The sequence below is a fragment of the Mesoplodon mirus genome, assembly GCF_964341445.2.
Source record: "Mesoplodon mirus genome assembly, chromosome: 14".
Classification (NCBI taxonomy): Eukaryota; Metazoa; Chordata; class Mammalia; order Artiodactyla; family Ziphiidae; genus Mesoplodon; species Mesoplodon mirus.
The window spans coordinates 4,042,397-4,114,485 of NC_138990.1; positions in this window are offsets into that span (position 1 = coordinate 4,042,397).

Sequence of the window (72,089 nt, forward strand, 5' to 3'; positions counted from 1 at the left end):
TTGGATAACTGACCAGTTTGCCATTATGTAATGCCTGTTTTTAATTCCTGATAATTTTCTTTGCTTTGAAGTCAGCTGTGTCTGAAATTAATAATTTATTAATTTCAGAAAATTAATTTTCTCTCTTTTCCTAGCATATAAATTGTATTCTTATTTTTAAAGTGGTTACCCAGGATTTTGCAACATACATTTACAACTAATCAAAATTTCCTTTCAAAGTACCATGTAGCACTTTCAGGGTGCTGCAGGTACATTAAAACAGAGTATTCCAAGTTCCTCCTCCCCTCCTTTATTACATTACTGTCATTCCTTTAATTTATCCATATACTAAAATCATTCAATACCATTGTTCTTTGAACAAATAGTTATCTGTTAGATAAGTTGACAATAAGAAAAATAATATATTCTGTTTTACCTTAAAGTTTTGTTTTACCTTGTTTTCCTTCTTGTATGCATTCCTTCTTTCCTTTCTTTAGATCCTATATCTGACATGTATCATCTTCCTTTTTTCTAAAGAACATCTCTTAACATTGCAGAAAAAGTCTACTGGCAATGAATTTCCTCAGTTTTCAGTGTGTGAGGAAGTCTTCATATATCTTTTACTTTTAAAGTACAATACAATTTCTCTGGATATGGAACTCTAACTTGGTCTTCTCTGAGTTTCCTGGATCTCAGGTTTGGTATCTGTAATTAATTTTGGGAAAAAAAATCTGCCAATATCACTTCAAATATTTCCTTTCCTCTGTTCTCTCTTTCTTCTTCTCTGGAATTGCTGTTAAGAGTACATTACATCTTTTCAAATTACACCACATTTCTTGGATATTCCATCCTTTTTTTGTTTGTTTGTTTGTTTGTTTGTTTTTTGCAGTATGCGGGCCTCTCACTGTTGTGGCCTCTCCCATTGTAGAGCACAGGCTCCAGATGCACAGTCTCAGCAGCCAGGGCTCACGGGCCTAGCCTCTCCATTGCATGTGGGATCTTCCCAGACCAGGACACGAATCTGTGTCCCCTGCATTGGCAGGCGAACTCTCAACCACTGTGCCACCAGGGAAGCCCTCTATCCTTATTTTTAAATTAACTTTTCTCTTTACATTTTAGTTCATGATGTTTGTATTTACATATCTTCAAGCTTACTTACTGATTCTTTCCTCAGCTGTATACAGTCTATTTATGAGCGCATCAAAGGTATTCATTATTTTTGTTACAATGATACTGATTGCTAGCATTCTTTTAGTTTGTCTAAGTTCTCTCTCCGGTAATCACAAAAGTTGTGTCATATCACTGTCTGGTTTTAATGCTTTGCCTCCAAAACTGAGTATATGCCATTAGCATGCCATGTAATTTTTGTTGAAAGTCAGGCCTTATGTATACAGTAATAGGAAATGATATAAATAAAATATAAATAAATAAACTCTTATTGTGCAGTTTTAGTTTAATCTGACTAGGAATTGGGCTGTATTTAGAGTTTACTATAGCTGTAGTTCCCAGGTCCTTCAAATTCCTTTAGTGTTCTTGTTTCTGTCTCTTGTATTGTCTTTGAGTTCTGCTAAGAATCTTTCTTCAATAGAGTCTGAACCTTGTTCTTTCAGCTTTAATCCACTGTTATACTTGAGTCCTATTGCTGTGATGTAAGGTGTGGGAGACTGGAATCATAATCTTATAATTTAATCATAGACTTTTAGTGGGCCTGTGTCTATGGGCTGTGCTCTTCATAAGCATTAGCTTCTTCTCATCCTTATGTAAAATAGGGAGGCTAAGGCAGACTACAGTTGGGCAATTGCTCTTCTCCAGGAAGGATAAGGCTCTGGTAAAGTCTCTTCCCCAGAAAAATAGTCTTTTGGTAAGGAAAATGCTCTTGGAGTATTTCAAATTGGTTACTTTTTCTATCCTCCTGCCAGAAACAGAAGGAGACTTTTTCTTGACTTTTCATGGTAAAGACCCTTTAGTTAGAATCTGAACCTTACTGTTCTTTTAGCTATAATCCACTATTGTTTTACTGTAGCTCTTCTGGTCTGGTGGTAAATTGTGGGAGAGGAGAAGTGTTCCTGTGATCAAATCTCCATCTATTAATAGGTCTGTGCCCATGTGCTGTGACCTTCAGAACTGTGTCTTAGCTCCCCCTTCCACCCCCTTACACTGTCTGCTCTTAAATGAGACAAGAAAGATAGAAGACATTGGAATCAAGTGAACAATCTTTCTCCAAATGGGGTAAAGCTCTGGTAAAATCTCTTCTCCTGTAGAGTAGTCCTTTGTTATGGCAAATACTCTGTGCAAGCTTCAAAATGCTTACTTTTCCCTTCTTCCTGTCGGAAACAAAAAGGGATTTTTCTTCGTTCTTAATGTGAAAACCTAGTGGCATTCATTGAAGTAAAACCCATGTAGGTATGGTGCCTCTCTAAGACTGCAGCCCCGAGGAATTTCTCACTTCATAGTCCATAGTCAGCTTTCAGTGATTCATCAATATTACCACTTATGTATTCCTACCAGCTTATGGCTTCTCTGACTTCTGCTTCAGGTAAATTGAACACAGTTGTGGTTCTCTGAATCTGTCTGTCCAGATTTCTAGGTAGTGTGTTTCTGTGAGAATTAAATCACCTGATGAGTACATAAAAGGTCATTGGTTCAGATTTTCAAGCATTTTTTTGTTGTTGTCAGGGTAGGAGTGAGACTTCCAAGCTGTATCTAAGTTCGAACTGAAAACAGAAGTCAATCTAATTTAATTTTAATCTACAGGTACCTCTTGAAACCTTTTCTCTTTCTTACAAATAACTATTAAAGAACTCAGGCTCCTTGAGCTGTGAGTTTCCCACAATTGGGGTGTGGGATGATTAAATATTCATGGCTCAGTTCAACAAGTTCTTGATCCTCTCTATTTACTGCAAATTACCTGTTGGACCAAGGAGTTCCAGTTCAGGTTAATTCTCTTTTTTGATGTATTATAATGTATGGTGTATTCTTGCATTAGGAGATTCATAGTAGCTTGTCTCTTTGTGGTTTTAGCAGCCCTTGAGATGCAGTGTACAGATCTTTGAATCCTTGGATATTTAAAAATGCCAATAGCCTAACTCTGTCATATTATTTTATTTATTAGCTTCAATACTTTTATAAGTAGACGCTTGCCATCAGATTTTATTTGGATAAGCAGTAATACAGTTTATTTAGGAAAGCTGCATAAGTGGTGGCAAAGTTTTAAAAATATTATTATTAACTTATGGATTTTATTGTCTTGGTGGGCTTTATTTCATTGCAATTATTATCTTCATTGAATCTTAAATTATCCCTTATTGGCCAGTGTGGGTTTCTGTAAATTGTCTCCTGGGATGTTGTGACAGAACCATAGTAGTCTTCCTGGTTTCCATATTATTTGCTACATCAAGGCTGGTACAGACTTATCTTGTAAGTTTCTTAGTCAAGACCTAGAATCAACCATTTATCCAAAAATACCTCGTTCTTTTTTGGGAGGAATGATAATTCAATCTCACAATCTGGGTGCTGGGGAGGCTAATTGCTGCAAGGCTGGTCATTTTTTAGGCCTTTTTAGTGAACAGAATTAGGATGTTTAAAGGTAAAGTAACCCTAATGAATTCAAACTGAACTTCCAACTCAAAGTTAGGACTAAGAGTTCTTGCTCTACCCCTTCTTTATTACATACCTTTCTCTGTATTCCACACTGTGGATCATGACTTTCAAAGACATAGGAGGTGACAGAATTCGAATATCCCGTAATTACCAATTTGCTTGATCCTATATAAAGCATTGCACAGCTTCAGAATAATGATACTATCACCACCAGTAAGGTTATTGAAAACAGTGAAAACATTTCTGCATGCATTTTTCTTATTCTTCCACTTTTAAAATAGTTGTACTGTATCTACACTGCCAGCACATTAAGCATACACCTATTGTGTTCTATATTTTCTCCCTTTAAATCTCATTTAGTTTTCATTTTTATAAATAACTACACATTTAATGCTCGTCTCCAGTTTTGATTATCTAGAACATGTCCGTAAAAACATTCCCAAAGAGGGATTCATGAAAACAACCTTTCCAGAATTCTTGCACAGTGATAAGGTTTGTACCATTTATATGTGAAAGTCAGTTTTGCTGGATTGTGAAATCATTGTCTCACATTTTCTTTGAGTATTTTAGTTTTGTGCCTCTATTTACTTCTAGCCAAAGCATTGCTGTTGAAAGATAATCTTATTTTCTTCCTCCTTATATAAGTTACAGGCTCCTTCTTCAAAGATGCCCCCAAATATTTTCTGAAGTCCAGCAGTTTTACTAGATTATGTTTTGTTGTTAGTCATTCTGGATATGATTTTTGCTTTTTCAATACATAGTTCATGTATTTTCCTTTTTTGAATTTCAGATAAGTTTTTTTTTTCTTCTTTTTTAGCTGCACAGCATGTGGGATCCTAGTTCCCTGACCAGGGATCAAACATGCACCCCCTACATTGGAAGCACAGAGTCATAACCACTGGACCGTCAGGGAAGCCCCAGAAAAGTATTTTTGAAATAAAAGTTTTAACAAATATTTTGTTTGTCTGGTTTGGTCTTTTTCTTTAGTAACTATTCTTATCTATGTGATGGATCTTCTTTGTCTATATAGTCTTTCAAACTTCTCAGAGCCATCTCATCTGTTGTTTTTATACACCTGTTTCAAACACACATGAGTCCATATGGTTCAAGCCTCTTAGAACTTACTGCTGGCCCCTTGCATTAAATCATGATTTGATTGAGCAAAACTCCTAATAATTCCAACTGCCATTCTTAAATTACTGCTCTGTGCATTCTGTGCTGTACATTTTGAATACTGGAATGGGGGACATTTAGGGCTTCTCTTGTTTTCAGGTTTTGCTTCCTTCTGTTATGTCCCTCTTTCTCTTGTGCAGATGCTGATGGTGTACCCACTCACTTACACCTAGGGATTCAGGAGGATATCTTTTTATCTAATTTGAAGTAAATGGTATTTTTGGGTTTTGATGTTGTTATCTACTTGCTTTATGTGAATTTATATTGGAATTCCAGAAAATTCAAATACCAAGCATGTACCAAAACATGTCGATGCTGCCGTAGGGTTGTCAAATTTTCTGGATCAATTTAAGTATGTATTTACTGTTTTAGAAAATAGAAGAAGAGAATTAGCTATATTTCTCCTTTATGATGACACTGAAACTTTGGTAAAAATCTTCTTTAGTCTAGAAGAGTACAAGAAAAAGAAAATTATATCCCAATATCCACATAAAAAATGTATATAAATTACTAGTAGATATAAATTAGCGTTCAATATCAGAAAAAATAAAATTATAAGATTCACAGACAATACAATAATTATATACCACAATGTATGAAGGAAAAGCACTGGAAAATATCCAAAATTATTTATTTAATTTAAAGAGAAAATTCAGCAAAGTAATTTTAGAAGGGAACTTCTTTAACTTTAGCTTCTTTAACTTCTTTAACTACTGTGTTTTTCTGCAGGTTCTCCATGATCTACAGAGAATGGTCAAGCTAAAACAGAGAAATATAATAAAGAAGTAACAGAAGAGAAAATCCAAAAGACCAATTAGGTGAAAATGTTCAATTTTACTAATTGTTTAAGAACAATAAATTATTGTTATAACAGGCATCACTTACATCCATTGAATTGTCAAAAATTGAAAAGTCTGACAATATAATTTTCAGAAAAGATGTGGCAAACAATGAACACTCATGCATTTTTGAGTGATATTTGACAGTATGCAATACAATGTAAGATTATCAAACCCTGTTATTCAGGAATTACCTTTATTACTTCTTACAAAATCACACATGTGTGCACAGATACAGTTACAGATATATTAATTTCCATATTTCACAATGGGAAAATAGTTGAAAACAACATGTGTCAATCATCAGAACAGATAAAGATATTTTGATATTTTCATATACTGTGTAAAACATTGTATAGAAAATAAAGAGTAAGTTGTATACATGTCAAAAATAAATAACAGAAAATTGCAAGTTGCAGGATTATGCATGTATACAGATATATGCATTAGATTCCAGATATATAAATAATAGCCTATATGCAAAATGATAATAGACTGTTTATGATTAAGTAAGTATTTAACAAAATATACACCAAAATCATAAACTTTGAATTCATGGTAAAAGTTACCACTCAGGTGAAAAAAAGGAAGTGAGATTAGGTAGAAGAACATATGGACCTTATTTCTCACTGTCACATTTTAATTCGTGGAAGATGTGAAATAAATATGGCATAATAACTAGTGCTGGTAGAACCAAGAGTGTAGAGGAGTATTTGTTATGTTATTCTTTAATCTTTTCTACGTCATTTGAAGTATTTCACAATAAAGAATTTTTGTTTCAATAAAAATGTTTACTTGTATAAATGTTTTGTTATACATATGGGTGGGGGAGAATAAGATGTCTTCCAGAAAATGGCACTTGTGAACATTTGCACTGACAGATTGCTATTTTGGAGAAATCTCAGTGGGATAGCTACTACAATGCCAAGAAAAGCACTAGCAGATGCATTTAAAGCTGGAGCAAGAAAGCCAGACGTGGTACAATCACACTTGGAAATGAGAAAGAACGTTGGAGTCTGCATTGTCTCCCTTTTCTGTTCGTTTACTATTTTTTTTCTGTTTAGTTAACAAGGCAGAGAAACATAGAGTCCTCTCCCAATGTAGAGCATGTACAGAGAAGACAGCAATGGAAGTGAGGAGGCAAAAGTTGGTCTCTTAATATTGCTTCAAGTCAGTAATTTAAAAATTTAAGTCATAATAATTGGCACTCATTCCAACAGCTAATAATTAACAATGCTTTCTATAGAAAATGCTAGCAGTCACTTCTGTTTTAAGCTTTCTTTTTTCAAGAAATTCCAGAGTTGAGAGAAGGGGGGAATCTTTATACACACATTTAAAATGACAATAACAGTCTTAAAGAAGAAATTGGAAAGATTTTGTTTTCAAGAAAAATGTACCATATTTAGAAATACAAAGAAAACAATAATTAGGAAATTTAAAAATTAACATGAGAAAAACTAAATAATAGTAGGCCTCAAAAATTTTAAACATGACCTATATTAGGCTAGTGAAAGCATATATTTATTTTGCATTTCACATTGTTCTGCAACATAAAAGTGTATGAAATTGCTCCAATTCATTTTGTCAAGCTAAAATAAGCTTGAAGTTACACAATTCAAAGACAATCACATACACACATGCATATGAATAAACAAAAAGCAACACAAATTTGTGAATTCCAAAAAAAACTCCAAAAAAATAGTTGAAAATAAGGATATATATATATATATATATATATATATATATATATATATATATATATAACTAATAACTCTTTGACATCAGCAGGTCATTTTGTTTCTTCCATGAATGCTAGAATATTTCTTGTTTTTATCTCAGAAATTATAACACTAAAAATATTCTTCACAATAGCATGTTGAAATAAAATAATTATAAATAACACTAAAAGAGAACTATAAGTAAACATTTGCAAAACTTCACTAAAAAAATAAAACTGAGATACAAAAAGTTTTAGAGAAATTGACTGAAGACACAGCAAGGGAAAGAGATGAGGTCTACATTTAGATTGTGGGAAAACTGAGCTAAAACCACTGCACCATATTGCTGTCTGCATGTTATTCTAATCACTATTCTATACGTAAGGAACAAAACCAAATGAGATAAATTCGAGTCAAAACAAAAGTTCATAAGAGGCCACAACGATGAACAATGTTTATGTATGCATAATAATTTAAACACTATTGATTTAGACCCACATCCACACCCAATTCTGATATGATCATTTCAAGCATGGGGCCAGGAAAGGTACTGAGAGTGCTCTTGGGATGAAGGTGGTGGTTGGAAGCTGGTGTGATTAAATTCTTATTTCTTACTTTCATAGCCACCTAAATATTTATATTAGATTTTAACCTCCCTGAAACAAGGATTTGTATCTATTTACACAGATGTATCATCACTGCCAGAACATATCTTGGCACATGCAAGAGCTCAATAAATATTTACCTAAAGAAAGACGTAAGCAGTGGAAGCTGAAAATGGAAAGTAAAATCAAAGCCATGGATAAGGTAATCATTGCTTCCTGAACCATAAGTGTCCTTAGAATGGGTTTCCATGGAATAGAAGATTTTGTCTTCTATGGAGTACCACCATTTTGAGGATCACTTGAAGTGACTCTTCTCTTTTAGGTTGATTTCTAGCATAATTTTTCATGGAGCAGTCCATACCCTGCTCATCCTGCTTCATTAGGGTGACCTTACCTACAGTTCTTGGGTAAGATATTTTCAATTTAATTATTTCTCCCTGCTACCTTCCATGGTGATTCTTCCAGAAGAAAGTGTCAAATTATCCCTTCCCCAATCCTGTGAGTAGAGGCTGCACATATTATGTCCCTCTCTTTTACACCAGAACTAAAAATGGCTTCACATCTTCAGATTTTTCTAGGAAATACTGTTTGTGTCTAACCATTCCAGGAAACTCATGTCAAGTTATATGAATAGTTAGCTTGATTTGGTTATCTTCATTTAGTTCAACATAGGATAATGATTACTGATACCTGTCTCCCTCTGTAAGCTTCTAGGTTCTCGTTTTTTCTCCAGTGACATTTAACAGTGATGTGCTTCTTTGCATTTCTTTTTTTCCTCTATATTTTGCTTGGCACTTGGTAAGCTCAAATGAAAGTGAATATCCTTCAATTCTGGGAAAATTTCCTGAATATGTTATCTGGTAATTTCCTCCCCTTTCCTCTGTTCTTTCTGCTTGGGATACCTATTGTTAAGATATTGAATTCCTAGGATAAATGCTCCAGTTTCCTAACCTGTTCTTTCTTATAACTCATCTCTATTTTTTGTTATTAAAGTTTTATTTTGTGAGAAATTTTTCAAAATTATTTCCACCAAAACTTCTGGAGAGTTCTTCATTCCTGAAACACATATTTGTAATTTCTAGAGATTTTCATGGTTTTATGAATGTTCCTTCTTTATAACACTTATTCATATTTCATGGATGAAATATCTTCTCTTGCCTTTTGAGGACATTATGGTATGTTTAATATGTTTTCTCTTACTCATTGCATTGTTTCTTTTCTTCTTGATTTCCTTTTCTTCTCTTTGCTTTTTGTCTCTGTCTCCTGTTGCTTTTACTCAAAAGTCTGGGATTCAGTGGCACATTCATACATAAGAATGTTGACTGTTAGTTTGATTGCATGGAGAGTCTTGCTGAATGGTGGACCTTCTCCCCAAACTGGCTGAGTCATAACACTGGGTGAATCCACGTGTTAGTATCTGCTGGTCTTTTCATTTTAGGCTCATCAGTTTTCTCAGAAAGAAACACTTTCATCTTTTCCTCAGAAGATAAAAGCTTTGCTCAAAGTTTTTATACAGTGGAGATGAAACCGCAAAAATGCATCTCTGGGGATTCTGAGGAGCTCTGGTTCTTTATGTCTCAGCACAGAAAGAATTCAGCAAGAGGTGAAGTGATTTATTAGAATAGCATGCTTGAGAGGGTTACAAGCAGCTGGGCAAGAGGGTGCCACCCTGAGAACTTAGTGGGCTACAGTTTTATAATCAAAGAAAAAATGGGAAAGGAGAGAAGACAACTTCTTTCTCATTCTTGAGTAGACATCAAGCTTCTATAATCAGTTCCTCCTCCACATTGGGTGGAGGAGTTTTCTTATCCCTACATGGTCAAACTGGGACTGTCATGACACAATGGAAATGAGCAAAAAGGCAGTAACTTACACTAAAATATAGTAAGTTATCTCAGGTTTCAGTATAATGCCACCTTTTCCTTATATTTTTGTTTTTAGTGCATGCAGAGGAGCGTGTCCTAGGAATCATTAACTAACTGACCTCACTGGGCAGGAATATGGGTATTTCACCATTGTTTTATTGTTTTGGGGTATGTCTCATGCTTCTGTTGTATGCTTTTGTTACTACGCAAGCTTGCTTGGTTTAGCTGTTAAGCAAGCCTGTTTTCTTGAGTGAACATTAGCCTACAGGGGTCTCCCATACTTTTCTCTACTTACAATCCCCTAGTAGGATTAACCATTTAATCACATGAATGCCATCATTTAATATGCATGTTTCCCCTAATCTTGTTGTCAAATGCAAGTTCATGTGCTGCATGCACAGTGAGGCCAAAAAATACCTAAATGTTAGAATTTTGAGCAAAGTTTATTAGTCAAGGAGGCACCAACCCAGATGATGTGAGATCTAGACTTGTCTGAAATACATCTTGTTGGCTGGTCAGGGTGTAAGATTTTTAAAGACCAAGGAGCAAAGGAGGGATTAGGAGGGAGTTAGTTGTCTCTGTGAGCACCTTCCCCATAGGATCTCAGCTGCAAACATTTTTGTCACTATCTTGTGAGTTATTTTGTCCCTGATGGTCATGATTATGCTATATGTCCTTACAAAACAGGCTCACTAAGGTCTGGTGATCCTTTAACTTCTCTCTAGGAGAGAGCAGAAGCAATAGTTGAGACATTTTATTATTTGTTTAGGGACTGCATGATGGTTCCCGAGTTTCAGTTCTCAACTGACATCCCAGGTGTCATTGACTATTAAGCCTATCCAGGGCCAGATGGTTGAAGCCATAGGATATTATCTCAGTAGTTTGGGGTTATGAATCAAGGTACTGGTTTAAGAGAACAATCATGTAAAAGATCATGCTGGGCTTAGGGAAGGCAGGAAAGCTTAAGGGCTAGTAAGCAAGTTAAAAAGGAAGGAAAACAAGACTTTTGGGTGTCTGTTATAACAGGACAAGAAAGGGACCAGAGGTTAATCATAAACTTGGCAGAGCAACTCAGATTTAGGGGGTTTTGGTTTCGTTCACTCATGTTCAGGATGGCTCTGTCTGTGACCCTCTGGTTTAATTTATCTAAACATGGATTTGAACATAAGACTGTCTGACTCAAGTCTGTCCTAGTATTAATTGATACTTCCTAAGAAGTTTACAGTCTCTAACCTAAAATTCTTTACAACCTAGAATGAGAAGTATCTTATACGAAAAATATGGTGTTTTTTCTTGTTTGTTTTTGTTTTTTTAAAGCTAGAGGTATATATTTCCACAGGAAATTACAGGCAAACTATATTGAATTTGAACACAAAAGGGGATGGATTGTTTTTCCTAAACACAATATTGCAAAGACCATGGAGAAAATAAGACTACCCTTCTCATTAAAGATAGGCCTATATCAGCCTTTAGGATCTCCATTAAAAATCACTTCTATGAACACACCTCCAAAACTGAAATAGCTTTCTCACCCTTAATATTCACAGCACCATTTTATATTTTTCTACTGATCAGTTTGAATTTGCATTTTCTTTCAAAATCACAAATACCTGTATAGTGTATACGTAAATTATTACTAAATGTTTAAATGCAAAATCTAAAGCTGTCATAGTTGGGGGTCTTTAGTTGTACAAAGTAAGTTGACACAGAGCTACAGAGAATTTTATCATGCAGAACTCAACCTAGTATCTCTTATCTGTCTAATCTTCAATTATATCACAACTCTGTTCAATACGTTAATCTCTTTGGAGGTTAGAAATGTGATAACAATAGTTTGTATTTTGTTTTTCTTAAGAGCACTCTTGGATACAATAAACAATCTTGGTGTTTCAAAGTACATAAACCTGTAAGGTAGATAATAACAATATTTGGAAATGAAGATATAAAAGCAAATTACAACGCTTCATTTAATTTTTGAAACGTAAGCAAATGCAGAATGACAGACTCTTTTGCACAGCAAAGGAAACCATAAACAAAATGAAAAGACAACCCCCAGAATGGGAGACAATATTTGCAAATGAAGCAATTGACAAAGGATTAACCTCCAAAATATACAAACAGCTCATACAGCTCAATTTAAAAAAAAATCACTCAAAGGGGGAAAAAAAAGAAAAGGTGGAAGATTTAAATAGGCATCTTTCCAAAGAAGATATACAGCTTGTTAAAAAGCACATGAAAAGATGCTCAACATCACTGATTATTAGAGAAATGTAAATCAAAACTACAGTGAGGAATCACCTCACACAGATTAGAATGGCCATCATCAAAAAATTTACAAACAATAAATGCTGGAGAGGGTGTGGACAAAAGGAAACCCTCCTACACTTTTGGTGGGAATATAAACTGGTATAGCCACTATGGATAACAGTATGGAGGTTCCCTAAAAAACTAAAAATAGAGCTACCATATGATGCAGAAACCTGACTCCTGGGCATATACCTGGAGAGGTTTTCATAATTCAAAAAGATACATGCATCCCACTGTTCATTGCAGCACTATTTACAGTAGACAGGACATTGAAGCAACCTAAATGTTCATCAGCAGAGGAATGGATAAAGAAGATGTGGTACATATATACAATAGAATATCACTCAGCCATAAAAAGGAAATGAAATAATGTCATTTGCAACAACACGGATGGACCTAGAGACTGTCATACTGAGTGAAGTAAGTCAGACAGAGAAAGACAAATATCATATGATATCACTTATATGTGGAATCTAAAAAAAAAGACTATAAATGAACTTATCTATAAAACAGAAATCGAGTTGCAGGTGTAGAAAATAAACTTATGGTTCCCAGGAGGTTAGTGGGGGAGGGATAAATTGGAAGATTGGGATTGACATATACACACTACTAAATATAAAATAGATAACTAATAAGGACCTACTGTATAGCAAAGGGAACTCTACTCAGTACTCTGTAATGGCCTTTATGGGAAAAGAATCTAAAAAAGAGTGGATATATGTATAATATACATATAACAGATTCATTTTGCTGTACACCTGAAACTAAGACAACATTGTAAATCAACAATACCCCAATAAAAATTTTAAAAAAGACTCATGCCTGTAAGGCTGTGCTTGGTCTTAATACAGGGTCTCCAGGAGAACCACCTCTAGAAGAGAAGGCTACCTGTTCTTGCTTCAGTTCAACATGTTGTTTAAACTTGCAAATGCCATGCACATTTGCAAGAATGTCAGTTACAATATTGTCTATAGGAAACAGCAATTGTATCAATACATTTTGCTGTTAATTTCCACTTGAAAGAAAAAGAATGACAGACTGCAATTAATTTATCAGATCTGATGCAGAAGGTTAAGCATCTGACATAGGGCTATGTGAACTTTCCAAAGTTAATAGATCATTTATACCTAAAATGATAAAATAAGAGGACTCAAACCAGAATCAATTATATTTTTTTATATCTTGTGCTGGCATTGTGGCAATTAGATCTGTACATAAATTTTACATGTATGTAATGTATGTATAACAATATATTATGCATTTAAATCATTTTATATAAAATTATTTGTTTGTATTTATAAAGTGCTGAAAAAAGAGAGCATTAATGGTTAAAGTACTTAAATAAGCTGGATTCAAGATATAATTACCTCAAGAGTCTAGTGTACAGGTGAAGAAAATGTATACAATGGGGCATATCAAAAGCAGGTAAATGTATAAACATACTATACACATGCCTGTGAGCATACAATATGAAAATATAAGAAAAATTGCAGATTATTCACTACAAAAAATTTACTGTATGTAACTATATATCTAATAAAAAATGACCACATCATCATTCGGTATTAAATGTGATGGATACCAGTCTTTCATCATCAAGTCCACAAATGAGTCTTTAAGTGAAAAATCAAGTCAATCTATTTATGTACACAGAAACCATATCTCTGAAGAACTGTCTTCATGAAGGAAATTTATGTTAGCAAGAAATGAAAAGTTTTTGTTTACAGATTTATAAAACTGGGAAAAAGTCAGACACAGCAGACAATTTGAAGTAAAATATATATCTGTCTTTACTCATGTTAAGCCTAAAGTAATAAAAAGACAACTTGTTGGAAGTGAACTGGAATAAGAATGATACTAGTTAAAATAATAGGGAAGATGTTAGGCTATAAGAAATATCTGACATAATCTACATAGAGCAGAAAAGAAGACAATGTTTGTTTTGTAAAAGGAATCTGCAAGTTGATCTGTATAAAAGAGATTTCAATTAAATTTGAAACTAACTTTAATAATGTAAAATAAATTTTCTTATGAGCTTCTGTGAACTGACTTTAGTAGTTAGTTGGAAGGGTGCTCCTGAATTTGAGGAAAATAAGAATGATGAGTAACAGGATGGAGATGAGTCTGCACAAAATACTTGCAGGTAGGAGCCCAAAATGAATGAAGGCAAGAGAGGAATGTATTGTGTTTCAGACAGCCAAAGAACTTTAAGAATGTTGGTGTCATGGGACCAGTTTGAAGTCATATCATCTTATGTGCTGTGCTGTATTCTTCCTTCAGTATGTCTGAAAATCTCATTAAAGTCAGTTTCCTATGCATAATGCATATGCAAGAACCTAGAAAATGTGTCTGATGGCAGAATAAAGGGAGAGCTGTACTCAAGCACAGTGAATGAAGCCTGAAGACAAGACAGCAGCTTCAGGAGTAAAGATGAGACAGAATTGAACAAGATCTTAAACTGTCTCAGAGCAGGAATTCACTGCTCTGAGATTCTCCTTCATTAATCCTTGGAAAAATTGTGGAGGGGATTTGATTATTTTTAATATAAGGAGTAATAAGAATACTATTAATTATTGTGTTCTACATGGGAGAGTAAGTATCCCTCTCAGGGTCTCTAAGGACCACTCCAACACAGCTGTGAAAATTACATGCGGAGAGACATATGAAAAGATTAAATATACTCACAGGTCCTAGAAAGAGGAGTATGGCATGCCCAGAGGGCCATACAAAGTCATCCAAAAGCCTGAATTTGGACAGAGCAGGCAGAAAGAGAATAGAGCAAGGACCATGGGCAAGTGCCTTTATGGAATGTCATGTGTGTTGTAGCTTGTAATACATGGGAATCATTCTTGTTGGGTAATTTCAATGTAACTGGGTCAACATGGAAGGGAGGGAGGAGTAAAATGAAGAAGTCATCATGAAGGTTATTGTTTAAACACACATGTTGGGGATGGGTTCCCAGAAATGTACAATAACTAGGTAAAAGTTCAAAACAAAAAGGGAGGGTACTGGCACTCAGGGAGTCACTGAGGCAACAAATAACTGTTTACATTATAATCATAATGGTTAATATTTATTGAACATTTGCTAAGTGCAGGGCACTGTTCTAAGTGCTTTTATTTGTATTAGCTCACTTAATCCTCACAGCAACACTATGAGGAAATGCTCTATTATTTATCCCCATTTATCAATGAAGAAACCAGGCAGGCAGAGGTTCTCTTAAGGTTATCATATATTGTCAAACTGATGAGATAGGGATTTGGTTAAAAATAAATCATTACCTCCAGAATGCTCAAAACAGAAGGACACAGAACTGCTTAATATACATAGCTCCATTTTAGATATCAGATGCAGCTGGCTTGGGGAGAAAAATGTGGATTTTTCAGCATAAGTCTTCCAGGACCAAACAAGTTTTCAGAGATAAGAAAATTCAAAAAAATAAAATTATTTTACAAAGTTCTGGAAGCTGACTACTAAATTAGCTGTGAATGAAAATATACAAAACACATAGCAAAAAGTCAACAATTTTCTAGAATTTGGGCCATTAAAGAAAATAAAGACAACTACAGGGTGAAATAGAGTTACTTCTTGTTGCTTGTTGATTGCTTGTTTGGTTGCTGGTTTGAACTGTTTTCAACTTCAGAAGAAACATTTTGAAAGCAGAAAGGAAGAAGTCAAAGAAAGGCAAATGATGGAAAAATCTGGAAAAAAGAATGTGCAATTGATACAGCAATTTCCCTGAGGAGGTAACAAGAGGTGGGGTCAAGAGAATAGGCAGAAAGTTTACCCTTAGAGAGAAGAAAGTTATATTAACTAGGGGATACTTTGGAGTGGAGAGGGAAATTATTGCAATGGTAATAAGGTAGATTCAGGATGAATCTGATTTCAGCAAGAATTTATTGAACACATAACTTTGTTCTTAGCACTGTACATGTTACAAGAAAAACTTCAGAGAAATAAAAGATGCTTTATGACCTTAACGTGTTTTCCAGTTATAATATTCAATCTACTGGAGAGTTGAAATGGTAGAGGTGAGAGAAGTTATAGTCGTTCAGACAAGATCATAATTCTGTTTCAGTTATTTGAATTTTTTTAGATGCAGGAAAAGGAAAATAGTTCCCAAAGTAAATATCTTGATAAAAACATAACTTTTAAAAAGCCTAACAGGGAGAAATAGCTTTGTTTTTCTTATTATTTATACCTTATTTCTCATAAAGTCAGGAAATATGACAGGATATTTTAAGATAAAGAGTATTTTTTTCTTTTAAATCAAAATTTTCTCATTAGGAGTAGATAATATAAAAAAGGAATCATGAAAGTTATGGTATGTTTCCTCCAGTTCTGGATCAAATTTTTTGTTATATCATAGTTAGATTTAGGTTGTAATTATGAAAAGTCCAACCTTATATATGTACAAGTGTTAATATTTTTCCAAAATGAAAATATGTTAAAATGATAACATAACATATTATATTATAATTAATATAATATTTCTAAAAAAATAACTTCAAGCATATTTGTCATCATGGATCATTGCCTTACCACTATGTCTTATTTGTATTAATATTTAAATATAGTAACCACAACACTAACTTGAAGCTACCAGATGTCACTGTTTTGGACATGATACCTTCATCACTACTGATATGACATAAGTATAAAGAAATAATTAAACATTCTGGTAAAATTAGTTTCCAGCAAAATTATGACAAAAATGACTGTGTTAGTGAAACTGAGCAGGACTATGTGGGGCCATCCCAGGCATGAAAGACTTTCTGTGTCCCCCATTTCTTATTTGTAGAAAAAAGGCTTTCAGCCTCCTAGACCTTCCCTGAACTTCAAAGGGCAGATTTAAAGTTACTAATTAGGAGAGTGAGGGAATATAGAAGAAATAGTGTAGGGATGGGGCTTGGGCCTGGTTCCTCCTGAGGGAATGCACATAACAATCTGACAATATACATAACAATCTGACATATATCTCTGAGTTCTTGTAGAGGATCTAAGGTCCCCAACCAGATGGAGGATGGAAACTTCAGGATAAGCACAAGTTTGTGGACCCCAGACTGGTTAGAACCAGAAGCTGATGACTGAGATTCCTAGAACACCACACTTTTACATCATCACCAAAAATTCGGAGGAGGGTTACATACCCTGCAGCCCTTCCCTCAACTTTTGTCTATAAAAATTTCTTCTTTTAAACCCATTGGGGAGGTTGGGTCTTTTGAGCATGAGCCTTCCCATTCTCCTTGGCTGGCCCTTGCAATAAATCTTTCTCTGCTCCAAATTCTGACACCTCTGTTTGGCTTCACTGTGCATTGGGCACAGGAACATGGGTTCAGCAACATTAGAATCTCATCAAAGGTCACCTGTCACTGCCAGGGTCAGTGATCCAGAGACAAGTTCCTGGAGAGAACACATGGCACACCTCAAGTTGTTGCAATGTCACACCAGCCTCTGCCACCACAGGCTCATCCTTCATTCTGTACCCCTCTCTATTCCCAGCCTGAGTGAGCCAGACGCAGCTAATCAGCTGCTACGTTAACCCAGTCCTGTCTGGGCAGGAACACACGCCCTTAGGTGACCTACAGGCAGAGGCAGGGCCAAATACAAAGCTGAACCCCAGGAGCTGTGCAAACAAAGAAGAGAAAGGGAAATTTCTCCGAGCAGCCTCAGGAGCAACAGATTAAATCACAATAAACTTGATGTCCCCTGCATTTGTGGAATACTTGTATAGACAATGAATCATCCCCAAATTGAGGTGCTGCACTTTGGGAGCAACTGTAGTTTTCGGGTTTCCTTTTTGCATCAAATGTGTTTCTTGTTTTATGTTTATCTAGCTTAGTATTTAGATTTTATTATAATTGGTAGATTTGTTTATTGATTTGGTTGTGCTCCTCTTCCTTTTTTGTTTTATATATAGATATATATTTTTTCCTTTTTCTCTTTTTGTGAGTGTGTGTGTGTATGCGGCTTTGCGTGATTTTGTCTGTATAGCTTTGCTTTTACCATTTGTCCTAAGGTTCTCTCTGTCCATTTCTTTCTTTCTTTCTTTCTTTTTTTTGTTTCTCTGTTTTTTGTTTTGTCTTGTTTTGTTTTGTTTTAGTATAGATTTTAGCTCTTGTTATCACTGGTGGGTTTGTTTTATGGTTGGGTTGCTAACTTCATTCTTTATTTTATGTTTTTATTACTTTTTATTTTACTTACTTTCTTTTTTTGTGGTATGCGGGCCTCTTACTGTCGTTGCCTCTCCCGTTGTGGAGCACAAGCTCCGGACGCACAGGCTTAGTGGCTATGGACCACAGGGCCAGCAGCTCTGCGGCATGTGGGATCTTCCCAGACCAGGGCATGAAACCATGTCCCTGCATCGGCAGGCGGACTCCCAACCACTGTGCTCCCAGGGAAAGCTCCTATTTTTTTTTTTATTTTTAACAATTATCATTTTTTTTATTTTAATAGCTTTATATTATTTTTTTCTTTATTTTTTGCTCCCTTTTCTTCTGTGCCATGTGGCTGACAGGGTCTTGGTGTTCTGGCCTGATGTCAGGCCTCTGCCTCTGAGGTGGGAAAGCAGAGTTCAGGAAATTGGTCCACCAGCAACCTCTCAGCTCCACATAATATCAAATGGTGAAAGCTCTCCCAGAGACCTCCATCTCAATGCTAAGACCCAGCTCCACTCAACAACCAACAACCTACAGTGGTGGACAACCTAAACCAAACAACTAGCAAGACAGGAACACAACTCCACCCATTAACAGAGAGGCTGCCTAAAATAAAAAAAAAATTAAAAAAAGGTCACAGACACCCCAAAACACACCACCAGACATTGTTCTGCCCACCAGAAAGACAAGATCCAACCTCATCCACTAGAACACTGGCACTAGTTCCATGCACCAGGAAGCCTACACAACCCACTGAATCAACATTAACCACTGGGAGCAGACAGCAAAAACAATGGGAATTATGAACCTGAAGCCTGGGAAAAGGAGAACCCAAACACAGTAAGTTAAGCAAAAAGGAAGATAGAGAAAAACACAGCAGATGAAGGAACAAGGTAAAAATACACAGATCAAACAAATTAAGAGAAAATAAATAGTCCACCTGAAAAAGAATTTACAGTAATGATAGTAAAGTTGAACCAAAATTTTGGAAATAGAATGGAGAAAATATAAGAAACGTTCAGCAAGGAACTTGAAGAACTAAAGAGCAAATAAACAAAGATGAACAACACAGTAAATAAAATTTAAAATTCTATAGAAGGAATCAATAGCAGAATAACTGGGGCAGAAGAACGGATAAGTGACCTGGAAGATAAAATAATGGAAATAACTACCACAGAGTAGAATAAAGAAAAAAGAATGGAAAAAAAAATTGAGGAGAGTCTCAGAGACCTCTGGGAAAACATTACACACACCAACATTTGAATTATAGGGATCCCAGAAAGAGAAGAGAAAAAGAAAGGGACTGAGAAAATATTTGAAGAGATTATAGTTGAAAACTTCCCTAATATGGGAAAAGAAATAGTGAATCAAATCCAGTAGGTTCAGAGAGTCCCATACAGGATAAATCAAAGGAGAAAAAGGCCAAGACATATATTATTCAAAGTATCAAAAATTAAATACAAAGAAAAAATATTGAACACAGCAAGGGAAAAGCAAAAAGTAACATTCAAGGGATTCCCCATAAAGTTAAAAGCTGATCTTTCAGCAGAAGCTCTGCAAGCAGGAAGAGAGTGGTAGGACATATTTAAAGTGATGAAAGGGAAAAACATACAACCAAAATTACTGTAGCCAGCAAGAATCTCATTCAAATTCAAGGGAGAAATTAAAAGCTTTACAGACAAGCAAAAGGTAGTAGAATTCCCCACCACAAAACCAGCTTTGCAACAAATGCTAAACGAACTTCTCTGGGCAGGAAACACAAGAGAAGGAAAAGACCTAAAAAGAAAACCCATGCAATTAATAAAATGGTAACAGGAACATACATATTGATAATTACCTTAAATGCAAATGGATTAAATGCACCAACCAAAAGACATAGACAGGCTGAATGGATACAAAAACAGGACCCATATATATGTTGTCTACAAAAGACCCACTTCAGACCTAGGGACACATACAGACTGAAAGTGAAGGGATGGAAAATGATATTCCAGGCAAATGGAAATCAAAAGAAAGCTGGAATAGCAATTCTCATATCAGAGAAAATAGACTTTAAAATAAAGACTATTACAAGAGACAAAAAAGGACACTACATAATGACCAAGGGATTAATCCAAGAAGAAGATATAACAATTGTAAATATTTATGCACCCAACATAGGAGCACCTCAATACATAAGGCACATGCTAACAGCCATAAAAGGGGAAATTGACAGTAACACAATAATAGTACCGGACCTTAACACCCCACTTTCAATAATGGACAGATGATACAAAGTGAAAATAAATAAGGAAACACAAGCTTTAAATGATACATTAAACAAGATGTACTTAATTGATATTTATAGGACATTCTATCCAAAAACAGCACATTACACTTTCTTCTCAAGTGCCCATGGAACATTCTCCAGGATAGATCATAACTTGGGTAACAAATATAACCTTGGTAAATTTAAGAAAATTGAAATTGTATCAAGTATCTTTTCTGAACAGAACGCTATGAGACTAGATATCAATTACAGGGAAAAAACTGTAAAAAATACAAATACATGGAGGCTAAACAATACACTACTTAATAACCAAGAACTCAGTGAAGAAATCAAAAAGGAAATCAAAAAATACCTAGAAACAATTGACAATGAAAACAAGACAACCCCAAACCTATAGGATGCAGCAAAAGCAGTTCTAAGAGGGAAGTTTATAGCAATACACTCCTACTTTAGGAAACAAGAAAAATCTCAAATAAACAACCTAACTTTACACCTAAAGCAATTAGAGAAAGAAGAACAAAAAACCCTAAAAATTAGCAGAAGGAAAGAAATCATAAATATCAGAAGAGAAATAAATGAAAAAGACATGAAGGAAAAAATAGCAAAGATCAGGAAAACTAGAAGCTGGTCCTTTGAGAAGATAAACCATTAGCCAGACTCATCAAGAAAAAAGGGACAAGACCCAAGTCAATATAATTAGAAATGAAAAAGGAGAAGTAACAACTGACACTGCAGAAATGCAAAGAATCATGAGAGATTACTACAAGCAACTATCTGCCAATAAAATGGACAACCTGGAAGAAATAGACAAATACTTTGAAAAGTACAACCAACCGAGATTGAACCAGGAAGAAATAGAAAATATAAATGGACCAATCACAAGCACTGAAATTGAAACTGTGATTAAAAACCTTCCAATAAACAAAAGGCCAGGATCATTTGGCTTCACAAGAAAATTCTATCAAACATTTAAAGAAGAGCTAACACCTATCCTTCTCAAACTCTTTCAAAATATGGAAGAGGGAGGAATACTCCCAAACTCATTCAAGCTCACCATCACCCTGATACCAAAACCAGACAAATATGTCACAATGAAAGAAAACTGCAGGCCAATATCACTGATGAACACAGATGCAATAATCCTCAACAAAATACTAGCAAACAGAATCCAAAAGAATATTAAAATGATCATACAGCATGATCAACTGGGGTTAGCTAAGGAACAAAAGGATTCATCAATATATGTAAATCAACCAGTGTGATGAACCATACTAAAAAATTGAAGAAGAAAAATCATATGATCATCTCAATAGTTGCAGAAAAAGATTTTGACAAAATAAAACACACATTTAAGATAAAAACCCTCCAGAATGTAAGCATAGAGGGAATTACCTCAACATAATAAAGACCATATATGACAAACACACAGCCAACATCATTCTCAGTGGTGAGAAACTGAAACTGTCTCCTCTAAGATGAGGAATAAGATAAGGTTGTCCACTCTCACCACTATCTTTCAACATAGTTTTGGAAATTTTAACCACAACACTCAGAGAAGAAAAATAAATAAAAGGAATCCAAATCAGAAAGGAAGAAGTAAAGTTGCCACTGTTTGCAGATGACATGATACTCTACATAGAGAAACCTAATGATGATACCAGAAAACTACTAGAGCTAATCAATGAATTTGGTAAAGTAGCTGGATAAAAAATAAATGCACAGAAATTTCTTGCATTCGTATACACTAATGATGAAAAATCTGAAAGAGAAATTAAGCAAACACTCCCATTTACTTCTGAAAAAAAAAAAGAATAAAATACTTAGGAATAAACCTACCAAAGGAGACAAAAGACCTGAATGCAGAAAACTATAGGACACTGTTGAAAGAAATTAAAGATGATACAAACAGATGGAGAGATATACTATGTTATTGGATTGGAAGAATCAATATTGTGAAAATGTTGATACTACCCAAAGCAATCTACAGATTCAATGCAATCCTTATCAAACTACCAAAGACATTTTTCACAGAACTAGAAGAAAAAAAAATTCACAATTTGTATGGAAACACAAAAGTTCATGAATAGCCAAAGCAATCTTGAGAAAGAAAAACAGAGATGGAGGAATCAGGCTCCCAGACTTCAGACTATACTACAAAGCTACCATAATCAAGTCTGTATGGTACTCTCAGAAAAACAGAAATATAGATCAGAGGGACAGGACAGAAAGCCCAGAGATAAATCCACATACATATGTCCACCTTATTTTGATAAAGGAGGAAAGATTATACAATGGAGAAAAGACAGCCTCTTCAATAAGTGGTTAACTGGACAGCTACATGTAAAAGAATGAAATTAGAACACTCCCGAACACCATACACAAAAATAATCTCAAAATGGATGAAAGACCTAAATGTAAGGCCAGACACTGTCAAATTCTTAGAGAAAAACATAGGCGGAACACTCTATGACATGAATCACAACAAGATCCTTTTTGACCCACCTCCTAGAGAAATGGAAATAAAAACAAAAGTAAACAAATGGGACCTAATGAAACTTAAAAGCTTTTGCACAACAAAGGAAACCATAAACAAGACAAAAAGACAATCCTCAGAATGGGAGAAAATATTTGCATGTGGAGCAACTGACAAAGGATTAATCTACAAAATTTACAAGCAGCCCATGCAGCTCAATATCCAAAAAACAAACAAACAAACAAACAATCCATCCAAAAATGGGCCGAAGACCTAAATAGACATTTCTCCAAAGAAGATATACGATTGCCAACAAACACATGAAAGAATGCTCAACATCACTAATCATTAGAGAAATATAAATGAAAACTACAATGAGGTATCGCCTCATACCAGTCAGAATTGCCATCATCAAAAAATTTACAAAGAATCAATGCTGGAAAGAATGTGGAGAAAAGGGAACCCTCTTGCACTGTTGATGGTTATGTAAGTTGATACAGCCACTATGGAGAACAGTATGGAAGTTCCTTAAAAACTAAAAATAGAAGTACTATACAACCCAGCAATCCCATTATTGTGTATATACCCTGAGAAAACCATAGTTCAAAAAGAGTCATGTAGCACAATGTTCATTGCAGATCTTATTTTCAATAGCCAGGTCATGGAATCAACCTAAATGTCGATCAACAGATGAATGTATAAAGAAGACATGGCACATATGTAAAATGAAGTATTACTCAGCCATAAAAAGAAATGAAATTGAGTTATTTCTAGTGAAGTGGATGGACCTAGAGAATATCATACAGAGTGAAGTAAGTCAGAAAGAGAAAAACAAATACTGTATGATAACATATGTATGTATATGTATACACACACACACATATATATATATATACATATATATATACATATAAGTATGTGTATATATATATATATATATATAATATATATATATATATATATATATATATATATATATATATATACACATATATGAAAAACCTAGGGGCAGGACAAGAATAAAGACACAGACATAGAGAATGGACCTGGGACACGGGGAGGGGGAAGTTTAAGCTGGGATGAAGTGAGAGTGTTTCATGGACTTATATGTACTATCAAATGTAAAATAGATAGCTATTGGAAAGCAGGTGCATAGCACAGGGAGATCAGCTCGGTGTGTTGTGACCACCTAGAGGGGTTGGATAGGGATTGTGGGAGGGAGATGCAAAAGGGAAGAGATATGGGGTATATGTTTATGTATAGCTGATTCACTTTTTTATAAAGCAGAAACTAACACTCCATTGTAAAGCAATTATACTCCAATAAAGATGTTTAAATAATTGTACAAAACCATAAAACAGACTCTTACCATTTTGTCCTTCATAATTCTGGTGATGTTTTAGCATTTGATTAATATGTATATTGTATTTACTTGTATGTTTATAAAATATATATTATAACAAATATTCTTTAAGATATCTACTTTTTGTAAGGTAATATTTTCTCACATCATTAATATGGTCAAACCACGAATGTCCCATCCTCTTGTCATTGACTGACCTGTTTTATTAGTTAGCTAACTGTGCTTCTAGTACTGCAATCATTCTGGAGAATTTGGTGTCTCTTAGGATCCCCAAGCCAATGCTTCAATTTGGATTATTCAATTCTGGTGAACACTATGTACATTCAGCTCACTCACATGGCCACATTTTGAATCACTGAATCATCTTAAACTCTCTGTAGCAGAAATATTAAATGTGAGCACTCCATTTTTGAGTACATCAGACTCACAATTTTATCCATCACCCAGTTGCTCTTAAACAACTAGGTTTTCCACATAACAGAGTTCCATTCTCCTTGTCAACACTCTCGTGCCTATGTAGATAATGGCACTTTGTTCAACACTCAGGAACCCTTGTGGGAATATGCAACTTTTTACTTTATTACCCTTTTTTCTTTGTATCCACTGGTAAACTTCCATCTCTGGATCTATCCACCTGCCAGACACTTTATCAAGCAAACAGGCAAATTGGGCCAGAGCAGTTTGTGCAAGCAATGTGACAATATTTCTATGGTCTCTGGGTCATTTTCTTCTCCTCCTATCCAAAGGGAAATTTAAAACTGCCTAGATGAATGAACCTCCTGTGTGTCTCTCTAAAAGAAAGTAGGCTGAAAAAATATTACATTACTTCCTGAGACTGTGCCGTGTTGATTACCTGCATAAGCAGGAGGAAATGAAAATTTCAGGCAGTTAAAACCTAGACAGAGCATTATGATAGCTAATTAATAATTTTGTCACCGTCTACAATATCACCATAACACAAAATCCTCAATTAAAAATACAACTTTGTTCTGAAATAGATTTAGGTGGTGGAATGGAGCAACTGGATAAAATGACAGTAGTACTATACAAAATTGCTGAGCTCAAAAAAAGGAAAAAAGAAGTACACTCCAGGTAAATATACAACTTATCTCTCTGAAATACATGAAGAAAACTTAGATAAAAAGAAAAGCCAACTAACTTATCAAAAAGTTGAAATTATTTTAATAATATTAATAATAGGTGAATTCTAGAATAACAATTAAATAATTTTTAAAATTAAGAGTTTCAAAGAGGTTAAAAACAGAAATAATATTTATATAGAGAAGTAAGTAATTTTGATACAAAAGCAAACAGATATGAATAAAGGTCCCATGTTGTTTGCTACTCTGTGGAAAAAAACCCTAAAATTCAGTGGCATAAAACAGACATCTATTAGCCTCATAAATTCTGTGGGTCAGGAATCTAAACAAAGCACAGAGGGAAGACTCACTTTTGTTCCACATGATGTCAGCTGTGGAAGCTCAAAAACTAGGGGCTGGTAGCATCTAGATGCCTTGTTCATTCACGTCTTGACCTTAATCTGGGAAGACTAGAATAGCTGTGCTGGAATTGCTGTTTCCTCAAGTATCTTTATCTCTGTGTGTTCTCTCCAGATGGTCTCTTTATCATGGTGGCTTCTAGTCTGCCAGACTTCTGACACGGTGGCTCAGGTTTTTAAAGTTCTGAAAAAAAGGTAAGTGGGCAGCCCCTTTTTTAGACACTCCTTGTTTTCCAGGATGAGGGGCATTCATTACAGGAAGCTCTTTTTTTTTTTTAACTTACTTGTCTGAGCTGTAAAGATTTGGACATCTGAGGTCTGCAGGAGCTGGAGTCTTCTCAAGCATTGTTTTTAATCTTTATGTGTTGTCCACACATGGTTTTCCCAGGAGGATGTATTTTAGAATAACCAGACATCTTACCTGGTAATTCATAATTCTAAAATTTCAGAGAAAAAGAAGAGTGAGACAGAGGGAGACAGTCAGAGAGACAGACTGAGAAAGGACAAAGAGGAACAGAAGCTGTATTTCCTTTTATGACAGCCTCAGAAGCCATGCAGCCTCATTTCCTCTACATGTTATGTGTGTATAAGTGAGTAATCAAGGCTGGGTGACTTTTAAAGGGACACAAATCAGATGTCAACTTTTGTGAGAGGGGTGTCAAAGAATGTGTGGACATGTTTTAAAAGCATTACACACAGATATGCAAAGAAATAATTAGAAAACTTGAGAACATTTTGAAAATCTAGACTCAACTTGTCCAAAGTGAAAATACATTATTTGGATGCTTTTAATAAGGAATTGACCCAGAGAGAAAGGCACAAAAATAAAACAATGAAAAATATGACAGATTTTAAAAGAAAGTGGAAAAGATTAACAAAATTTCAGTACATGCCTGATAGGAGTTTTAGGGAGAGAGAATAGGGATAATGGCAGAGAAATTATTGAAAGATATAATAACTAAGAATTTATCTGAATGGATAAAAAATATGAGTCTATAGATGGCAAACTCATAAGTGCTCACAAAGATATATAAACATAAATCTACACCTAGAAGAGTAAGACTTCAGAGTATGAATGATAAAGAGAAAATATTAAAACTACCTGAAAGAAACAAAAATGATGTTCAAAGGAGTAAAATCAGACTAACTGCAGAGTAATCACAGAAAAATAGCAGAATAAACAATTCCAGATGTAAGAAGACAATGAAGTAATGTCTTCAAAGTGTTGAAGGAAATTGTGTCACCATGAGTTCTATATTCAGCCAACCATATTAATCAAGGCATACATTTTCAGATTTTAAAAAGCTATCAAAGTATATAATCTATAACACCTTGAAGAAGTATTTAGTGTAGAATATATTTATAGAGAAGAAAGATGAAAGTGGAAAGAAAAAATGAGAAGCAAGGAACAACGCATGACAATGAATTCATTATGAGACAGTATATCTGTTTAATGACTACAAAACTATATTTTGTGTTTAAAATGTTGAAATTATATCTTTATGCAATAATAGCAAATCTATAGAATGAGAAGTTCACTGAATAAATAAGTAGTACAGTTGGCCCTTCATATCCATGGGTTCCAAATTGGTAAATTCATGGAACAGTGAATCAAAAAATTTTTTTTAATTCAGAAAGTTCCAAAAAGCAAAATCTGAATTTGCCACTGTGGCAAATATTTACATAGCATTTACATTTTATTTACAACTATTTACATCACATTTACATTGTATTAGATATTATAAGTAATCTAGAGATTATTTAAAGTATATGACAGGTGAAGTGTGTAAGTTATATGCAAATACTATGTTATTTTATATAAAAGACTTAATCATCCACTGATTTTGGTAACACCAGGGAGTCCTGGAACCAATCCCCTGGGATATGGAGGTGTAACTGTATTAAAGTACATGAATAAATTTGTGTAATAAAGTGAAGCAAAGTCAGAATGAAAATACAGGAGATGTGAATAAATACTGTGAAGTCAAGAAGAGAAAGAAAGGAGAGAAATAAAAATGCACAATGAAAAGAAAATAAAAATGAGAGTCAAGCAAATATAGTAGTAATCATAATGCACCATATTTATTACTTTATCTATTAAAAATAGAGATTAGTAAATCAAGCTATAAAAGAAGAAAGGCCCAGCTATCTCAGGTTTACCTTGAGCATAGTTAATGAATATGTCACATAACATTTGAAAGTGAAGTAATAAAATTAATTATTCAGGAAAATACTATGATAAGAAGAATATGGCTCTCCGAGATGTTCATGTCCAAATCTCTAGGGTATATGATGATATTAGGTTACATGGCAAGGGAGAAAAAATGTTGCAGGTAAAATTATGTTGCTAATCAGCTAACCTCAAAATAAGGAGATAAAACTATATAATACAGAATGGATCTAAAATATAATCACAAAAATCCTTAAAGAGGGAAGTGGGAGGCAGAGGAGTTGCAAAGTGACGCAATGTGCGAAAGATTCAACTGTCTATTACTGACTTTGAATGTAGAGAAATGGGTTCATGAACCAAGTGATGTGGACAACCTCTAAAATCAGGAGAAGCCATGACAATGAATTATCTGTATTTGTTTACATTATCATGTAATAGAAATTTAAGTATTTTTAACTTTAAAATATTTTAATTAATAACATGACAACAGAGCTTTGAAATTGTTGGGCCTGTTCTCTGTTTCACTGAGCGATTTGACACTGCTGCCAAGTTCTTTTTAGCAATGAATTATCTTGACTTCCATAGCACCACACTCTTCTTCTCTTACTCTTTCCTCACCAGGGATCCAGCTTAAGCCTCCTTTAGAGATGGATTTTCTTCAGTCATCAATTACATCGTGATAATCTTCAGGTTTCTCTTCTTGCAAAGTTTTCTTCTTAATTTGTCTTCAGGAAGGTCTTATGCATTGAACTCTGGTTATTATCCGTATTGCTCCCAAATTTGCATGTCTTTCAGATTTTTTCTGTGTTCTGAATATGTCCAGCTGACTATTAAAATTCTCCACAAGGAATCTCCAAGCCTATTTCTCTTCCTTGGTTTATCATCTCGGTACATGACATCACTATCCATCAGGATGCAGAAACAAGAAACCATCTCTAAAAACCCTTCTTATACATTTTTTTTTTGAGAGTTACGTTTTATTCGGTGGGAATTTCTAGGACTTCAAGCCCAGGAAGCAGCATCTCAAGTAACCCTGAGAGAACTGCTCTGAGGAAGCAAGGGAGCTGGTTATATAGAAGTTTAGTAACAAAGGTAGTCTGAACATCAAAAGATTATTGTTAATTAAAGAAAACCAGATATCCCAAGTTAAGGAATTTAGCGCTTTTCTTTTCTCTTTTTTTTTTTTTTTTTTTTTTTTTTGCAGTACACAGGCCTCTCACTATTGTGGCCTCTCCCATGGCAGAGCGAAGGCTCCAGACACGCAGGCCCAATGGCAATGGCTCACTGGCCCAGCCACTCCGTGGCACGTGGGATCTTCCTGGACCAGGGCAAGAACCCATGTCCCCTGCACCGGCAGGTGGACTCGCAACGACTGTGCCACCAGGGAAGACCTAGAACTTTTCTATGTATGGGAAGATGCAAGGTCTGGGCTCACTGAAAGTATTCTTTTGATATGTAGCTCAGCTATCTGGAGCCAATATCCTGTGTTTTCACATCCTGAGTTTCCTCAGGGCTCACCATAGGGAGTGGCTGCAGTCAGAAGGCTGCTAAATGGCAGGTACTCTTTCCTTCCTGAGTTTCCTCAGTGCTCATTGGCTCACGTTGGTTGACTGCAATTGCTGATGACTGTGACATCCTTTGTTTACTAATATGGCAGGCTATATTCCATTTATCAACTCCTCCTCTTGGTTGGAAAGTCGATCAATGTTTGGGAGACGTTTCATGACCAATTTTTGTTCCATGGCACTGAGAGGCTTACCCCCATCAGGTGAAAATTCTTGTTGATGCCACTACAGGTGCTAATATATGGATAAGGCCCTGTTGAAAATTAAAGATTCTCTGGATCCTCTGTCTTATTATTCTATTATGATCCAGGAAATGTTTTCCCTTCTAGGTATGGGAAGAAGTATGTTGCTTCTTCCCATACCTAGAATCACACTATGACAGTTATTCTATAAGAGTCATAAATGTGATCTATTTCCTCAAAATATTAAGCCATCATCAATTTTTTTGGTGTCCTGGTTACACATTGGTAAAAATCATTTTCATTTTTTTTTTTTTTTTTTTTTTGCGGTACGTGGGCCTCTCACTGTTGTGGCCTCTCCCGTTGCAGAGCACAGGCTCCGGATGCACAGGCTCAGCAGCCATGGCTCACGGGCCCAGCCGCTCCACGGCATGTGGGATCTTCCCAGACCGGGGCATGAACCCGTGTCCCCTGCATCGGCAGGTGGACTCTCAACCACTGTGCCACCAGGGAAGCCTCCTTTTCATTTTTTAACAGTTAATGTACAAGTTCTGCTAGATGTATATGTCCATGTAGCACTCTTAGATTTTAGTTTGATTTTTCTCCTGACTTTTCAATTCCTTAAGGGCAGAATGATTTCATTTCTTTTTCTTCTTCTTCTTCCCCTCCTCCTTTCTTCTTCTTCTTCTTCTTCTTCTTCTTCTTCTTCTTCTTCTTCTTCTTCTTCTTCTTCTTCTTCTTCTTCTTCTTCTTCTTCTTCTTCTTCTTCTTCTTCTTCTTCTTCTTCTTCTTCTTCTTCTTCTTCTTCTTCTTCTTCTTCTTCTTCTTCTTCTTCTTCTTCTTCTTCTTCTTCTTCTTCTTCTTCTTCTTCTTCCTCTTCTTCTCCCAATGCTTGGCATAGTACGTGGCTTATGATGGCTGTTCAATTAAAATGTTATGGAATAAAAAAAATGTTATGGGATAAGGGAGTCCTTGGGATAGAAGTGTTAGCACAGGTTTGTGTGCCTAATGCACAGTGAAGCCAAACAAACTGAAACATTGGAGTTTGGAGCAGAGAAAGGTTTATTGTAACATCATGCAAGGAGACAGGTGGCTCATGCCCTAAAAAGCCCCAAGATCCCCAAAGGGTTTCCACAAAGCACTTTTAAAAGTCAGGTGTGGTGGAGAGGTTGCAGGGTATGTGATCAGCTTGTGCACAATTTTCTGATTGGCTGATGGTGAGGTAACAGGATGGTGTCACAGGGGTTAACATTATCAGTCCTTAGGCTCCAGGAGGCCTGGGGCTAAGTGCTCATGGTCATCAAGTAGTTAACCACTCCATTTTGTGTGTGGTGGGTTTCACTTCTGCAAAACAAATCAGGAAATGCTCATCATATACTATTATCTAAGTACTTCAAAGAGGAGCTAAAGTAGAGGCTATGGGGGAAGGACTGTCCCAGGAAGGCCCCATAGGGTTAGTTACAGAAGAAGAGTTTTACTTCTATGAGTTGAATATGAATACTATGATACTATGGTAGTCATAAAACAGTTTCTATGGAATTGTATAGGTCCACTTATGTAGTTCCAATATAGATTCAATATTCCTTTAAATGTTATTCCCTCTCTACATACAGCCCTCAATCTTATTTTTAAGATTGTGGGAAGGGTTTTGGGTTTTTTACTTGTTTTTTGTTTGTTTCCTTGTTTTCAAATCTTAGACGTGATAACTTTTGAAATAGTAAGCATCTCAGAGTTCTGATCTGCTTCTGGTGGTCCAGTAAATAGAATTACCAACTTTACTAGCATATTTGCTCTGCTACCCTTAGCTTTTCTTGACTTCAGTATATATTCATTATGATAATATGGTGGTGTTTCTCAAATGAACACAGTGACCCTTTTACTTTTTAAATATTTAATACACATGCATACATTTTTGTGTTTTCTCCTCTGGCTTTAAAATGTCTTTATTGAGTCTGTTATATTAGTGAAGACTTTGTAAAGGGTTTAGATAAGGCAGCCTTTCTTGATAATAAGGCAACTTAATTAGATGGCACTTAAAACTCCTTCCAGATCTTTAAAACTAAGGTTGAAAATTGACTAAGCACAGGCTAGGGTTGTTTACATGTACATAAAAACTGCTTCCAACACTTATTATTGTCTACTGAGATCTCCTGTATCTACTTCCTGTAACTCTTCTTTATAATTTTTAACTTTATTATCTCCACCTACAGAATAAAGCTTCACATAAATAACGTTCCACATGTTTGAAATCATTTTCTTCCATATTGTTGTTTCAGACTTCTTGGGCAGGATGAATAATTCAAACATAACCTAACTAAAGGACATTCATTCCACCTCAAATTCTGAATTAATAAAATATGAAAACATGTATTTGACTTGGGAGCCCTGATGTTAAAGTAAATGAATTCTGAATATACACATGTTCACAGAGATGTGGGAAGTAATTCACATGATTTAGTAAAGACTCAGATGATCCTACTGTTTTCAGAGCACCTCTTTTTTTGCCAACAAAATGTAATGTGCAAAATAATTATAACAGAAAGAATTACTATCCAACTCCAATAAGTGGACCAAGATGTTCAAACAGTGTACTGTATTATTCTCCTATGAGTGTGTCTGAATTAAAGCTTCCTACATATGAGTTAAGAAGATAAAGTGGCAGTGACTTTACAAATCTTGACCAGTTGTAAAGTGGAAAGAGAATTGGATTTGGAATCAGTTGTTGTGCACATTGAATAAATCCCACTGAGTCTCGGTTTTCTCAGCTAAATAATGGAATACTTAGCATACCTTCTTTGTATTTCTCACAGTATTCCTGTGAAGGTCAATTAGTAGGACATTAACAAAAATGTTATATCAAGGAGACAGAGTAGCATAGTAGAAAGGAATGAGTGGTCAGGATTCAAACTCCCTGGTTTTTACAAGCTTGCTCAACTGATGTGATGAGAGTGATCAGGGAAAATATTGGGTTGGCCAAAAGTTTTGTTCGTTATTTTTTTTTTAAGATGGCTCTATTAGCACTTAGTTGTCTTTAACTTCATTCAAAACATTTTGTTAGATTGTATTGTGACAACTGTCATATCAGCATGGATTAAAAAAAACCCATCAAAATTAGTGAATTTTTGTGTAGCCATTATTATATTGAAGATGGAATTAAAGAAGCAACACTTTCAGCATATTATGCTTTATTATTTCAAGAAAGGTAAAAAATCAACTGAAATGCAAAAAAAAGATTTGTGCAGTGTATGGAGAAGGTACTGTGACTAATCAAACATATCAAAAGTGGTTTGTGAAGTTTTATGCTGGAGATTTCTCACTGGATGGTGCTCCACATTCGGCTAGACCAGTTGAAGTCGACAGCTAACAAATCAAGACATTAATTGAGAACAACCAATGTTATACCATGCAGGAGATAGCCGACATACTCAAAATATTCAAATAAAGCATTGAAAATCATTTGCACCAGCTTGGTTATGTGAATCACTTGATGTTTGGGTTCTACATAAATTAAGCGAAAAAAACCTTCTTGACCATATTTCTGCATGCAATTCCCTACTGAAACATAATGAAAATGTTCCATTCTTAAAACAAATTGTAACGGGTGATGAAAAGTGGATACTGTACAATAATGTGGAATGGAAGAGATCGTGGGGCAAGGAAAATGAACCACCACCAACCACACCAAAGTCTGGTCTTCATCCCAAGAAGGCTATGTTGTGTATATGGTGGGATTGGAAGGGAGTCCTCTATTGAGTTCCTTCTGGAAAAGCAACAAGTACTGCTCCCAATTAGACCAAATGAAAGCAGCACTCAGCAAAAGCGTCTGGAATTAGTCAACAGAAAATGAGTAATCTTCCATGAGGATACTGCAAGACTGCATGTTGCTTTGATTACCAGGCAAAAAATGTTACAGCTTGGCTGGGAAGATCTGATTCATTGGCCATATTCACCAGACATTGTACCCTCTGATTTCCATTTATTTTCGTCTTTAAAAAACTCTCATAATGGAAAAAAAATGTCCATTCCCTGGAAGATAATGAAAGGCACCTTCAACAGTTCTTTGCCCCAAAAGATAAAAAGTTTGGGGAAGATGGAATTATGAAGTTGCCTGAAAAATGGCAGAAGGTAGTGGAACAAAAGGGTGAATACATTATTCAATAAAGTTCTTGGTGAAAATGAAAAACATGTCTTTTATTTTTACTTGAAAACCAAAGGAACTTTTGGCCAACCTAATAGTTAAGCATCTTGCATGTAAGTCTACCTACCTAAAAAGAATTGTTGCTTAAAATATTTCATATCAAGTATGAGGTCTGGAGCCTGCTAAGCACTCTGTGGATAGGCATTCAATGTGAAGGCAATTTGCATGAGGGCTGCACTATCCCTGCCCTACTTAAGCAGTGGTCCAAGAATAGTACCCCTTCTAATTGTACTCCTCTCCTTTTGATGCTTGAAGGTGTGTGTGCTGATCTACTTTAATATTTTCTTTCATGAGAGTTTTTTAACTTGAGCCTTATGTTTGGGAATTTATGTAGGGTAAGATATTTAGAGATTTGTTGTATTTGGCTCAAGGCTCCCTAGGAGAATAAGATATGAAGAAGCCCAAGATATGAAGGAACCCCAAAGAAGGTTTAACCCAGCTTAAGGAGTTTTATCCTAAGCCTTAGAGCTAAAATCCCCAGCTAATAAAAAAGTGTAACTTTGTCTTTCTTGTTTTGTATCTACCATTCTCAAATACCATGTAGTAGGAGGTTGTTTTCAAAATGATTTTGTATACTTCTAAATTCCCTAAGCAAAGCTGCTATTAATATTTCCCTTAAAAGTAATTCATTATTTGTTGTTCCAGCATCTTCAGTACTTACCATATGCGTTTGTCTCTCTCAAACCCCTCCTTTCCTCTTAAACTGATTATTTCCTGGCCAATTACTATTCATCCTTCAATACTCAAATTGAATGAAATTTCATGTATGAACCAGTTTCTATACTTAATACTTTATACTTAATACTTTTTACTTAATACATTAATACTACTATTATAGCTTTTACAAAATACAAAATATCTAATGCTTAATACATTAGCTTCTGAGGATTAACCTGCCAGTTACCACCAAATAACTTTTCCCTCATCACTCCTTAATTATAGAATCCAGAATTTATTTAGGAATTCAATAAGTTGCATAAGAGTTGACATTCCTGAGCCTTGCTTGCAGAATGTAGCCTTTGACAACAGTCTGACTGATTAGATCTAACCAGAAATCTGTGGGGTTTTGGGGAAAGCTACATCAAGCTATCATGCTTTTTTCCTACTTTCTTCTTCCTGCCCCTCCAAATCACACATGCAAACATAACAGTTAGAGCTTTCTTGGTTATCTGTGAACTTGGAGGAATCTCTAAGATGGTAATCAACAGTAAGATGGGGAAGCAGAAAAATAGAAGGGCCCTGATTTCCATAGAGCTGTTAAATCACCTTATTCCCCAGGTGGCATTTTTGTGTGTGTGTGTGAGAGGGAAATAAACTACTTTTTTGAATATAGTGCTAGTGTTATTTTGGATACAATGTTAAAAACAGCTAAATTAAAATAGTTTTCTTGTTCATTCTATCTCTAAATCTTAATCTCTGAATCCAAAATATCACATCTGTTATTAGAGAAACCCCATATACAAACTTTGAGTTTGGAAGGATCATTCTTACATGAATTTCTTAAATCCATCATAGTTAGCTTCACATTTAGATGATTTAATATTAAGTGAATTTAATTTAACATTTAATTCCTGGCATTATGTGCTACAGGGGGGCAGTAAAGCTAGAAGGTGGAGGGACTTAATCCTTCCTGCTTGTATTCTGTTCCAGTCAACAACATCCCAGAAATGACTCTTCTTCATGCTCTGAAACTGGTTCTTATCTCCAGCATTTCATTGGTACTCTCAGAACCAGCCTCATATGTCCACTTAGAGGTAGGTAAAACCCTTGGGCAGGATTGTGTGTGTGTGTGTGTGTGTGTGGGTGTGTGTGGTGTGAAAGGCAACAATCTAGCAATCTGTGGTTTAATAAACTTCACAGGTGATTCTGATGCACACCCAAATTTGTACACTCAAGTGCCCTACCGACACAATAATTACTTCATATTTTTCTCTATAAACCTTTGCTTAATATTCTCTATTCCTTGCCTTAATTCTACTGGGTGTTATAAAAATCCTCATAGCCTGGCCATCTCTCAGGAGTCTCTGCCATCCTGGTCAAAATATCATCTGACTGTTTGTTTTTGGGCTCTCTGGATGGATATGATCCTGAGAACTGCCTTCATGTCATCCTCCATGTCATTCTTCAAATTTCCTTCATTTCTCTCCAGTGTTGGTTTCTTTATTGCCTGAATATTTGTTTCTTTGGAGTATAAAATAAAGTAACTTCATGGAAAATGATACATTGTAGGTGATTATTTTGAGAACTTGAATATTCAAAAAGGTAAAATTTTACCTTAATTTTTATGAATATTTAACTACAAAATTCTAACTCAGAAATATCTTCCAGCAGAATTTTGAAAGTGTTTTGCTTTATTTTTTGCTAAAAGAGAATGCTGCTTTTGAAAGGTCTGATGTTATTCTTATTCTGATGTTTGTGTATGCAATCTTTTTTCCCTTCCTTACCTCTGTTCTGCTCCCCGCCTCTCCTTTCTCTTTTCCCTTTTCCACTCCGTGGTTTTCTGAAATCTTATAATGATAGATTTGGTGATTCATTTATAGTTATTATCTTTCCAAAAGGAAGATTCATATCCTTCTGTTATATTATTTTTCTTGTGGCATGTTTTTAATAATTTTTCTGTTTCTTTTTTTTCTTTTTTTTTTTTTTACTTTTTCAAGAGTATCTATTACTTTGATGTTAGATATCTCTGATTGGATTTGGGAGTTTTTGTTCATATTACACATATTTCTCATTATTAGGATTCTTCTACCTTCTGGAAGAATGAGATTACTTGGAATACTAGCAAACTCACTGAATTTGGGGGTACATACTCAAATGTTTAATTTTGAAAAATCCATTCATGTTCTTTGAGTTTTCCAAATTATAATGCTTCAAATGTTTGGATATCTTTCCTGATCTCTTTGTGGACAGTAATTAGTTTTTAGGTTTTCTGATGCTCCATTAATGTTCCCTAGTGTGTGTGTGTGTGTGTGTGTGTGTGTTTTATTTTCCTGTAGTTAAACACCTTATTATCCATGTTCAGTGTCTCCCACTAAAGTACTTATTATTTTCCCTCTATTTATTTTTCATAATGTATCACTAAAAAATAAAATCGGATTCCTTGTTTTATGGGTGGGGTTTGTTGATGTCTTTCCTTGTCATATGTTAATTAGTCAGATGTATGGTGTATAAATGGGAAACCACTAAATATCACTTCTTGGATATTCATTATTCCCACCAAGAATCTTCTAACTCCAGTCCTGCAATCTGAACTATGGAATTAAAAAAAGATGAAGTCAGTTGTTGCTTGGTCTTACCTTTCAGTACACAGATTTTGACTTAACCCATAAAATCAAGGAAAAAACAATTTTTGAGAATTATTGCTAGTGCTTTTAGGAGGGAAAATGTCATTAAAATATATATCCAAAAACAAGTAACTAAGTACACAGCAGTAATTATATTAGCAAACAAATTAAACTTTAGGGCTGTCATTTACTAGGGAAATGTCACAAGTTATCTCCAGTGAAGAGCAAAAATTAAAAAAAAAAGTCTTGACATTTCAATATGAAGCTGATTTTCATAAAAATAAAGTTAATGTGGTTGTTTACTAATAATATAAGTTTATATTCAACTTTTGAGACATAAAGTTGGTGATTAAAACACCATCGGGCTTCCCTGGTGGTGCAATGGTTGAGAGTCCACCTGCCCATGCAGGGGACACAGGTTCGTGCCCCAGTCTGGGAAGATCCCACATGCCATGGAGTGCCTGGGCCTGTGAGCCATAGCTGCTGAGCCTGTGCATCCGGAGCCTGTGTTCTGCAACAGGAGAGGCCACAACAGTGAGAGGCCCACGTACCACAAAAAAAGAAAAAAAAAAGAAAAAAAAAAACACATCAATTCATAATTAAATATTGTCTTTTTTGTCAACATATAAACATATAAATATAAATATTATATGTTGGGATAAATTATTTTATTGTATATAATGTTCCAGAAGTTAACTTGGAAATTTTAAATATTGGTGAAATCCTTGATTCATATCTGAACCCAACAATTTTTGGTATTTGAATTTCATTCAAAGTTAATTCAAGGACTGTTTCTCAATAAGTATAATTTATTTTCCATGTTTATTTCCATATATATATATATATATATATATATATATATATATATGATGCAGTTTTTATTTATTTCATTCTGTTATGATGTAAGATGATATTTGAAATGTGCACTTTTCAGATATGTTTTGATATTTTTATGTTTCCCTTTAGTTGCTCCTTTTTATTTATTGAAATAATCAAGATACTCTAGAAGTATGTACTGACCAACATTGGTGAGCTATACAGTGATAACTGTGTCCCCAATGCCCTGAAATATTCGGTCACAATGATGTGATAATAGTGCTAATTCTCAACAAACTACTTACTTTCAAGAGATAAATGTCATGTGAATATGTAATAAGCAAAGCATAAAGCATCTCTTGGATTATTACTTTCAAATACCAATTTTCTTCACAGGAATATAGATGGAACTGTGTGTCAGAGACATTAGGAAGTACTTAAGGTGAAAATATTCTATATTACTGACAAAATAAATTACTTGATATATATGTGTTTCTATTAATATATCTTACTTGAATGCTCAGTTTAATGAATTAATTGATGGCCACTAGTCAGCTGTATTTATTGTTCCTGAGAGGGATCAAGACATTAAACACACACATACACACACACACACACACACACACCTCCACTTCTGCTTCTTAGACTCATTTACTTGTATTAACAATTCAAGACTATTTTTATTTTTAAATACTGTATTCCTTTAGGTAAAATTAGCCACTATATCATTTGTTTCATGCAACATTTTTACTTGTATTGTGTTTATATAGTATTATTAGTCCCTTAACTTTGATCAAAGAGTAAAATCAAACATCTACTTTCCCTTTCTCTGGAAAGATCTGCACTCAGATATTACTCTGCTTGTCTCTCACTTCATTCTAGTACCTGAGAAAATTATATCTATCACAGAAATTTACCCTGATTTGTATGGACTTATCTGAAATAGCACTCCCCTGCTTAAATCTCTACCAATTTTTATTACATTGTTTTATATTTTTGTTACATAGTTACACAGTATTTGAAATATTAGAGATTTGTCCAAATATTTATATGTATCTGTCACACACATGCATCTAATTTTAAGGGTAATTATTTAATGGAATTAGTTTTATTCATTATTATATCACCAGCACTTAGACTAATGTCTGGCATGAAATGGATCACAATCAATATTTGTTAGAATGAATAAAGGAAAGGATGCATCTACCTTCTGTTTTACTCCAAAGTCTATTGAAATGGCAGAAAAGATGTAAACGAGAATAATAAATTCACAAAACTGGGCAACAGAAAAAAGAGACACTAATGACTTTTTGGAAAATAAACAGCATATAAAACTGATAGATACAATGGGGCAGAGAAAGCACCAATCCAAAAATAATACAAACCAAAAAACAAACTAACAAACATACAGCACACACTGGAGAAAGCAACTACACATGGCAGACTACTTGTTTTTCTTATTTTAAAAAAAATCAAATTTTGTGTTAAAAGAGTAGAAAAGAGTCCTGGGACAAATACTAAGGTACATATTAACTACCAAAAAATGTGCAGTTGGGAGAATTCTCTTTAACAAAGTAGGCTGAGCATATGTCCCCACCCTCAAGAAGCAGAGTAGAAGAATCACTCTACTAACAATGTTAATTTCTTCCCCAAATAGTTTTGTCACACGATTATGATAGAAAAAGAAAGAAGCAGCATAGAGTTCTTGGAAAATTATCTTACAAAAATACTGAAGAATCATGTGTTGCAGAGAGGAAGGTTAAGGATGGAAGAAATAAGAAAGCCTAATATATAGGGAACACGAGACAGGACAGAAATGTATATTCATTGGTTGTAATATATGTAGGCTGATTAAATTTGCCTATTAAAAATGCTACAGTTATTTGGGTTTAGAATGAAAAGAAGAATTAATGAACCAGAGATAGGGCAGAAGAAAACATTCAGCCTGAAACACAGGGAGGCAAAATGAAAGAAAATATAATTGTGTTACAGTATTAAATGAAGAAGAGTTGAATTTCATACTTGTGGGGGTGAAGTAGAGCAGAGACAAAAGAAACGAGAACAAAAGAAAAGTGATCAAGAATTTCCCTCTTTCCCAACTGCTGCTATCATAACGTATTCAAACACATATAAAATAATTTGTTTTAGAGCTAGAATAAACCATTAGGGGTACTTACTACAGCAGGTTTATCTTTTAAATAAAGGAAAACTACACATTTTATTTAACATTTCCAAATCCAGCATAATATGACACCGATTTTCAATAGCAGAAGTATTCAATTCAATCTATCAGAGGTACCTTGCTTGGAGTAAAACGACTGATTTTAATGTAATTTCATAGAAAAGAAGATTTTCTGTAGGAAAAACAACCCCAACAAACTTTTAAGTACAACTTTTCATCCTTGCTGGGATCTATATGTTAAAAAAAAAACCTACTTGGTTACCTTATTAACTTGATGGAAACCATATTCAGAACTAATAATGCTTGCCTCTACATGCTGTATTTTCATTTCAAATCCACTATTACCACTTAAACAAAAATTTATGTTAATTATCATCCTTTCCATCCTCTCTTCTATGAAAGTTTTGAAATTAATCAGATTTCTAAACCATTATATTTCAAAAGCAAGATTTAATGACTAGATACATCTTTTTTAAAAGAAGGTGAAAAGCAATGGCAAAATGTGACATATAGAGAAAAATAATGCATTTTCTAACATTCAAAATTCCTTTGAGCACTAAGGAGAATTAGCACTTTAGAGCTTACTGTTCAATTTCAAATCGATCCATCCATACACTATTAAAATAATAATAGAAAAGGCAGGAAAGTCACCTCTGTACCTGATAACAAAAAGGAAAAAAAAAAACTTAGATGTTTAAACAACATATCCAATTAAATGATTCATACAGTACTTTATTTCGTTGGGCATTCATTAAGTAACCTTCCCAATGCTCCAGTGGCATCTTTGTCATTTGTGTAGTGTCCTAAATTAGTATGCAAGAATGTCACCTGAAGGAAGCTAATTAATTAAGAGCTTTTAATGAGCATAACAGCCTGTTCATTTCACTAAGAAACTTTATGGTCTCTTTGAATACAATGTTACAGCCAGAATATTTTTTTAATCCTAAAACTGCATCTTACTCTATTTCATTGTTACCATACATTTATAACTCATGTCAGTGACTAAAATGTCAAATTGCTGAGGAAATATATTCAAACTTACAAGAAAGTATGTATTCAAACGTCACACAAACCAGGATCAAGCACTTACATTCGTGGAAGAAAACACTATTAAAAGTTGATATCTGCAAATAAGGTGATTTCAACAAGATGTCAGAATAGAAGATTCTTGCTCATATCCCTCCTCAGCAACTGTAATATGGCAGTTATCCATAGACAAAAGTGCATTTTTGGGAGCTTTTTGATCCAGGTAGAAGACTGTGAAACTTCAGTTGAGTCCATGATGAAAGAGGGTCATTTTGAGAAGGCAGGCTCTGCTCAGTTTGCTGATTCACTGATCATATTCCCAGCTATAGACCCAGAAATAACTCTACACCCTTGTGAACTCAGCTACAGCCCTATTTGGCCTTGGTCCTGCCATCAGCACAATATGTCAATGGACCTGGAAGGAGCCATGTTTCAGGTAACAAGCTTGCAGACTTTGATCCCAGCTATTGACATTGAAATTGGCCTATGACACAGCTCCAGTCCCTCTTGCCCACAGTCACTGACAGTACATTCTGAAACTTTATCCATGTGTTATATTTTAATTTACCCACAGCCTTACAAATGTTCTCAAGTGCTCACATATTACATGTCAGTTGTTATATAGAAATGTGATTTTTACACCTATAATGTTTGCCAGCCACAATAAGGGATTCAAATATTATTAAATTACTTTTCTTGAGACTCTACTGATGTATAGTTCTTTTCCCCCAGTATTTTTATGTTATAGTTAGTTATCCTTTATCTAAATGTACTAGAGATGAACATTTTGTGCAAGTTGCAAAGTAAAGAAAAGAAAAATCTCATAACCCAATTCAAAAGTGGGCAGAGAAACTGAAAACTGAATAGACAGTTTTCAAAAGAAGATTTACAGATAGCCAGCAGGTACCTGAAAAGGTACATAACACCTCACATCCAATAGGATAATAGGGTGGCTATTATCAAAAAGAAAAGAGGGAACAAGTATTGATGAGGGTTTGGAGAAAAGGGAACACTTGTACACAGTTGGTAGGAATGTAAACTGGTGTAGCCATTATGGAAAACATTATATAGTTACTTTAATAATTTTCAAAAATTGAACTACCATGTAATCCAGCAATCCCACTATTAAGTATACATACAAGGGATAGGAAATCAGTATCTCAATGAGATAATATGAACTCCCATGTTCATTGCAGGATTTTTCACTGTATGATCTCATTTATATGTGGTATCTAAAAAAGACAAACTCATAGAACCAGAGAATAGAATGATAGTTACCACAATTCGTGGGTTGTGGAAAATGGAGATATGTTGGTCAACGCTATAAACTTTGTTATAAGACAAATAATCTTGGAATCTAATGTACAACATGGTGACTATACTTAATAATACTGTACTATATACTTGAAATTTCCTAACAGAGTAGATCATATTTTCTCACCACACTTAAAGAAAAAAAAAAAAAAGAAAACAATAACTATGTGAGGTGATGTATATATATGTTAACTAACTCAATTTTGGTAATCATTTAATCATGTTTTGATGGTTTATTATTTTTATATTTACAAGTTTATCTCAGTAACAACTTCTGAACACTTAGCGTATATCTTCTTCATACAATATTCTATGTTTTAAAACATGTGTATACACATAATGTATATCTCATATTACTTATATATGTCTGTGTATGTGTGTAAACATTTGAACCTTGAACAACACAAGGGTTTGTGGTGTTGATCCCTGCACACTCAAAAATCACATTTAACTTTACAGTTGTACTTCTCTGTCCAAGGTTCTGCATTTTTGGATTTAACCAACCACAAATTGTATAGTACTGTAGTACATATTTACTGAAAAATAAATCCACATATAAGTGGAACTGTGCAGTTCAAATCCATTTGGTTCAAGGGTCAACTGTTTATGTAATATAAACATAATGTGTATATAATGTGAGATATACATTATTGAATACACATTTATCTTATAGCCACTGAATTATAGTGTACAAGAAGAAACATTTCAGAAGAGTCACTTGAGGTATTTGTGACCCTAAATGATATATGAGCATCAGCAGTGATTATAGCAGGCCCATCACAAATTATTCTAAACAGTAGTCAAAGGAAAATTTGTGATATTATTTGTGATATAGAATTTGTGTTATAATTTTTGTCAACAATCATGTCTCTTAACTGGTGGATTTATTTCTCTTTACTTTATGAGAACCAAAAATTATCACATGAAGATATTTGAAAATAATGTCACATGAAGAAAATATAATTGCATATCATAATTCCACACCTGCAATATCTTCATTATGAAATGTCTCAGGTACAGTGAACTTCAATTTTGTCACCTTTAAATTGGGATTCTGCAGAGGATTAATTTTTAAATTTTGCAACTGATTCTCTAATCCTGAACAATTTCAAAACTTCTGTTTGTTTATAATTTTCTTTCACATTATTTTGTTTTTCTCCTCCTTTCTAAAAATGAATCTACAGACTTATCTGGTATACATATGTCTTCATTGTAAAAATTTGAAGGATGACAAATAGGTTATCATTCATTAGTGAGCACAACTTAGCCTAATAAATATTATTTATTTTTGTACTGCAAATAGACATCTCTATAAGAGCAATAAGGTCAATATTGTGGTTAGACCACTTTTCTGCCTATCTTAAGAAGGAAGTACCCATGCCCTATGATTTCTCTCACCACCACCTCCTTGTCTCCCCAACACACACAAATATAACAGGCTTGAGAGTGAGAAATTATTTAGAAGCCAGCGAAAACAGCAATAATATTGAACATTAAAGGAAACCTGACTCCTGATCAGAGAAAGAGACTCTTGTCCTCATTCAGCAGTCTCTGACTGCTTTACACCCTTCTTAAGTTGCCACTATTTACATTGAGGCCAACTACAGAAAAGTTTTTGTACAAATGATAATAAATGGATGATTAATATTGTATCAATATATCTTGCTTTTTAAAAGTTTGCATCATTTTGGTATAGTTAAATAAAATAAAGTTCATCAATTTTAAGTGTGCTATCTGAAGAGTATGCATTACAATTTACAGTAATGTGCCTATTACCACAATTATGATATAGAACATTTCCATCACACCAATAGTTATCTTTTATTTTATTGCAGGCAGTTCCCTACACTGACCAGAGTTTTAGAAACCACTTGTCTTCTTTCTAATACTATACATTTGTTCTATCTATGTCTTTAAACAGATTGAATTATACAGTATATATTCTTTTGTTTTTGGCCACCTTTGCTTAGTAAACTACTTCTGTGTTCCATCCATGTTCTAGTTATCAATAATTCCTTTGTGTTTATTGCAAATTAGTATGTCATAATATGATATTTTATTTGCCATTCACTTCTCAACAATGTGCTGTTTCCAGTATTTTTGTTTGTTTGTTTCTTTGTTTTTCTTTTTTGGCTTTTATTTTGTGTATACCATTTTTATCTAGCATCTTTTGTTGAAAGAAATTTGTTATTCAATTTAGTTATCTAGGTACCTTTGTTTAAAAAATTGACTGGATATATATGACATTGCTTCTGGTTTCTATGATTTCCTCTGTTGGTCTACATGAATATCCATATGGCAATATTAATTTTTTTTAATTGTCTTTTTGCAAGAAAAATTGAGAACATCAGATTTACATTTCTGCCATTTCCTTGGATGCCCAGAATCCCTTCCACTAACTTCTAAAGATATTTTTAAATATAAGAAAATATTTTCTTATATTTACCTAAATATTTGACATTTCTGGCACTTTCTATTCCTTTCTATAGATTCAAATTTTCATCTGGTATATTTTTCTTTTGATTAAAGAACTTCATTTCTTTTTATTTACCTATTTCTTATAGTGAAGGTAATAGGTAATGGACATTCTCAGCTTTTGCTTTTAGAAACAAGCTTTATTTTACTTTCATTTTTGAAAGATATTTTTATTGTGTATGGAATTCCAAGTTGATGTTTTTCCTTGTTTTTCTTTGGCTTCTAAAAGTGCTGTTCCATCATCTCTAGCTTACATATATTCTGATGTTGTCAGTTATAAATCTTATTTATTTATATATAACATATTTTGATATCTGGCTTCTATAAACATTTTTCCCTTTAAAACTGTCTAGATGCACTTTTACTAAAATGCATTGAACTGGTTTTCTTTATGTAAATTTTGCTTGGGTTTCATTTAGCCTCTTAGATTTGTTGGTTTTTATTTTTATCACAGCTGGAAAAGTTGTGGCCATTTTTTTCTTCATTTTTTTTTTTTTACGATATGCTTCCTTGTTTTGTGACTCCAATTAAACATATTTTAGAGTTTTATACTGTTTGTTTTTTTCAGTACTTTTTCCTTTTTTGCGTCACTGTAGATATTTTCCCTTGGTATGAATTAAATTTCAGTGATATCCTGCTGTTAGCATTAATTCTATTTAGTGTATTTTAAAATCGCAGATATCTATTTTTGTCTCCAGTTCAATTTATTTGTATCTCTTTTGTATCTGATTTCTCTCCTCATCAGATAGTATATTTATCTACCTTCTTGATCTATTTTAAGTGCCAACTACAAATTGGCACTTGCCATTGGCACTTGCCATCTACCTCTATAAGGATTAAATCACATGCTGCTGCAGCTGCTGATTTTCAACATCCCCTGAACGGAGTTTGGTGTTGAGGGCAGAAATGAGGAACTCTGTGCTCTGGGAAAAACTGGCAGAACAGGTCTTCAGATAGTTAGATATTTTCAGGAGTTGATTTTATGAGCCCAATTCTTGTATCTCCTCATATCTAGAAAAGCACTAGAATCCTTCATGGTGATGTCTGCTCCTCATGACTAGCAGTAACCTTCACAAGACTCGCAGAAACCTTCTGCAAAAAATATGTTCTTGCTTGCATTTACTCCCCCTTCACCAAAATCACATATGTACTGACCCCACCACCACCACCACCTCTTTGGAGCATTTTCTCACAGCTATATGAACTGCTGTCTCCTGGTTATAGTCCTCATTTTGCCCCAAATAAAACTTGACTCACATCTTTCATGTTGTGCATTTTTTAAGTCGACAGAAGGAATTGGCCTACATGATTGTCAGAAGGCAATCACGTAGTCCAATTCTTACATGAAATTTGTAGGAGAGAGCAGGTTGGAATCTCAGGTAGCATTTCTATGTTAAGATCTTCAGGCAGAATTCCTTCTTCTTCAGGAAACCTCAGTCTTTGTTCTCAAGGCTTCCCACTGAGTGTAGGAGTCCTACTCTCATTATCAAGGGTAATTTCCTTTATTTAAAGTCAATTGATTAAAATGTTAATCACATCTACAAAATATCCTCACAGAAATATTTAAACTAGTGTTTGACCAAACAAGTAGACACTGTAAATTAACCAAGTTGACACATGATATTAACCATCAGAGGTATGTCCATTTTTAAGTTTTCCCTTTCTGCATTGTGGCCTGAGAATTTACTTCTCAGCAAGTAATCTGATGATACTGTTAGGCTCAATTGTTTTTACCCTTCTCTCAGTGGTTAGAGTCCTCTGTTCTTATTACCTAATGTCTGAAAAGTATTGTTTCACAGCTTTTGTCCTGTTTTCCAGCTGTTTAGGATGGATAAATAGATCCTTGTTCTTATTTAATTTAAATTTGCATTTTTCTTGTTATTCCTGTGTACATTTCCAATTTTAAAAAATAGATAAAGAGGAAACTAAAGATGTAAATATTATTATAAGCATTAACATTTAGAATAACTTGATAAATACACATATTAAAATGATTCTATGAATCTGTTTGGGCTTGGAGAATTGAATCCATGTGATTGTTTAAATTAAACAATCCTTCTTTTCAGAAAAAGAGGAAAGACTATAAAATTTTTCTCCTTATGAAAAAGGATCTCTCTGGTGATACAATTTAAGTTTGCAGAACAACCATGAATTATTTTCCATATAAAACGAGTATTTTCCAAGGGAAAATAAAAGACATAGAATTGCATAACTCAGGCTCTTTTTGAGACGCCTGAGCAGTGATCACAAAATTGATAAAAGTATCATGGAAAGAGAACATAATGTTTTATTGGAAAAACATATCTTTGTCAAATGGCATTATTTTACATTCTATAATTTCACTGGCACACAATCTGTAAGATCAATTACTGATAGATTCATAGTAAATATTTTGCTTTACAGTCAGATTAAACCTCTGGTATGCAAAGTATGAAACAGTTTCTTGCATAAAATTTGTAAATATACGAGGTCAACATGTTTGATGCATGTTTTTGTACTGTATATCTCTGGAACTACATTACATTGGGGGAATTTCCATTTAACTGAAGATTATGTTGATTTTAATAGACAAGTGATGTTAGTACTGCTGGAGAATCAAAAATATATAAAGCAGAAAGAGTGTTGCCATGCAAATAAAAATGCAATAAAATGCCTACTAAACAATATTTATTCAAAACAACAAATAGTTGTCATTTCTCCATTTTTTTTGTGTCAGTATTGACTGAAATATCAGATAATTTTTATACGAAGAAATCGTCTCTCATGCTTTGTGCAATGAAAGAGAAAATATATGATGATTTTAAATTCACATTTCAGAGAAAGGTACTTACACTTTTAAAATGGGGGAAAATATAGAAAAAAATGAGAGCACAAATGGCTTTCTCATTATATGATTGTCCCTCCAAAGATCATTTCCTTTATTTCAAGTGGTGTTTTCAAAGGACATATCTCAAAAATATACTCAATGTCTTGAATATGCTGACATAATTTTAGCCCAGATATCATGATGTTAATATTGAAGATTTCTTATTAAAACAAACCATGCTGAAAGAAATTTGCTAGCTGAATTTATATTTTTCTCGACACAGAAGATTTCTTTGCTGGCTGTGAAAGACACCAAATATATATTTGGCATATTTTAAGAAACATTCAAATGCGATAAAAAAAAATGAAGGAATTGACTTCCACGCTGTATAAAATGAAGAAGTAATAGACATACCATCATGCTACCTCCCAGACTGAAACAGTCAACCTTCTTGCTGTCTCTATCTCCACTACCACCCCGATATTAAATATGTTATAGCAAATGACTCATCTTTTGAAAGAGCAGACATTTCTTTTCACTGGAGAATATGTCTTACTTTCTGGTTTTGTGTTCAATCAGAAAATCAACAACTATCAAACATATAGGTTTTATAATGATTCATAAGGTTGAGCTAGGGTTATGTGATTTATTATTTGAAAGGAATAAGAAAAGAAAACAACTGGATATCAAAATTGACCAGCTCAAACAACTCAAACATATCCTTTTAATCATATAGAATAATTATTCTATTTAGTTTATACATATCATCTCATTAAAATTTATGAATTAAGACATGGATTTCCATGTGTCCTAATCAAAGATTTATAAGGTAGTAAACTTCAAAGAACTGTAAGGAGGCAGAATGTTACTACATGAAAAATTCTTCAGGATAGGTCAGTCAGGGAATGAGGGGAAATTTCTTTGTCTTCCTACAATTTTGCATACCACTCCAAAACTGGCTTATCACTGTAAGGCACTAAGACATGTAATAACAGAGAGCTATACATGAAGACTTACAAGCTTTTCAATATCCAATGATAGGGATCTACTCTTTACAAATATGTACTCAATTTTTCTCTTTTAACTGTGAATAAGTTTTAATTCTAACTAGATATTTATAATACCAACACTTTCTGTAATTGTGTGAATTAGAAAAAAATTTGATTTTAAATTAACAATAACAATGACAAAACAGTTCAGAAGTTTCAATATAATTGCTTATGATAACATCTTCTAAGTAGATAATTAATTTTTGTTTAATCTGTATATATGCTGTAGGAGTTTTTTGTTGTTGTTTTCCTCTTCAGAATGTATTGATTGTTAGTGTGTGTGCCTTATTGGCCTGAATGTGATGTGCTTAATTATGTTTTTTTTAAGATTTTAATATGGTTGTACTTCTCCCTTTGTAGTTGTTATTACTGTAAGCTTTGGCAAATGTTTTAAGAGTAGAATAAAAGTAATGGACTTCTGTAATAATTCCAATTGTGATGCAGGGTGATGTTTAGCAGCTGTAAACTCTCAACTAAAAGTAAAGATAAAATAATGTTGCTTCCTATAACTTATGGTCCATGTACTTTTTCTGTTTGTTTGTCTGTTTTCTTAATATATTTGAGGGCAAACAAAGGTAAATTTATGATACAGAGGAGAGACTTGATCTAACATAATAATAAAGGTGAAATCAAAAAATCATTGAGGGCTTCCCTGGTGGCGTGGTTGTTAATGGTCCACTTGCTGATGCGGGGGACACGGGTTCATGCCCCAGTCCGGGAAGATCCCACATGACATGGGGCAGCTAGGCCCATGAGCCATGGCTGCTGAGTCTGCATGTCCACAATGGGAGAGGCCACAACAGTGAGAGGCCCACATACCACAAAAAGAAAAAAATAAAAATCGAAAAGGTATTTGAAAATATGGTAACTTAATTTATTTTTAGATTTATAGATTTTTGAAAGGGAAATCTTTCAGAAATTAGAATTATAGAATACAGAGAAAGAAAGCACGGAAATATATGAAAATTAGAGTTTCAATCTAGGAGTCAAACTAAAATTGTTCCCTGAAAGAGACACTAGAGAAAACAGAAGTTTTCTGGGCAGAAGTTAGAGAGGAAAATATAAAATAAATACTAAAAAATTATCAGGACTGATAATTATTCATATTCAGATTGGAAGAGCCTCCCAAACACTTGACTTGATGAGAATATAAGATCTACACCATAGTTATTACTGTGAAATTTTAGAACACTGGGGGAAAAGGAGATTCTAAACCTTTGAGTAAAAAATAAATAAATAAAAAGCCACATGTAAAGGATATTAAGCAGTGTTGCTGTGGCCTTGTAATTAGTATTACTGGAAAATTTTGATTCACAGTTTTTAAGGGGCTGATTCCAATATTTTCTTCTCAACTCTACGTCCACTTGCAAGAAGTCAATGCTTCTTGTCCTGAGTGCCAGGAAACCAACAACTGAGCTTTATTTTCCTCTTATCTACCTACAAAAAAAGATGATCATATAAGCTATTAATTTCCTTGGAAATTCTATACCTCAGTACCTCAGGAAAAGTGAAATATCAGTTGTCCTCTGATTCTATACCTAATATCACTTCATGTGCCACTGACAGAAGTAAGTGGTTAGTTGACCATGTTTTGGTCTTGAGCACACTGTTAGCACCATGCTTACTCATAAGCTGTTTTAATGGGTTTAATTACCACCCTTTCTCCAAACCTAAGAAAAGTAAGATGATTTTGGGGAGTGAAGGGGATAAGGGCTGAACTCTCTTTTCCAATTTAGAAATTTCTTTAATGCACTGAGTTTCAGGTACACATGGATTGTCTTGTTTTCATTCTACTTGTTAATTGAAAACACAGAGAGGTAGGATTGTATGTCTTACTGCCTGCATGGCACTTCTCTGAGAATATTTGAATCACTTAATAACACTAATCACTATATTAAATTAGCTTGTCAAATGAGAGGTGATTAACTTCAACAGAGATAATTTTGACAATGAGCTGTCCATGGATTTCTAATTCTTTTTATATACAGTTTAAATGAGATTATATATCCTGTGTGCATAACTGAAAGAAGACATCAGGACAACACACAGTAGTAAATGAGGGTAAAATCCTTGTACTTCATGGCCTCCCAATTTTCCTAGAATAAATATGTGGATAGTGGTCTATATTTACAACAGCTAACTAATCTAGACTGTTCCCCTTTCCTTCCAATGAACCCAAAGTGGCACTGTCACATGTCTACATGCATTATTCAGGTAGACATTCAGAATGAGTGTGCTCACAAGTCTCACTCTGTCTTTACATTAAAGAGGGTGACTAATTACACATAAAACAAAAACCTGCTTTTAGAGGAACTAGTAAAAGGGCTACCTAGCATTGTCTCATTTTAGCCTCACTGATGGAAGGGTAGTCACCAGGGGAAAAAGTCATCCAATGTATAAAGAAAAGCTGAATTCCATGTTAGAAAAATAACCTGGGATAGACTATCTACTTTTATTATAAACACAAGCCCTCTAACACACCGATATCACAAATTACAGGACTGTTACATGTCGCTCTGCGACATGTGGCATCTGCCCAGATGGGGGCACGGACCCAGCAGGTGGACTCTCAACCACTGCACCGTCAGGGAAGCCCTAGTCTTTTATTTCTTATACTTAGAAGCTACAGGGACCTCCTTCTTGTTTCTTAAGCATGTTTAACTTTATAAATAACTGACAAAATATTTTACAAATTAGTTTTTCCATTTTCCATTCCCACCAACAATGGGACAAGAATTCCAATTGTTCTTCAACCTCACTAGCACTTGATATTGCCAGGTTGTTGCTCATGTGTATGTTTTAATTCATTCTTTTATGTGTGTAGTGATATCTCATTGTGATTTAAATTTACATTCATTCCCCTAATGAATAATGTTGTTGAGCATCTTAAACATGTTACATTGTCACACATATATCGTTTTAAACATTTTAATTGAAGTATAGTTGATTTACAATGTTATGTCAATTTCAGGTGTACAGCAAAGTGATTTGGAGATATACATATATATATATATATATATATATATATATATATATATATATATATATATATACATATATAATTTTCTTTGGGTTGTTTTCCATTATAGGTTATTATAAGATATTGAATACAGTTACCTGTGATATACAGTAAATCCTTATTGTTAATCCATTATATATATACATATATATATATATATATATATATATATATATATATATATATATATATAGTGTTTAATGGTGCTTATCTATTAATCCCATACTCATAATTTAACACCTCACAGTTTTTCCCCTTTGGTAACTATAAATTTGTTTTCTATGCCTGTCAGTCTCTTTCTGTTTTGTAAATAAGTTCATTTGTACTATTTTTTAGACTCCACATATAAGTGATATCATAAAGTATTTGATATTGTCAGTCAACTTACTTCACCTAGTGTGATAATCTCTAGGTCCATCTGTTTTACTGCAAATGGCATTATTTTATTCTTTATTATGGCTGAGTAAGATTCCATTGTGTATATATACCACATCTTCTTTATCCACTCCTCTGTCAATGGACACTTAGGTTGCTTCCATGTCTTGGCTATTGTAAATAGTGTTGCTAATGAACATTGTGGTGCATGTATCTTTTCAAATTAGAGTTTTCATTTTTCTGGATAAATGCCCATGTGTGGAATTGCTGGATCATACAGTAACTCTATTTTTAATCTTTTAAGAAAACTCCATACTGTTCTCCATAGTAGCTGCACCAATGTACATTTCCACCAACAGTGTAGGAGGGTTACGTTTTCTCCACACCCTCTTCAGCATTCAATATTTGTAGACTTTTGGATGATGGCCATTCTGACTGGTGTGAGGTGATACTTCATTATAATTTGATTTGCAGTTCTTTAGCGATGTTGAGCATCTTTCATATGCTTATTGCTCATCTGTATGTATTCTTTGGAGAAATGTCTATTTAAATTTACCCATTTTTGAATTGGGTTGCTTATTTTTTTGATACTGAGTTGTATGAACTGTTGGTATAGTTTAGAAATTAAGGCCTTGCCGATCACATCATTTGCAAATATTTTCTCCCAGTAAGCTGTAAGCTGTTTTTCATTTTGTTTATGGTTTCCATTGCTGTGCAAACCCTTGTAAATTTGATTAGGTCCCACTTGTTTATTTTCACTTTTATTTCTATTGCTTTGGGAGAATGACCTAAGAAAGTGTTGCTATGATTTATGTCAGAGAATGTTTTGCCTATGTCCTCTTCCAGGAGTTGTATGGTGTCATGTCTTATATTTAAGTCTTTAAGCCATTTTGAGTTTATTTTTGCATATGGTGTGAAGGAGTATTCTAACTTCATTGATTTACATGAAGCTGTTCAGCTTTCCCACCTCATTTGCTAAAGATACTGTTTTTTCAAAATTGTATATCTTGCCTTATTTATCAAAGATTAAAGTCCAGTTTTGTGGGCTTATTTCTGGACTCTCTATTCTGTCCCATTGATCTGTATGTCTGTTTCTGTTCCAATACCATTCTGTTTTGGTTACTACAGCTTTGTAGTATTGTCTGAAGTCTGGGAGGGTTATGCCTCCTGCTTTGTTCTTTTTCTCAGGTTTGCTTTAGCAATTTTGGATTTTTGTGTCTACATGTAAATTTTAGGGTTATTTGCTCTAACTGTGAAAAATGACGTGGGAAACTTGATAGGGATCACATTAAATCTATATGTTGCTTTGGATAGTATAGTCATTTTAACAATATTAAATCTTCATATCCATGTAGCATAGAGTATCTTTCCACTTCCTTGAATCATCTTCGATCTCCTTTAACAGTGTTTTATTGTTCTCAGTGTTTAAGCCTTTCACCTCCTTGGTTAGGTTTATTCCTAGTATTACATTTATTTTTGATGAGAGTTTTAAACGGGATTTTTTTTTTACTTTCTTTTTCTGATATTTCATTGTTAGTGTAAAGAAATGTAACAGACTTTTGTATATTAATCTTGTATTCCGCTACTTTACTGAATTCATTTATCAGTTTGAACAGTTTTTGTGTGGAATTTTTAGGACTTTCTATATAGGGTATCATATTATCTGTATAGAATGACAATTTTACCTCTTTCCTTCTGTTTTGGATACATGTTATTTCTTTTTCCTGTCTGACTGCTGTGGTGTGGCTAGGACTTCCAATACTATGTTGAATAGAAGTGGTGAGAGTGGACATTCTTGTCTTGTTCTGGAATTTAGTGGGAAGGCTTTCAGGTTTTCACCTTTTAATCTTATGTTGGTTGTGGGTTTGTCCATATATCTTTTGTTTAAATCTTTACCCCATTTCAGTATTTTGTTTTTTTTGTTGTTATTGTTTGCTTTGCTATGGAATTGTGGTGTCTCTTCATGCATTTTGCTACAAGTCTTTTTATCAGGTGTGTGTTTTACAAATATTTTACCCAGTTTTTAGCTTATCTTTTCAAACTTAACTGTGTTCTTTAAACAGCAGAAATTTTAATATTCATGGCATCATATATTTGTTTATTTATTTATGGGTTTTGTTAGCTTTTCTAAGAAATCTCTATCAAAAGCCAATGTCACAAACATTTTCTCTAATTTTGCTTTGAGGCAGTGGGATGACCTTCATTTTACTACAGTAAAAGACTGTTTCATAAAGCTTTTATCCCAGTGTTTATCAGAACTTAGCAGAGATGCTATGTACCACAGTATGTAGCAGAATCATATGTTTCAGACCTCAGAGCTTTCCCACTTTGTTTACAGAAATCAGACTGAAACCCCTTTTTGGTAGCATAATGCTCTTGCATTTTTCAGGAAAAGAAAGGTAAAGAGAAATGTCCCATAATGGGAGAATGGCATTACTGATATTTAGACTATGGATGGGGAGCAATTTTTGATTAACTCAAATGTTTAATTATTGTACTATCAGACTTATACTTTGACTATTGTGGTACAGTCCACAGTTATTGCACCCATGATTAACAAGAGTTGGGAAAGGCTGAAATTCCATTGTTTTTGATAATATTCATGTATGTACCCATTGCTTAGCTTCTTCTACTTATGATGGCAGATGGCGTCTTTGTTCCAGGTTGCTTTGAAAAGGACAAATCTATAAATCAAGCTCATACATTGGGCATTTAAGAAATGTTACTCTGATAATGGTATCCCTGACCAAAATTGTAGCTTCTACCTCAGTCTTATCTTATTTAAACTCCCATTTTCACAAAAAGGCATGGACCAGTGACATTTAGGGGAAAACTATATCAGAATAAGTTGTGACTGATTAATATGTCCACATTTACCTTCTTCCACACGTTTTGCTTTAAAACATTAATTCTTGCATACTATGTCCCCAAATCATTACTTGTAGAAATTTAGCTAATATAAAAAATCCAAGATATTAAAAAAGTAACTTTATATCAGCAACTGCAATTTTTTCCCAAGCTTAAGACAAACTCTTTGCTTTGTAAATCTAAAAATATATCATATTTTTGTTGAATATGATAAAGAACTATATACAGACTCAAATACTGAACAAATGTAGGGATCATTAAACCTCATGTAAGCAATGAATTTTGCTATGCTTGGTAGTCTCAGACCTTTATTTCTCAGCCACCTTCCCTGCAATTCTCTATATTACTGATGAAAAAGAGTAACAAAAGATAAAACCATGATTATACAAGAAAATTTCCAATGAAGTGTGTCTTTATTACAGAAGTTGAGGGCTTACTTTCAATCAAGTTATTTCACTATATTTCATGACTATTCATGGACAATAAATGGAAAGTTTCAGAACATTACATTAATATTTATGAGTTTTTCACATGGCTAGTTACTAACCTAAGTATTTCAATTTGTTAAACAAAAAAGATCCAACTAAGAATTATGTACTGGCCATTCAATGTTAGCAAAATGGAATAAATCAATGTCTAAGAAGTGAAAGATGTAGTCAAAACATCCTCTCTCTGCTTATTCAGTTACAGAACTGCAAAGACTATTCACATACCAGAGATACCTAGCTAATTAACATATTGTATCCATGGTCAGATATTGATCCATTCCCCTTTATTTCCCTCTAAACTAATATATCTTAATATTTTGTTTTCCTAAAGCTGTTCCTCATTTTTGGAACACTTATCAATGATGCCTATCCCTGGGAAAATTCTCATGACTCTACTGCTACTGCCATGATAAATTACTCTTCTCTGATTATGATTGAAAATTATTGATATCCACATGGCATTATCTATGCTGTGAATTATCTAAATAAAATTTGAATCCAAGAAAATATTGCATTTGATTCTATAACTTAGTTTTCACCCAGAGATTGCAAATTTACTTTAAAAGTTAAAAAAAAATAAATATATAAAATTAGAATAAACATTAAAACTATTAAAACAAAGTTAAGGAATTAAAAATGAACATGCTTATTGGATGCAAATTTTGTTGATTGTGGGCTTACATGAGTTTTAATATAAGGGCTTTAAATTTATTATGATTTGCCATTGTTAATGATATAGATATCATCCTAACTTTATGTCCTTTATTAAATGAATTATAGCATACATAAAGACATGTTTAGCTCATTAAAATTGAACCTCCTCTTTGTAATAACCCATGTAATAACTGTATCAGGCAATTTCACCAATGTATGCTAATGTTAATGGGAAAAAGTTGGAAAACACTATTCACACCATCTTAAAGCATCACTGCACAGATTATATCTCAATTATAAGAAGAAATGTATATTTACAATGAGGAGATTTGGTGGCATGGTCTTAATTAAGTGGTGAAGTTTAACATTGCCTTTGTGATGTAATGAAGTAGGAGAACATGCCACTTATGTAGTGCATGTAGTGGAAATTACTGAGCTTGATTTAATCAAGTAGAAACAGTCAATTGAATCCAGAATTTCAAGTTCTGAAGAAACCTGGCTTGAACTTCTCAAAAGAAGTGAAACTGAGATTGTTCTTGATTGTTTTTAGAGATAAGACATAACACCAAATGCAATGTGTGAACATTAAATGGGTTCTGGATTGAAAAAAACAAAAAAAAAACACAAAAAAACCACTAGTGATCATTTTAAAACTATTTGGCAAAATTGAAATATGAGCCATGTCTTAACTCATGGTATTGAAATAATTCTGATTTTCTTAGGTGCTGCATGATGATATGGTTTTAAAGAAGAACGTCATAGTTCCGGAAAATGTTTAGAGATGAACTGTCATGATAACTTCACATTACCTCAAGATAAATTAACAAAAGGTAAGTATCTGTGTGTGATTAGATAGACATCAAAGTAGATGTAGATATAAACATATGTGTAGAAATGTGGCAAAAAGTTAAAGTTAGTGAATCTGGAGGAAGAGTATTTGAGTATTTAGTGTAGTGTTCCTTCAACTTCACTCTGGGCTTGAAAGTTATCAAAAAATTAAATTACCAAGAAAAAAATATTCATTAATGATTAGACTAACATACCTTTTATGAAGCTCTTACTTTACATATCCTGTGTACCAGATAAAATACAGATTATAAAGTTATGAAAATGATTAAGACAACATTACCACTTAAGAAGTATGGATTTAGGGAAGCCAAATTTATTTTTGTAGAGAGCACTTTAGCTAGAGCAACAACCAACCACTTGTTTGGTTAAGATTAAAACTACAAAGGAAAAATTATGCAGAATAAAATAGAATAAATAATGATCAAAGGCAAAATATAAATTAGAAACTATAAAAGTATTTGTGGCTTCTATTTAATTTTAACAGTTTAGACAAAGAAAATAAGAAAAGAAAAAAATAGCTCTTAAATGTGAAATTTTGCCTAGGCAAACATACTCAAAATAAGAACATAAGGCTAACATACACTGAGAGAGTATTTATCTGTCAGATTAGCAGAATTCAACAAGTTTTTTAATATGTTGTATGCAAAAGGATGAAAGCATAAACACTATTATTATTGGGATTATAAAATAGCAAAACCTTCACTTCTAGGAATGACATTATAGATGCACTCACAAATGTATATTATTGATGCATTCATAAATATATAAAATGTCTTATATACACAGATATTATTGCAACATTGTTTGTAATATCAAAATATTGGTAATGGCTTCAAAGTCTCCCAGTAAGAAACTAGTTACATGAGTTCTCATTTATTCATTTAAGGAAATATTATGTCGGTCTTAAAATATATTGAATTGTTGATATGGAACAAATCCGATAAATATAAATGAATTTTATAAAGAAAGTGCAGTTGTATGGTGTAATTTGTGCTGTGATAATGAAAAGTAGACATAGACAGAGGTATAGATACACATGCACATATATATATATATATATATTAATACATAGATTTTATTATGTAAACTTATTATGTTCCTGTCAAGATACTTAATAACTTGACAACAACGTTTGCTCTGAAAAGTGGAACTGGATCATTGGGGAACACAGAAGAGAAACATTTATCACTGGATCTTTTTTAACATAAATAAAATGAACACATTTAAAGGTAAACATAAACATCGGCAGACTAAGGAGAAGAGGCAATTCTGACACACAAAAAAATGGCCACTAAATAAACAAAAACAGATCATTCTCCTTATTAATTAAAAAAATCTATACACTTATCAATTCCTTTCTACCTTTTTGTTGCTTATCAAATTCTTTCATGCTTGAAAGAGTATCACTCTATCATGATACAAAATTCTGTGATCTTGTGTTACATCTTCAAGTCACATGTATTTTTAATCTGTTTTTCTTTCTGTAAATTGTTCTAGTTTAATAATAAAAGAACTTTAAAACCTTGAAAAACAGAAATTGTACACTTTCCAAAAATGCTGTCCTATCTCTTTATGTAGTAGAAATAGATATTCATCTCTAGTGATCCTTCAGGGTGTTTCCTTTCATTGAGGTATAGTATTTTTTCCTAGTTACATAATTTAGAAATCTCTCAAAACTTGTTTTCTTTGTTGTTCCTGCTCTCACCTTGATGAACCCAATAAAGAAAGGATTGCCTGCCTTAGTAGCTCCATGGCATGGGGCTTCTCCAAGTCCTATCTCCTCCCAAGGCAGTCAATAGCTACTGAAGCATTAAAGTCAGCATTTAAGTCTTCCTCCCTTCTTAAATCCCAGTACTCATAATTAGGGGGGCATGTCCATGAAAGTCACTGAAGACATGGAGTATTACATGTTTGTATTCTCAAAGCCTTTCTTCTCCCTACCCAGCACCCATGAATTCCTATATCAGAGAGGATGTCAGAAGGTTCAGCTCCTATAGAAATAATTTTTGAAAGACTGACAGTCCTGGCAGCGTTCAACATAGTTCTCCTTTCTTTGCTCTGCAGTATTTTACTTTTCAAGCTTGTAGTATATAATTATTTACTCACTTACTTGCAATGATGTTTCTAACATATCTTCAGATGTGTCAGAAATTTAGAAGGCCTTCACTTTCCATTTTTTGATTGGTGTTTTTTTTTTTTCCTACCTTACTTTATATTCACTTGAATTATGTGCAAATCTTCTCAGATTTGTAGGTGGATGGCAAGTTGATATACAAGGCTTTTATTCTGATGCTGTGGTTTTCATGCAGTGAAGACTGCTGGTCCGAGATAGCTTCTTATCTAAGCCCCAGGATCTGGCTCTCTGACATTTCTGTCAGATGGAGTACCTGAAAAATCACTGTTACTATCATGCCCTGGTTGCTGTACTTTCTCCCTCTGCTCCTGTCTATGGCCTTCTTCTTTCAGGATTCAAGCTTCCCACTCACCCTCAGTCACCCACATTTCCTCCATATGTTTTCTAGAAAGCAGAGAAAGGGAGACAGCAATGAGAGAAAGAAAACACTCACAAAGCAGAATCCACAGAGAGAGTAATAGTCCTCAGGCATCACTGCACATTGATGTCATCAAGCTAGTTGGCTAAATGAGTGTTCCTTCTAGATATTTGATTTTGTAGGCCTGAAGAGCATCCAAGTAGTTTGCATTTTTATCGAAGCTCTCAGGAGATCCTAATTCAAAGTGACCATTGACCACAGTTTGAAAATCATCACCTTTGAGTATTAGCTGGCAATTTATGAACTTTGCAGCAAGAAATAAGGACTCATAGGTGATGATGCATTGATATCTAACACCGTCCATTTTATATTTTGGTGAAACTATACAGTGTGTCCATAAAATGATTTTTAAACTCATTATATCAACTGTATAATTAATATTTTCCTTTAAGTTTTATTATGTTTGATCTAAACTTCATTTCTAAACAGAGGTTTTCATTTGACAGGGAAGGGGGGTTGTCCTGGGAGTTTCAGTTTTGTTTTGGATTTTTGTAATATGTTAGGAGGCGATAATATAATTTGGTTTTAAGTCTGATATTCATAGTGTGTCTGTGGAATAAATAAAGTCCCACAGTATACCAAGTGTGCTCTTATCTATTCTAAAAGAGGAAGCTTGTATCTGACAGTAAAGAGATTAATGTCATTCACATTAATAAATAGAAATTTGGATTTTCAAATTGTGTTGGCATCAGGGAAAAGGGTAATGATTTGTGATCTTCTACAGATATATGAGAAACCTCAATCCACAGAGTGAAATATCATTTCAGTTGGTATACATTGTGCAAGAAATTACTGACACAACATAGAATATAGCATAGGAAACTACTTTCCTGAAAGAGGAGAGGAAATGTCACCACTATATTTCAATCTTACTGTTATCATGTGACAAAGTGAAATGCCTCTTTGCCTCTTTCAGTGCCGGCTATGTAGCTTAGATGAGAAAACACTATCTTGCAGGCAACCTGAATTCTTTAAGAATGTGCAGAAAGTAAACATGACAAATCATCCAAGTTATATATATTTAAAAATAGGCCATACTGAAGAAAAGTCAAGGGCTTAAAATGTTTTATTATGATGAGATGGCAATGATTATGTGTGTAAGATAAACATGTTTATTAAATCATACATGACAAGGAAGTTGTGAATAGCTTCCATAGAAGTAGCAGGAGACTGCTCTTCTTAAAGGTAATGAGGTGTAGTCATTTAAAAATGTGTCCTACTTCTAATGCCTATAAAATGCAAACTAGAGTAACTCTGCTGAGTTATGTTAATGAAAAGCATCTTATTCCAAAGCACTTCAAAAACAAATTATTCAAAGCATCTACCAGGTGTTGTGGAAGGCAGGAACAGAGGAAGTTTGATTTTGGGTTTCTTCCAAGTCACCTTTAGGAGCACTCCAGAGCTTCTGAAAGTGGCTTATCAGTACATTTGAATATTTTAATTATACGCTTGAAAAAATACTTCAGAGTCATTTGACGAAAAGTGAGATTTGTGTATTACATTTTAGTACTTAAATCAACTATGAAATAGCATTTAAAATTGAAATCCAATACACTCTGCATTCACTCTGTTCAAGAAAACTGAAGCTAATTATAACTCTCAAATTAAGCAAGTCAGGGGGAGCTAACAATGAAAAATTTTAGAACATCATACATTATTATACGTGAAAATAAAACCCCTCATATTCAAGAAGAAAAAAAATGTCAAATATTTGAAAAAAAAGGTGGGAGAATAGCAGTAGAAATATCAATACATATTTTCAGTATTTTTTGAATAAACTTCCAAGGATTATACATTCAAATCCATTGTCTAAATGCTGTTTTTCAAAAGTCATTCTTCTCTAGTATATCTGAAAGGAGTGGGGCTCCTCCTCACTCCATGACTCAGGGTGTGTCTCTGACCTTTCAACCTCAGCTCCCTATTAGCCTTGCTGCTGGAAAATACCAGAAACTTGGAAATTTATCCACACTTGAAATCATGCTGCTCTCCTCATTTTAACCGCACCAGTGAAGTGATGCAGAGACTGTACTTCCCTTTCTTGACTTGTCCCTTGATTTCACTTAACTCCACTATTGAACAACCATTTTTATAACAGATTTTGTATGTATTGCTGGTTTGTCAGCTTCATTAGATAATGCCAAAGGATTTTTCAAAAGTACTTTACAAATTTATATGCCACTTATCAATATTTAAGATGTTTTCCTTTCCTTGACTCCTTGTTAACACTTCATATTAACAATATTTAAATTTTTGTGAATGTAATGGGAGTATACTATAGTATATTTTATTTTGCTATTGTTTAATGTCCCTTAATATTGTTGATGCAATTTTAATACTCCTGATAATCATTCAAATTTTATTCTCAATTTTTTTCATTGACATTTTTCTTATATTTTGGTTACAGATCCTTTAATACTTTCCAACGTATGAATGTTACACATACACATGCATGCACACACACACACACACACATTTATCTTGTCCCCCATTAGCTGCTACCTTTTAATTGCTTTTTAAAATAACACTTGATGGGCATATGACAAAAAACATATTTAATATACACAACTCAAAATAAAGTTATTTTTTCTTTTTTTTACATCAGCTATTTTACAAATTAAAGAATGCATTTATTTCCTCTTAGAATTTAACCATAAACTTTGAAACTGTTTAGTTATGCTTTTTCAAATGCATTCTGACTTTATTCAGCACCTCTTTCCTTTTGCCAGATCAGATAAATTAACATGTTGACTTCTTTAAGAATCTCTCCCATTTCCTGACTACGCCATCTTTCATGTTATTATAAGCTAGAATATTGATTTAACTTTTACAAGGAAAAAAGTCTTAGTTGCATAATAAAATTGGATTTACTAACCTATTTTTTCTAATTATCCAGCTCCTTATTGCTTCTTTCTTCCCACCATTTTTTCCTCATTTTTTCCATTATCCTGATATCCTTTGAAGTCATTTTTGATAGTGTCTTGGGGTGGCAATTTTGAATTTCAACTTCATTCCTCCCTTGAGTGCTACTGGATGTAGTTATAGATTTCTGGGTTGGTAGATATTGAAAGTTTTACTTAACACCCAACATCAGTAGTTACTGCAAGAGTGCAGTCATCTTCACTTCTTTCATTGATAATGTCTTTTCTCTGGACATTTATAAGGTTTTCTCTTTAACCTTGATATTTTACCACATTGCTACCATATTTCTGATTGTGCATTTATTTATATTTAAACTGATTTTTAAAAAAATCTTATTGAAGCATAGTTGAGTTACAATGTCATGTTTAATTTCTGCTGTACAGCAAAGTGACTCTGTAATAGAGATATTTTTTTTAATATTTTTTTTCTAATATGTTTTATCACAGGATATTGAACATAGTTCCCAGTGCTGTACAGTAGGACCTTTTTGTTTATCCATCCTATATATAATACTTTGCATCTGTTAATTCCAAATTCTCAGTCCATCCTTTCCCCACAGCTCCTCCCCTTGGCAATCACAAATCTGTTCTCTAAAACTGTAAGTCTGTTTTTGTTTTGTAGATATATTCATTTGTGTCAAATTTTCAATTCCACATATAAGTGATATCATATAGTATTTGTCTTTCTCTTTCTGACTTACTTCACTTAGTATGATAATCTCTATGTCCATTCATGTTGTTACAAATGACATTATTTCATTCTTTTTAATAGCTGAGTAATATTCCATTGCATACAACATCTTCTTTATCCATTATCTGTCAATGGGCATTTAAGTTTTTTCCATGTCTTGGCTATTGTAAGTAATGCTGCTATGAACATAGGGGTCTATGCATCTTTTCGAATTAGAGTTTTATATGTGTATATGCCAAGGAGTGGGATTGTTGGATTATATGGCAACTCTAATTTTAGTTTTATGAGGGACCTCCATATTGTTTTCCATAGTGACTGCAGCAATTTACATTCCCACCAACAGGTTAGAGGTTTCCCTTTTCTCCACACCCTCTCCAACATTTATTATTTACAGACTATATTATTTATAGACTTTTCAATGATGGCCGTTCTGACTGGTTTGAGGTGGTAGATCATTATGGTTTTGATTTTCATTTCTCTAATAATTAGCAATGATGAGGATCTTTTCATTGTGCCAATTGGTCATCTGTATGTCTTCTTTGGAGAAATGTTTATTTAGGCCTTCCACCCATTTTTCAATTGGGCTGTTTGTGTTATTGTTATTGAATTGTAGGTGTTATTTGTATATTTTGGAAACTAAGCCGTTATTGGCTGCATCATTTGCAAATATTTTCTCCCAGTCCATAGGCTGTCTTTTTTTTTTTTTTTTCATTTTGTTTCTGGTATCCTTTGCTCTGCAAAAGCTTAAAAGTTTGATTAGTTCCCATTTGCTTATTTTTGCTTTTATGTCTATTGTCTTGGGAGACTGACCTAAGAAAATATTGCTATGATTTATGTCATAGCATAATGGTTTGCCTATGTTCTCTTATAGTTTTATGGTGTCTTGTCTTATATTTAAGTCTTTAAGACATTTTGAGTTTATTTTTGTATATGGTGTGAGAGTGTGTTCTAGCTTCATTGATTTACATGTGGCTGTCTAACTTTCTTAAAACCACTTGCTGAAGAGACTGTCTTTTCTCCATTGTATACTTTTGCATCATTTGTCACAGATTAATTGTGCATAGGTGTGTGGGTTTCTTTCTGGGCTCTCTATTCTATTACACTGAACTGTATGTCTATTTTTGTGCCAATACCACACTGTTTTGATTAGTGTAGATTTGTAATATTGTCAGAAGTCTGCAAGGGTTATGCCTCCTGCTTTGTTCTTTTTACTCAGGATTGCTTTGGCAGTTCTGGTTCTTTTATTGTTCCATATAAAATTTAGGATTATTTGTTCCAGTTCTGTGAAAAATGGCATGGGTATTTTGATAGATATTACATTAAATCTTGTAGATTGCTCAGTTAGTATGGCCATTTTTACAATATTAATTCTTCCAACACAAGAGCATGGGCTATCTTTCCATTTCTTTGAATCATCTTCAGTTTCCTCTATTAATGTTTTGTAGTTCTCAGCATATAAGTCTTTCACCTTTTGTTTTCATTCCTTTTCTGATATTTCATTGTTAGTGTAAAGAAATGTAACCAATTTCTGTATGTTAATCTTGTATCCTGCTACCTTACTGAATTTGTTTATCAGTTCTAGTAGTTTTTGTGTGGAGTCTTTAGGATTTTCTATATAGTATCCTGTTATCTGCAAATAATGACAATTCTACCTCTTCCCTACCAATCTGAATACATTTTATTTCTTTTTCTTGTCTGATTGCTGTGGCTAAGACAATCAATACTATGTTGAAGAGAAGTGGTGAGTGTGGGTATCCTTGTCTTGTTCCAAGTTTCAATATAAAGGCTTTCAGCTTTTAACCACTGAATATTATATTGGTTCTAGGTTTGTCAGATAGCTTTTATTATGTTGAGATATGTTTCCTCTATAATCACTTTCATAAAGATTTTTATCATGAATTGATGTTCAATGTTATCAAATGCTTTTTCTGCATCTATTGAGATGATCATGTGGTTTTTGTCTTCTCTTTTGAAGATGTGATGTATCACATAGATTGATTTGAGTATGTTGATCCCTCCTGTCACCCTGGGATGAATCCAATTTGTTAATGGTGTATGATCTTTTTATGTGTTGTTGGAATTTTGTTGAGAAGTTTTGCATCTAAATTCAACACAGATGTTGGCCTGTAATTTTCTTTTTTGTTATTGTCTTTGGTTTTGATACCAGGGTGATGGTGGCTTCAAAAAATGTCTTTGGCAGTGTTCCCTCCTCTTTAGTCTTTTGGAAGAGTTTGAGGAGGATTGGCAAAAGTTCTTTGTATGTTTGGTAGAATTCGCCTGTGAATCCATCTTGTCTGAGACTTCTTTTGTAGGGAGATTTTTTTTAAATTTCTTTTCCTTTTCATATTCTATTTCACTTCTAGTGCTTGGTCTGTTCAACTTATCTATTTCTTCTATTTTTTAAATATTTATTTATTTGGCTGCACTGAGTCTTAGTTGCAGGATGCGGGATCTTTGTTGCAGCATGTGGGATCTTTAGTTGTGTCATGAAAACTCTTTAGTTGTGGCATGTGAACTCTTAGTTGAGGAATGTGGGATCTAGTTCCCTGACGAGGGATCAAACCTGAGCCCCCTGCATTGGGAGAGTGGAGTCATAGACATTGGACCACGGGGGTCTTGATTCAGTTTTATTGGGCTGTGTGTTTCTAGAAAGTTGTCCATTTCTTCTAAGTTGTCAAATTTGTTGTTTTATAATTGTTCATATTATTCTCTTATGCTTTTTTTTTTCTGCTGTATCAGTTGTGATTTCTCCTCTTTCATGTCTTATTTTGTTTATTTGGGCCTTCTCACTTTTCTTCTTGGTAAGCCTAGCCAGAGGTTTGTCAATTTTGTTTATCCTTTCAAAGGACAAGCTCTTGGTTTTATTGATTTTTCTATTGTTTTTTAAATCTCTATTTTACTTATTTCCTCTCTGATCTTTATTATCTCCTTCCTTCTGCTGACTTTAGGTTTTGTTTGTTATTTTTTTTCTAACTTTTTTTGTGTGGCAGGTTAGAATGTTTATTTGAGATTCTTCTTGTTTCTTAAAGAAGGCCTGTATTGTGAAGAACTTTCTAATTGTGTCTTCTTTGGCTGTATCCCACAGATTTAGTATTGGTGTGTTTTCATTGTCATTTTCTTCAAGGCATTTTAAAATTTCTTCTTTGATTTCATCATTGACTCTTCTTTTTTTTTTTTTTTTTGGTAGTATGCTGTTTAGCCTCCATGTAATTTTTTTTCCTTGTTTCTTTTTCTTGATTTCTGGTTGCATACCATTTTAGTCAGAAAAGATGCTTGAAATAATTTTTAAACTCTTAAATTTGTTGGGCTTGTTTTGTGCCCTAGTAGGTGGTGATCCTAGAGAATGCTCCATGTGCACCTGAAAAGAATGTGGATTCTGCTCTTTTTGGATGTAATGTCCTGAAAATATCGATTAAGTCTAACTGTTCTATTTTATCATTTAGGATCTCTGTTGCCTTATTGATTTTCTATCTTGAGGATTTGTCCATTGATGTGAGTGGGGTAGTAAAGTCTCCTATTATTATTGTATTCCCATCAACTTCTCCCTTTAAGTCTGTTAATATCTGTTTTATTAATTTGAGTGCTCTTATATTAGGTGCACATATGTAGACAAGTGTAATAACTTCTCTGTGTATTGATCCTTTTATCATTATATAGTGTCCTTCTTTATCTTTCTATATAGCCTTTTATGAACCCCACTTTCTTGTCATTTCTGGTTGCATGAAGTATCTTTTTCATACACTTACTTTCAATCTGTGTGTGTCCTTTTCCCTAAGGTGGGTCTCTTGTAGGCAGCACACTGTTGACTATTTTTTAATCCAATCTGCCACTTTGTGTCTCTTTATTGGAACATTTAGTCCATTGACATTTAAGGTAATTATTGATATATATGTATTTATTGCTATTTTAAACCTTGATTTCCCATTGATCTTATATTTCTTCTCTATCTTTTGTTTGTTTGGTTGTTTTGTTTTTCCTTTTGTGGTTTGATGATATTCTTTTCTATGATACATTCTCTTCTTTTTGGTTTTTGTGAATTGATTTTATGTTTTTGATTTGTAGTTACCTTATTTTTCATGTATATTAAACCCTTCCTATATCCACTTTCCTTAGACTGGTAGACATATAAGCTCAAACACATTCTAGAAAAATAAAATCTACATTTTCTTACTCACCTCCCCTACATTTTATAATTTTGATGTCCTCTTTACATCTTCATGTTCATCTTTTTGCTGTTCACTGTGTTTATCATCTCTTTCACGATTATTTTATTTTATTTATTTATTTTTTTCTAATCTGTGTACTGGCTTATTTAAGTGACTTGTTTTCCAATTGTGATGTTCTCTTTCCTATAAATTCTTACTTCTTTTCTGTTTAGATAAGACCTTTCAATATTTCCTTTAGGGTTGGTTTATTATTGCTGTCCTTTTAGATTTTTCTTGTCTGAGAAATTCTTTATCTCTTCTTCTATTCTAAATGATAATCTTGCTGGGTAGAGTATCCTAGGTTGCAGACTTTTTTCCTTTTCAGGACTTTGAATATATTTTTCCACTCCCTTCTGGCCTGTAACATTTCTGTAGAGAAATCAGCTTATAACTTTATGGGGGTTCCATTGTAATTAACACTTTGTTTTTCTCTTGCTTCCTTTATAATCCTCTCTTTATCTTTAACTTTTGACATTTTCATGTCTTGGTGTAGTTCTGTTTGGGCTTATGTTGTATGGGACCCTCTGTGTTTCCTGTACCTAGATATCTGTTTCCTTCTTTAGGTTTGGGAAGTTTTCAGCCATAATTTCCTCAAATGCTTTTTCAATCCCCTTTTCTCTTTCCTTTCCATGTCTCTTATATTGCTTTCATATATATATATATATATATGAAATATATATATATATATGAAATATATATATGAAATATATATATATATATGAAATATATATATGAAATATATATATATATATATATATATATATATATATATATATATATATATATATATATATATATATTTTCCATTTGGCTTTCTGTCTGCTGTTTTAATTGAGTGATTTCCATTATTCTATGATCCAGGTCACTTATTCATTCTTCTGCATTCTTCATTCTGTTATACATTGTCTCTAGTTCAGCTTTCATTTCTGCAAATTAATTTTCTAATTTTTCGTAGTTCCTCATTATAGTTTCTAGGTCATTTTTACAGTAATCTGCATTTCTATCAATAGCCTTTCTTAATTCCTTTAGTATTTTCATTACCTCCTTTTTGAACTTGGTGTCTATTAAACTGAAGAGGTCTGTTTCATCGTTTATTCTTTCAGGGGATTTCTCTTGATCATTAATTGGGAGTGGGTCCTCTGTTTCTTCATTTTACTTATATTTCTCTTGCTCTGAGAGTTTAAGAGAAACAATTTTCTACTGTGATCTTAGAGGGCTATTGTTATGTGGGATCATCCCTTTGTAGCCCACATGGGTTTAATACTTTTTGCACGAGGGCTGTTTTTAGTATGGATGTCTGCCACCTCTTTCCTTGGTGTGTGCTGGCCATTATCTCCTTGACAGGAGGTGTGACTGGTGTTCTGGTGATAAGAGCCTTCACTGGATGTTGAGTGGGACCTCCTCTTTGCTGTGTGGTTCTCACTGTCCTGTCAGGGGCAGGGTCTATTCCCTAGTTGTCGGAGTGCAAGCCCCCAGATCCATTTCGGAGCTGTGTTTCTGAGCTGTTGTGTGAGGTAGGTGAGATTGGAGTGCTCTATTTGGGTGAGGAACCACTGAGTATTCCTCTGTCAGTGCTGTTCACCAATGAGTGTACTCTGTGTGTCACCTCTCACCCACTGTGTGGGTTCACAAAATACGTTGTTGTCGGCATTGTCCTCAGCCCTTTCTCAAACTTGGGAATGCTAACAATTGGCCCTGGTATCTCTTCAGGTGTTGTTTTCTCAAGGGCTCCAGCACAGATACACTGAAGTCAGGCCCCAAGACTGCAGTATTCACACACCTGGAACTTATTTGGGAGTTATGGAGGCAGCTTAGCCCCCGAATGCATGCACCCACAAAGCTGCTAAGGACAGGCTTATCCCAGCTGTGGGAGCACCTGTCATCTGTTCAGATGTCCACAGGCACTAAATTTACAAAGCCAGTGGCAGAGGTGTAAATCCATGGCTCACGTAGCTTTGGGGAGAGATTTTAGCCCTGCTGCCTAAGTCATGCAGCCCCTGGGGCTCAGTTGTTGTTTCAGCCCTAACTTTGTGAATAGGCATCCCACTGACATCTTCCCCCAGGACCTGCACATGTAGAAAGAGTCTATAATGGTACTTTGCTTCTATGGCAGGCCCGGGCTCCTTCTGTGAACACACCTGATTGTAGCTGTGCCACAGCTACAAGCTGTGCCAGCCCCTTTAGGCTGTCTCCATGCAGCCAACAGCAGTCCTCTCCCCATATCTTTCCTCTAAACTCCAAGTTTCAGCCCCCAGCCCCCACCTGTACCAACAGATGCTCATCTCAGGCTGGGGTGTGCAGGGCAGTGACAAGGACCATCTGTGTAAGACTCTCTTTGTTCTGTCTGACACAAACCAGTTGTTACATTCTCCTCTGGACCTCTGAATCTCCTTTTCTGTCCTGGCTGATCTCCCTACCACTGAGGGGGTTTCCCGGGGTGTGGGAACTTTTCCTCTTTTTCAGCTCCTTCTCAGGGGCTCAGGTCCAATCCTATGTCTTCTTCTCTCTTTTTTTTTTTTTTGTCCTACTTGATTACATGGACATCTTTTTGGCCTTTCAGGATCTGAAGTTTTCTGCTGGTGTTCAGTATGTGGTCTGTGAGAATTGTTCCATTTGTAGATGTATTTTTGATGTATTTGTGGGAGGAGGTGAGTTCCACATTCTACTACTCTGCCATCTTGATACTGAACTGACTTGTTTTATTTATGCTTTCCAACTGTGCATAAATCTTTTTTCAATCCACTAAATTTTGCAGCCATTTCTCTTGAACTTTTTCCTCTCCACCATTTATTTCTTCTATTTCTTTTCAATCTATTTTTATGCTGTTTTATATTAATTTGATTTTTCATCTCTTTCACCTTGTTCAAACATCTCCCACATGAACATTATAATTCATATTATTTTCTCTTCACATTTGTTTTTATTTTTTATAATAATCTATTGACCTTGTTTTCTAACTCCAATTCTTTCATTTATCTCTTGGAGGAATTTCAAACATAATTATTACAAAGTCATTTTCAGATTCCTCTCTTATTTCTATTTGTTGACATAGTATTTTTAACTTACTGAATTTTTTTTATATTTTCATGAGTTTTATTTTTCACCTGTGCTGTGGAAGGTATTTGATAACTTATCTTGAATGGGATATGGTTCTTTATTATTCCCAGTCTATTTTTTTTTATTTTTATTTTTCGGTATGCAGGCCTCTAACTGTTGTAGACTCTCCCATTGTGGAGCACAGGCTCCAGATGAGCAGGCTCAGTGGCCATGGCTCACAGGCCTAGCTGCTCTGCAGCGTGTGGGATCTTCCCAGACTGGGGCATGAACCCATGTCCCCTGCATCAGCAGGCGGGCTCTCAACCACTGCACCACCAGGGAAGCCCTCCCAGTTTTTTAAGTTCCTTTCATCCAATCCTCTGTTCTCACAAGTTCACAAACAGATCTCACATTAATGATTCAAGGTCTCAACCTTCAGAACTTACTTGAGCTCACACCTTACTAGGCCAGGCTCTAGTTGAGGGGCTATCTGCTTCCCACTATCCCCAACAGGAGTTCAGCACCAGTTATGATAATTGACAGGGTGTGTGTGTGTGTGTGTGTGTGTGTGTGTGTGTGTGTGTTTTCCCCTCATCTTCTGTCCCTGGGTGCAGAGTTTCACCCAAGTCCCAAGTTTACATGGAGCTTGACTCACGTCCTCTCCACAAAGGACACCAAGAAAAAGAATTCAGGACTGCCTTTACATGATTCTAATTAGGTTTGTCCCACAGCTTCAAGTGTAATTGTCATATACATGTTTTTTTCTGGTGGGGATACAGGCCCATGGAGTTACCTATTTATTTCCTTTTTAACATCTTTATTGGAGAATAATTGCTTTACAATGTTGTGTTAGTTTCTGCTGTATAACAAAGTGAATCAGCTATATGTACACATATATCTGCATATTGCCTCCCTCTTGTATCCCCCACCCATGCTCCCTAACCCATCCCTCTAGGTGTTCACAAAGCACCAAACTGATCTCCTTGTGCTATGCAGCTGCTTCCCACTAGCTATCTATTTTACATTTGGTAGTATATGTAAGTCCAAGCCACTCTCACACTTCGTCCCAGCTTACCCTTCCCCCTCCCTGTGTCCTCAAGTCCATTCTCTATGACTAAATCTTTATTCCTGTCCTGCCCCTAGGTTCTTTAGAAAAAAAATTTTTTTTTACATTCCATATATATCTGTTAGCATATGGTATTTGTTTTTCTCTTTCTGACTTACTTCACTCTGTATGACAGCCTCTACGTCCATCCACCTCACTACAAATAACTCCATTATCTTTCCTTTTATGGCTGAGTAATATTCCATTTTATATATGTGCCATATCTTTATCCATTCATCTGTCGATGGACACTTAGGTTGCTTCCACGTCTTGGCTATTGTAAACAGAGCTGCAATGAACAATGTGGGACTTGACTCTTTTTGAATTATGGTTTTCTCAGGGTATATGCCCAGTGATGTGATTGCTGGGTCACATGGTAGTTCTACTTTTAGTTTTTTAAGGAACCTCCATACTGTTC